The sequence below is a fragment of the Hemibagrus wyckioides genome, linkage group LG14, assembly GCF_019097595.1.
Source record: "Hemibagrus wyckioides isolate EC202008001 linkage group LG14, SWU_Hwy_1.0, whole genome shotgun sequence".
Classification (NCBI taxonomy): Eukaryota; Metazoa; Chordata; class Actinopteri; order Siluriformes; family Bagridae; genus Hemibagrus; species Hemibagrus wyckioides.
Window position 1 is genome coordinate 23,975,614 of NC_080723.1, and position 72,089 is coordinate 24,047,702.

Genomic DNA, 72,089 nt, shown 5'->3' on the forward strand with positions numbered 1-72,089 from the left:
ATCTGTTGGATCGGATCAAGAAACCGAAGAAACCGAAACTGGACCCTGATGAAATATCAAATTACAGACCGATTTCAAACCTTCTGTTTATATCTAAAATATTAGAAAAGGTGTCAGCCCAATTATGCTCCTTCCTACAGGAAAACAATATGAAGAATTTCAGTCAGGTTTCAGGCCCCATCATAGTACAGAAACTGCACTAGTTAAAATCACAGATGACCTGCTTTTAGCTTCGGACCAAGGCTGCATCTCCATTTTAGTCCTGCTTGATCTTAGTGCTGCATTCAACACTATAGATCATAATATTCTCATAGATCGCTTACAAAATCACACAGGTATGCAGGGACAGGCATTAAAATGGTTTAGATCCTACCTGTCTGATCCATACCACTTTGTAGATTTAAATGGAGAACTGTCCAGTGTAGTGCCAGTGAAATACGGGGTCCCACAAGGGTCAGTTTTAGGACCTCTGCTTTTCTCAGTATACATGCTTCCATTGGGTCACATCAATAGAAGGCATGGGATTAGTTTCCATTGTTATGCCGATGACACCCAGTTATATATCTCATAAAAACCAGATGAAATATCTAATTTGTCTAGACTAACTGAGTGTGTTAAAGATATTAGAGATTGGATGACCGAAAATTTCCTATTACTAAATTCTGATAAGACAGAGATATTACTAATTGGCCCAAAAAACAGTACACAGAAGCTCTCGCAATTCAGCTTGCACCTAGAAGGATGCACTGTTACCACTAGCTCAACAGTGAAAGACCTGGGTGTAATATTAGACAGCAACTTATCCTTTGAAAATCATATTTCCAATATCACAAAAACAGCCTTCTTCCATCTTAGAAATATTGCCAAGCTTAGGAACATTTTATCTGTATCTGATGCAGAAAAACTAGTTCATGCATTCCTGACCTCCAGACTGGACTATTGTAATGCATTACTAGGTGGTTGTCCTGCATCTTCAGTAAGCAAGCTACATTTAGTCCAGAATACAGCTGCCAGAGTTCTTACCAGATCAAGAAAATATGATCATATAACCCCAATATTATCATCCCTGCACTGGCTACCTGTGAAGTTTAGAATTGACTATAAGAGAGATATATGGGGTCCTTTTCATTAATTCGATTTTGACAGGTCTGACAGCCAATCAGAATCGTCCACGTCACAATGTCCCTCCCCTTATCAACCAATCAGAATCGTCCATGTCACAATGTCCCGCCTCCTTTTCAACCAATCAGAAAAACGTATCTGTCACAATACCCCCCCCTTTCAACCGATGAGGATGATTGATGGGGAGGTTACATAATCCTACGTCATCAGACCCTTAATCACAAACACACACACACACAACACCCCTGTGCGTGACACACTTACACGCATAAGCATACAGGGGTTGGACAATGAAACTGAAACGCCTGGTTTTAGACCACAATAATTCATTAGTATGGTGTGGGGCCTCCTTTTATGGGCAATACAGCATCACTTCGACTTGGGAATGACAGATACAAGTCCTGCACAGTGGCCAGAGGGATTTTGAGCCATTCTTCTTGCAGAATAGTGGCCAGGTCACTACGTGATGCTGGTGGAGAAAAACATTTCCTGACACGCTCCTCCAAAACACCCCAAAGTGGCTCAATAATATTTAGATCTGGTGACTGTGCAGGCCATGGGAGATGTTCAACTTCACTTTCATGTTCATCAAACCACTCTGTCACCAGTCTTGCTGTGTGTATTGGTGCATTATCATCCTGATACATGGCACCACCTTCAGGATACAATGTTTGAACCATTGGGTGCACATGGTCCTCCAGAATGGTTCGGTAGTCCTTGGCAGTGACGCGCCCATCTAGCACAAGTATTGGGCCTAGGGAATGCCATGATATTGCAGCCCAAACCATCACTGTTCCACCCCCATGCTTCACTCTGGGCATGCAACAGTCTGGGTGTAACGTCTGGGACCCCCGCCCTATGCAGGGCTCGACCCCAGACGCCCATGGTGTGTGTGCGCACGCCAGCACACGGTGTAATGAGACCCATGCGCAGGATTCAGCGAAGCACTGCTTTTATTACATTTAAGACGCGACATAGGGAAATAAACGTAACACTAGACATGGCGTGGTTAACTAAACAAAACAAAACAAAAACAAAACCTAGACCTTAGCTTGGACATGGAACTTAACAAACAAAAGCCCAACAGAAACCACGGTACAGATAACAATCATGGACAAGGACACAAACACAAGGATCCCTATTTATAGGGGTAGACATTAGGGCTAATGGGATACAGGTGACACAATCAGGATAGGAACAATAGGAAGGGCGTAACAAAAGACACACAAAGAATCAGGCTTCCAAGGTTCACCTGCCAGCGCCCTCTCTGGGCCTGGCAGGGAACTGTCCAGCTGTTCCTGACATAACCCCCTCCTCTAAGGCGCAGCTCCCGAAGCGCCCAACCTCCGCCTAGGGGACGCCTCAGGAGTAGGCAGAAGATGTAGTTCATAGAGGGGAGATGCAAGGCCTGATGTAGTTCATAAAAGCAGTCTACGGCGATGCCCCAGGTCCCAGGGGTAAGTTGACATCCGGCCATGGCAAGAGATGGGAGGGAAGCGTCTTCCACCCGTGGTGCCGAGCGACGCCCTCCACGGAAACTCCATCGTGGAGCGGCGTCCCCGGCTGACAAGGTGGTGGAAGCCCGCCTCCAGTGGGACCGATAAAAAGGGGGTGCCCCCATGGCCTGAAGTGGAGTGACGTCCTCCTTGCAAATTCCCTGAGGGAGCGACGTCCTCGACCATAACGAAGATGGGGACACCTCCCTGGGGAAACGGGGAAAAGGATCCGCCGGATGCCATCCACCGGTTGTCCAGGGCTCTAGCCAGCAGACTGCAAATCCTTACCGAAGACAGGAACTAGCTGGGAATCCCGCTGGGTCTCAGAGATGGTCCATGATTTTGTAACGTCTGGGATCCCCGCCCTATGCGGGGCTCGACCCCAGACGCCCGTGGTGTGTGTGCACGCCAGCACACGGTGTAATGAGACCCATGCGCAGGATTCAGCAAAGCATTGCTTTTATTACATTTAAGACGCGACATAGGGAAACAAATGTAACACGAGACATGGCGTGGTTAACTAAACAAACCAAAACGAAAACAAAACCTAGACCTTAGCTTGGACATGGAACCTAGCAAACAAAACTCCAACAGAAACCACGGTACAGATAACAATCATGGACCAGGACACAAACACAAGGATCCCTGGAGCAACTCTCTGTGCTCTAGGGGGCACTGTATCGTAGCTGCCCCTGCAACCAACTGGTACCAGCAGCACAAACTGATACCTTGCACTGAGGCTCCACTTGTTTCAGTATCCTTACTTATATTTCATCCAAGTTTCCTCTTATCAACCCTCGTCTAATCACGCAACCACACGCTTCCCCTTTTGTATGAAATCCAGTCACAGTTCTGCTCATGCATACTGGTTATGTAAGTTCCCATTATTTCCAGAAGGTCTTGTTTTTTTTTTGTTTGTTTTTTTTTTACCATTTTCAGGAAGCCTATAGCTTACCTCTGTTTCCTGACTTTTTATTTATTTATTTATTTATTTATTTTTAACCATTTCCTAGTGCTATAAGTATTTCCATGAATCTGCTCTATACCCTGTCCTCCTGGACTCGTTCTTCTCATGTCTTTACGGTTAACCCTATACTTTGTCTTCTGTGTGCTTCTATTTTAATATTTTTAAATATAGTAAAAAAAAATATGTATTTTGTCAGAAGTCATTCTGATTGGTTGAGACGTTATGATGAGGGCGGGGTTAAGGCATGCTGGAGAGCTGGTGCTGCTTTTAATAGACGGGGACGTGTGTGTGTGTGTGTGTGTGTGTGTGTGTGTTACGAGCTGGATTAAATCGTTACCTGGATTGCCCGATAAAGCGGAATTTGTAAGTAAAACGCACTTTATTTGATTTCTTTATTTCTTTGATGTAAAGGCGCATACCGGATGTGCAGATGTGGATGTGGTGTACAGATGTGCAGGAAGATGTGCTTGTGAAGGTTCTGCATGAGCGAACGACGCGCGGAGCACAAACTTTTTCTTAGCTGTGGAGCCTACACACACACACACACACACACACACACACATTTTGGCATTTGCCCAGAGTTTAAATCCCGAAAACAGCACGCGATTATTTTACTATAAGTGTTTTTATTCCAAAGAGATTTCTTTGTGTTCTTTCTTAACATCAGAGCTGCTACACAATATTCTCTCTTCATCTTAATAATAATAATAATAATAATAATAATAATAATCGTAGCTCGTCATGTTACAGAGAAACTAACAAGATTTTGTAAACTCCTCTGTCCTGAAGTTCCAGCTTTACACAGCACTGACACTGGAGACTCATTCCATACATGACACACACACACACACAACATTTCCCCTTACTGGAAACGTCCATGTTAATGATTACACACATTTTATCTAATCAGAATCATCAGAATAAACAGATTTCACCATCATTATTGTTACAAAATGTTCTATTTTCTACATAGTTATTGTAAACGCCCGGTATTTAGTATATTAGAGACTTTTGCATAGTGGTATAATGGAGCTCTAACATCAGCTGCTTTGTGAGCTGGGAGCTTTTCTGTACTTGTTATTATTTGTTATTTGGCATTTGATGTTAAGTTTCTCCTGAGTAAATCTGTCAGTGTTTGAGGTTTTGGTGTAGCTATTATTCAGAGCTCTGTGGGTGATCTGCAGGTTCCTGTGTGGTAATGTTGGCATGCATAGAAACAAGAAGAGAGACTGGCTCACCCATACGCTTTCTGCTTGTCTTGCCTCGCCTCGCGTGAACTCGACATCAAACGATGCTGTCAGTATGATTACAAAGTGTGAAAACTTTTGATCTGCATGAGCAGAGCATGAGCTTCTGAGTCTGGGGTAAAAGCTCGTTATTACTAGCTACAAGAGGAGTATAAACCTGTGGAGAAGAATCTGTTCGTAGAGAAGTGCACTACGGTACTATTCAGACGGGATTAGTTTTCTGGAGGTATGTAAGTCTGAGTAATATTTCTGGAGGATGTTTTTGTAATTATGATTCATTCACATGGTATTACATAGTATATGTAAGTGTATATTGAAAAGGGCGTGGCCTCACAAGTTGCCCTTGACTGATGATTAGTTTGACCCTAACATGCCAATAAGATGTCTAGAGCTGTTCCTGTGCTACAGTTCTGTGTTTTAGAGCGAGAAAGAGCGAGTGCTTCTCCTACTAGTTTCTTTATCTAATTTTATCTTAAATCTGATGGAATTAGTGTAAATTAGTGTAAAGTGCCGCTTGAGCTTTATTACTGACTTATCATGGATTTACCTGTTTAGTTTTTGGGCAGTTTGGGCATTTTTGGTCAGTCCATTCTTCTTCTTCTTCTTCTTCTTCTTCTTCTTCTTAAAAAACAAAGAGATCAATGAGTGACTCAGAAATGGGAATGTCCAGGTACCTCTTAATACATACAGGAAATAGAAGGTATGAAGGTAAGCTGTAAAAGTGTCCAGGTGTGTAGGTGTAGCAGAAACTAGGAGACAATGCATGGACAAATACAGAGATATAAGAAAAGCAAACATGGGGGTCCAAAGGTACATTAGAATATAATGGGCTCAAATAGATCTTTATACAAGGAACCTGGAAAAGAGAGGATTTTCACTCGTCCATGTTAAAAGGAGCCTTTAGAGTAAAATAAAGAAGAAACAGAATAATCAAGACAAGCTATAAGCTTTCCTGAAGATGGTCAACCCAAGGCCTCCTGGAAATAATGGGAACTTAAAAAACAGCATGCGTGAGCAGAATTGTGACTGGATGTAAGCAAAAGGGGAAGCGTCTGGTTGCGTGTTTGGACGAGGGTTGATAAGAGGAACATGGATGAAATGTATGTAAGGATACTGAAACCATAGGAACCTCAGTGCAAGTTTGAGGTTTAAGGCATCTGTGCTACTGGATTGTTGACTGCTAATAAAGCAAACTCCTTTGAAACCAGTCTTCATGAATCCAGTTATTATTTTCAGTCTTATGCTACAGCTTAAATGAATATAAACAGCTAAATTGAATGTTGTAGGCCAGTAGAATGTTGTAGGTCAATAGAATTTTGCAGGCTCAAGGAATGTAGTAGGTCCAACAAATATTGCAGGCCAGTGGATTGTTGTAGGCAAATTCAGTGTTGCAGGCTAGAAGCAAATTGTTAAAGTCAAATAGTTTGCAGACCAGTGGACCGCTGCAGGCAAAATAAATGTTGCAGGCTAAAGGAATGTTTTAGTGCAGTGAAATGTGTAGGCAAAGTGAATGCTGAAAGCAAATGGAGCAATGCTCATCATTGAAATGTAAGAGTCTATTAAAATGTTGAGGAATAAAGGAAAGTTAAATACGATTAGAATACGGGAGGTTAATGTAACTTTGCCTGTTACAAGATACAAGATGTTGATGGCGAATGAAATATTGGAATAAAATATCGCAAGCCAGAGGAATGATGATGGTCAAAAAAAAGTTGCAGGTGAAAAGGATTGCTTTGGGTCAATGGAATATTGCAGTGCAAAGAAACACAGGCTAGTTGTAGGCCAGTGGAAGGTTGCAGATTAAAAGAAAATAATAGGCCAAGCAACACTATGGAATATTGCAGTCCGTGTCTATTATGCCATTGGGCAACTGAGCAGTTGAGGGTGAAGGGCTTGCTCAAGGGATTTAATCCCAGAGTTGTAGGTCTGAGGAATGCTGCTAGCCAGTGGAATGTTGCAAGGCAAAAGAATATTTAAGTCAGAGGAACACTGCAGTCCAAAGGAATTTTTTTGCAGTCCAAAGAAACACAGCAGGTCAATGGAATGTCGTAGGACAATTGAAAGTTTGTAAGCAAGTTAACAGTTGTAGGTCACTGGAATATTGCAAGCTACAGGAATGTTGTAGGTCCAACAAATGTTGCAGGCCAGTGTGATCTTATAGGCAAATTTAATACTGCAGGCCAGAGGAATGCTGATGCCTAAAGGTATGTTGCAGGCCAATGAAATATTACAGGCTGAAGGATGCTATAGGTCCAAACACTACTACAGGCAGGTGGAATGTTGCAGGCATCTGAATATTGCAGGCCAGAGGAATGTTGTAGCCTAAAGGATTGTTGCAGGCCAAGGCAATATTGTGGAATATTGTAGGCTAACGGAATGTTGTAGGTCTAAGAAACATAGGTCAATGGAATGGTTTAGACCAATGGAATATTGCAGGGTAAGTAACATAGCAGGCTAAAGGAATGTTGCAGGTCAATGCAGTATCCTGGAATATTACAGACAATTTACGTGTATGCTTTGCAATGCTGGGATTTGAACTCATGACCATTCGATCAGTAGTGAAATGTTTTAATCACTGTGCCTCAGACTAAACGGTTAAAAGGAACATTGCAGGTCAGTGGAATGTTCTTGCAGAGCAATATACAAAAGTGTCTATCAATGAATAGATTAAGTATATTGGAATGTTGGATGCTGAAGGGATGTTGCAGGTCAATGTAATGTTGCAGTTACAAATCCAGAGACGCACGTTCCCTTAGCTCTTGTCATGGTGTCACCAAAGGTCAAAGATAAAAAACATATTTCCTGATTCGAAAAGTACAAAGTTTAATCTAGTACAAGAGATTTTGCTGATTTATATATATTTCAGTAAATAAATTCATATATGGATGTTGGGGATATTAGAAGAGGTATCCATGTAGGCTGAGGAGCACAGGACAGAGGTGATATGAGTCTGAAACACAGGATCCTGGGAATGTAGGGTAATTTGCTGGAAAATCTGAAGTCTTAACAATGGAGTCATGCACAGTGAGTCAAAAGCAATTTGGATTGTGCTGACCTAAATTTTTATATGCTCCTTTTGGTGAAGCAACAGGAAACCACAGTACAATGTTTAAGAACGGAAATGAGTTCAACGGAAATCAACACCTGTGCAGAAGAAGGTTATAGAAACTTGACTTAGTTCATCTGTAGAACATAGTCAATGTAAGTGTTATATAACATCGAACATTAAGCCTCTTTCCAAATTCTTCCTTATTCTTCCATGTATGGAATACACAGTACTTTCATATACAGGACATGATATGATATTTATGATATAAAACAGACACAGAGGGTGATGGTTATTTTTCCAAACCATATATGGAATCTCACAGCATCATCACCTTCATTAACATGTGACCTGTTACCAAATCTGGAAATTTAAAAATGTTGTAAGTGTTCTGCATTTTATTTTGTATATAATGTTTTGGTGTTTGGTTTTAATTTAAAATAATTCATAATTGATATTATATTATTATTAATTTTTTGCTAATTATAATCAGGTATAATCAAATGCTGTGTCTTTCATTTTTATTTAATTAAATTTTTTGTTGTGTATTGTCATCCTTTAGAAAGGTTCATTTAATCAATGGATATGTTTTTTGTGTCCAGATAAATTTTGAGATGTTTTAGAAGTTACCAGTTCAAATCATGAAAATTAGGTAATACGTTACTGTTTTCCTGTAGCCAGTTATTTTTTGTCAGAGATCCTGAGCCTGTATGCAGACTATGCCAGTGTGACCTGCTGTGTCACAGTCTATGACTATGCATGTTTTAGCAAAATATTTAAGCAAAATATGAGTCTCTACTGGTTGTACTGTTGTTCTGTGGTTGCGCCGTGTTGACTGTGTCAGGTTAATAGCTCTGTCAACTCTGGGGCTAGTGGTGGCAACTCTCATGTCTGTGGGGCTGATACTGATGCTCATTGACTCTTTGGGGCTGACAGGGGTAACTGTTGACTCTAGGGCTGATGGTAGCAAGTATTATCCTTGAGGTTGACAGTGGCAACATATGGTAGCATGGGGCTGACGGCTGCAGCTGTTGGCTCTTTGGTGGTAGCAGGGGTTACCATCAACTCTGGGGCAGGTGGTGATTTGGTGGTTTATTTCTTTTCTTTTTTTATTTATAAATACAGAATTATTAATCCAATCAGATGCTCATGCATAAAAGCTTGATAGCATTTGCACAAGGGTTGCAGTAGACCTTGCTTTGGCTTGCCAGGATGCTCAGAGAGTAAAGGAAATGCTTCTTCTTTCCGCTGCAGATCTGCCTGCTGAAAAAAAAAGCCAGACAAAAATTTATTTAGTGATCATTAGGTGCGTTTACATGGACACTTTTTAATCGGTTCGGACTGAATTCAATCAGATTGACGAATCCGATCGCAGCGTTTACATGAACGCGGTATAAAGTAATCAGATTGTTATGCGCGTTTACATGACACATGATTAGAATCGGATTAGATCTTTTGACATGCGCACAGTCCACGAAAACATCCATACGTCATACGTCATTCGTATCAACATCCGTACGTCATACGTCATTCGTATCAACGTCCGTACGTCATACGTCATTCATATCAACGTCCGTACGTCATACGTCATTCATATCAACGTCCGTACGTCATACGTCATTCATATCAACGTCCGTACGTCATACGTCATTCGTATCAACGTCCGTACGTCATACGTCATTCATATCAACGTCCGTACGTCATACGTCATTCATATCAACGTCCGTACGTCATACGTCATTCGTATCAACGTCCATACGTCATACGTCATTCATATCAACGTCCGTACGTCATACGTCATTCATATCAACGTCCGTACGTCATACGTCATTCGTATCAACGTCCATACGTCATACGTCATTCATATCAACGTCCGTACGTCATACGTCATTCATATCAACGTCCGTACGTCATACGTCATTCGTATCAACGTCCATACGTCATATGTCATTCATATCAACGTCCATACGTCATATGTCATTCATATCAACGTCCATACGTCATACGTCATTCATATCAACGTCCATACGTCATTCGTATCAACGTCCGTACGTCATACGTCATTCATATCAACGTCCATACGTCATATGTCATTCATATCAACGTCCATACGTCATATGTCATTCATATCAACGTCCATACGTCATACGTCATTCATATCAACGTCCATACGTCATACGTCATTCGTATCAACGTCCGTACGTCATACGTCATTCGTATCAACGTCCATACGTCATATGTCATTCATATCAACGTCCATACGTCATATGTCATTCATATCAACGTCCATACGTCATACGTCATTCGTATCAATGTCCATACGTCATATGTCATTGCACATGCGCAGAACTTTCCAGGAACATATTCCATCCGATTAAGTGTTTACATGTCCTCTCGATCGAACTAACAATGGTTTAAACCACCCCTTACCATCCGATTGAAATTTTAATCAGATGTGGCAAATTCCATCCAATTGATGTGTTTACATGACACTTTTTTAATCTGATTGTGCTTCTAGTCCTGTTACAATCAGATTACAAGTGTCCATGTAAACGCACCTATTGTGATGTTCTCACAACTGAGACTAGAGGAAGCTGTTCTTTGTATGAGTTTTGTAGTATTTATTTATTGTAGTTTTATTTGTAGAAGATTTTAAATATATTGAATATAATGAATCTAAAGAAATGGTATATATGAGATACGTGCTGAAAACTGCCTGAATTTTGGCTGTACAAAATCTGTGAAACAAAAGCATGAAGCAATATTGAGGACTATATGAAATCCCTGAAGCATAGACCACCCTGCTCTTTGTGGCAGTGTATAACAGGAAAGGCCAAAGGTGAGAATCACCTAACAGATGCATAGCCAAAAATTCTTTATTGACTGCCAGATGATTGTTCGTGTCAAAGTCTTTGTGTAAATATAGTGACACACTAGATTTCACACTAATCTTTGAATAATAACTATTACATTCCTAAATAGTGTGCCTCTGGTATGTTCTTTGGTTTTTCCTGAAAGTTCCGGACTATCAAATCTGTAGAGCTGACATTGAGTTTAGTGGTTGCAACTGTCAACCTTTTGGTTTTGGGATTTGAGCAAATATAGAATAACTGTAGACTCTACAGTTGGTGGAGGCATTTGTCAAAGATCTTTGGGGCTGACAGTGATAGTTGTCCTTTCTGGGGTTGGTGGTGGCAGCTTTCTACTCTCTCGGGCTAACTAATGGATCTACTGGTGGTGGCTACTGTAAGGTTGTGGGGCAAACTGACAACCCTAGGCTCTCTATGGCTAAAAGTGGAAATTGGCAACTCTGTTGGGCTACAAGTGTTGGTAATTTCAAGCCAGCAGTGATATCTCTTATCATCATGGTATATGTGGGCAATTTCTGGGGGTGCCAGTGGCATATGCTAGATCTGTTGGGTTGGTAGAGGAAACCACTGTCTATGGTGGTGGTCATAGTCAACTACTAAGAAACTATATAATCTGTGATGATATGAGAGTTAAATTTTCAACAGATTTTAATAGCCATTAAAATAATGTATTCAGCAGACTACAATGTTGGGCAAAGGGAATGTCCAGAAAAGTAAAACATTTCTTTCACCAGATATCAGTTTATACTGACATTATGACCCATGAGGTTTGTCATTCCAGATTACTTTTATTAATGAAGATAATGGCAGGCATAAAGACGGTATAGATGGTATAGTCAAATGGTTTAGAACGGTATAAATGGTATAGAAATTGGCATACGTGAAGGTATACACTATTTAAAAATAATAAATTTATACCAAATTTAGTCAATAGATATCCTGGATTATGTGGTTGGTATTTATCATTATGTATTTTATGACTATGTTGTATTTGCCAATTCTATTCATTTTTTTTTCTTTCAGATCCGTCAGTGTCCAGAAGAGAATGACATAACCTGTCAGAATGCAAATCTGTCAGAATCCATCTGTCATGGAGAACAATCTACCTAATCCACCCCAGACTGTCTTGAGCAGGCAATTTTGCCCCACACCGCAGATGGCATATGGTCAACAGCAAAAAAGCTTTGATCAACAATCTTCCAGAAGCGATCCTCATGCTTTCTTCCAGCCTACATCACGTTCAGCTGATTTGCAGCCAAACTGGACACCACAGATGTGGAGCAGTGGACCACAGAATCAGTTGCCTTACATATCTCCAGCTTCTGGCAGAAATCATCTATCAAATATCGTACACCATGCAGCGTTCAAAGCAGGACAAGTAGAAACCCTGACTGTAAACCTCAGCTGTGATCCAAAGGTCATAAATACCGCTAATCAGAGGAATTATAAGGATCTGCACTCCATGCAAAATGTCAGTTGTACTAGCAATGCATTTGTAAATAGTTCTTGTACGTATGGTTCAGTTCCACCCGGGAAACACCCTATAAATAGATGGAGTACATGCTACCATGGAGTGCATGCTACACACCAGCCTGCAGCCCAGTCACAGAAGGCATTTTTAACTGCTCAGATTAATCATGCAGAACTGACAACAAACATGAATCAAGGTCAAATGAGAATAGTAAGCGAAACACCCAACTCTGTTGTACACGTTCCTGCTGTATCAAGTCTACCAGTGAACTCATTGCTGCCTTCACAGTTTGTGATTTCCAGCAGTCACAGCCAGGTTCAAAATCCATTATGCCAACCTACACCATGCAGAAAATATGATGGTTATGGTTACATTGATTTACAGCATAGTTCAAGCAACATTCCACACCTGCCAAAAAGGGCCAGGTTGAATTCCGCCACAGTGAGTGGGCTAACTGCAAACTCCCAGGACATATCCACTTTTAGCACTTCCACCAGTCACACATCATCTCCCAGGTCAGGTTCAGGATCTGATAACTACTCCCATGGGCATTTAATACATCAATTGCTGCGAAATCACAACAACCAGATAAGTGGTCTGAATTCCTCCAGTTTTGGGTCCCAGTTTGCTAAGAGCAAAAGTGGATCCCAGCAATCTACACATGATAGTACAGCTAATTGCATCACCACTGGATTAAACTACAGTCAAGACAAGGCAAGGCAAGGCAAGACATACAAGGAACCTGTTAAAGAAACAGGCATTTCAAGGGGGAATGCAATTGGAGCTGTTGGTCATCTGGCAGAACCACAAAGGTCAAGGCAGAATCAGAGCACTAATTGGAAAAAGAGAAATGAAGAGTCCTGCATATACCCAGTTGTGTGCCAAAATCTGGTAAAATCACAGCTCAGAATAGTTCATCAAGTCAACAAGGCAGTAGCTGTTGTTCCACCAATTTCTCAGCAAGTCTTTAGTCATGGACCACAGAATGATGTTACTACAAGCACTCATTTCAGCCTCCTCTTGAAAACCAACATTGCCAAGAGTCCTTTTGAGAAGCATGAGAAGGAGACAAATGTACAAAATATGACCTTTAATGTCATTGAGGGTCTGTCTCAGGTACCTTCATTACCAAGTTCTTCACCAAGACTGGGATCAGCAGTTGATATCTCTATAATGCCTACAACAGAAAAAAATCCAACATCAGGCTCTCAAAGCTGTGAGAATTCTCAGTGTGAAAATGACCCTGTATCTGCAACCGAAAACTCTAACAAATGTCAAGGTGCTGCCCACATTATTGATTCAACATCAAAAGTTTCAGTAGAACAAAGTAATGTCAAGGAACTTGAATCTTCTTCAGAAGAAACCACATTTGATTTGTCCACAGTTCCTGTAGTTGAATATACTTTGCAGGATCTGAAGGATATGGTGAAAACTTTAGAGGTCAATGCACGAGAGAGAGACAAATCCACAGTAAGTAATGTTGTAAAGTGCATTGTAGATCTGTTTCATAATGGGGACAAACAAAACTTGGCCAATTTAGTAGCATTAAAAGAGGTGTTCAAAAGTGCATCAAAACTGTGTGTAAAAGAAATGAATGCTGTGGTTCTTCAGTATCAGTTACCTAAACATGTAAAAATGCTGGATAATTGTTCGCAAATCCTTATTAATGAAACCACCTTAACATCTGAGGACTTTAAATCCTCCTGGCTGAATGTGACTGGACAACCACCCGATGTGGATAATGTTCTTGCAGAACCAATGTCAGACTATAACCTCACATGGTGCAAGAAGGTTTCACAGCCAGTGTCTGAAAGTGTTAGGAATGTTGTAGACAGTCTAGCCCAGACTGGTACAGAGAATCCTGAAGATCTGCGTGTGAATGCTTATAAAGACATACCGAAGACCATAACAGATATGGTAAAAGACAACATGCAAGCATTCACTGACCCATCACTTACAAGCAGTTCAGACGAATGTGTAACAAATAATAATGACGTATTTGAAAAGGCAGATGATTCTGACAATTCAGATTCCACCAATGATTTGCCGGAAATCATACTTCTTTCACCAGAGGAAGCTAGAAAAATCTTCACTGAATGTTCTGAACCTGACCAGAAGAGAGAGCGTCATCAGATATGCCAGGAGGAAAGGAAGGACTTCAAATTCACTTGCCCTCACATGAATGACTTAGGCAGTGACAGTGACTTCTTCTGCCTCAGTTGCTGGAATAAGACACCAATACTTTACATTGACCAAGATGAGACTTTGCTCACCCCAAGGGAGGGGGAACTTAATACGGAGTACCAGAGACAAAGTCATAGTCCACAGTCTGGAAAACCAATCGAATTCCCAAGTGCACCTGTATGCCCAGAGAGCAGCATAATCAAGTCCGTCATATCCACCCAAAAATCTGATGGATCTGATGTGATGAGAGATCCTAATCCAGGTGGTCAGACACAAAGGTCTAGTCCACCACTTGCTCGATACCCTAACCCAGGCACCAAGAACAACAGCATCATTAAACCAGTTGCAGAGGATCTCCAAAAAATGATGTGTTCAGCTGGTTCAAGGACAGAACACCTAAAAAAGGTAGACTCTCCATCAGGGACCAAAATATTACCAGGAATGACTTCTCCTTCAAGGAATTTGCCTTGCAACAATGTAAAATCCCCCCAAACTGATGTAGATGGTATCTTATTCAGCCGTACTCTTGTAATTAAACATACTTGCACCTATAAACAGCCAAGTGACCACAGGTCTACATCTAGGGATGATGCTCAGGGCTGTAATGAAAGCAAAGAAAGTGGTAACTTTGATCTGCTTTCTCCCAAAACAAAAGTAGGTACTCTTTCTCAAACACCAAAGGGCAGTGAGACACCTAAATGCAATAATGCATTACTCCAAAATCAAAAGAGGTCAATCATGATTGAACAAGGACATGATGGACAATGCAACGAAACAAAGAAACTGAGATTAGAAATTTGTGGGTCCAAAAAAAGCACCTTAAGCTGCCATCATGAAAAGTCTCCTGTTTACTTCACAGTTTCTTCCTGTCCAAATAATGGAAAGAGCTACACAGATCAGCCATCAGCTAAGAACAAGGTCTACAGCCAGTGGAATACCACATTCATCCATCCATGAAAGAGTTCCTCTTCATATAAGAAAAGACAAAGACGGATCGGCTAAACTAAAAAATACAAACATTGAAAATAGCTTTGGGGGAAAGACTTCTTTGACAGAAACAATCAACTTAATGGACCCGAAGGACACAAAGGGCTGAAGAAGATGACGACAATGATGATGCACAAGAGTACAAAAAGTTAAAGCATGCTGATGTGTGTGGAATTACTGGACATCATTTATCAATCTTTTGATAAAAGTGTGTAAATGTTTTTGTAAACTAAACCAAAATATATTTTTACATTTATCTTGGATTTCAATAGTTTCTTTTATACTTTTATACTTATAAATCACTTGTAAATTATCCCTAAAAATGAATAATATATAATATTCAAAATAAAAAAGCAAGTGCTAGCTATGGTGTTTGTTTATGGTGTATGGCTCTGAGCAGACAGACTGGGCTGATCTCGGCATTTCTTTTGCCATAAGTTCAAGATTTGCTATCAGCTCTAAATGCAGTCAGTGAGATGGAAACTGTTTTTGCGATTGTTTTGTGGCAAGAATTGTCTTAATGCTAATCAAATAGAACTAAGCAGCAGTTTGTGGTAGCATATTACTGACAGGAAACCGCCACCTTTAAAGCTGAAGACTTAGTGCAGGAAGTGTGCAAAACTGGGCTGAAAGCAAAAACAAAACACCAAAGCAATGTGTTGGTGCATCAGTGTTTGGAGTGATATGTTCACCAGAAGTAGGGGAGATGTTTGGTAATTTGTTAGTGAGAGTGAGAATGAACAAAACAAAAAGCCAGAAAATGTTTAAAAAACAAAACAACTGTTAACATGTATACATGAGATTTATGGGAAACTATGTCTTATATGTGTATATATATATATATATATATATATATATATATATATATATATATATATATATATATGTATATATTTAGTAATCTATATATATTCTATAATAATATAATAAATATATATTCAGGACTTCAGTAATCCATATGTAACGACAACAAAAAACAGTCAGTTGTTATTTTAAGACACGAAGGTCAGGTGTTCTGGAATAGTTCTTGCAAGAACAGTATTGTCAAGTGCATTTGCAAAACCCATCAAGCACCATGATGAAACTATCTCACATGAAGACCATCCCAGTAAAGCAAGACCAAAACTGACCTCTGCTGCAGAGGAGAAGTTCATTTAGAGTGACCAGCCTCAGAAATCACCAATTAACAGCACCTCAGATTAGAGGCGTTATGAAGGCTTTACAGAGCATCAGTAGCAGACATATCTCAATATCAACTGTTCAAAGGACATTATTGTGGATTTCGGCCGCCTTCAGCATTGTGTTACAATGTAGAAAGAAATAAACATCAGGAAAGACCATGGAATTAGAAGGTGTGTCCAAACTTTTGATTGGTAGTATATATATATATATACGTATATACAGCTCTGGAAAAAAAAATAAGAGAGCACTGCCCAATCTCCAGATTTGAACCCTATTGAAAACCTCTGGAATGTCATCAAGAGGAAGATGGATGATCACAAACCATCAAGCAAAGTAAAGCTGAGCTGTTTGCTTTTTGCAAAAAGAGTGGTACAAAGTTCCCCAACAGCAGTGTGAAAAACTGGTGGAGATCATGGAGCTAAAACACATGCAGATCGGGGTTATTCCACCAAATACTGATTTCTTAATGTTATTTAGCCAAAGCATTAACACAATCTGTTTACAAATTATTTGCATTTTGTTTTATTTGAGTTATTAAAGCTCTGCAAATACTGCATGATCTTGGGTTATTTTGATGTGTTGTCATTTCCTTTAAATATACACTCTAAATAACAATAGTTATATTTGGAATTTAGGAGAAATATTATCAGCAGTTCACAAAAAATTCAACAAAACTGTTCATCTCACCAATACATGAACCTGGAAGAAAAAAACAGAAGAAACTCATTATTTTGCAGTGGGCTCTTATTTTTACCAGAGCTGTATACTTCAATATATGTATATATATAATAGAGTTTATATATTATATAGAGAAATTACAGAATGAAAAAAAATAAATTTGATTAAAAGATTGTTCATATTTAAAGCTAATTAAAATGAACAAGCAGCAGTGACAGAATTAGCAGGTCAGAGAAAAAATTGTACTAGGAAAAAAATATAATAGTAAAATAAATAAATAAATAAATAAACAGATAAGCTGTCATCAAAAGACCAAAGTCTGCAGTGTTACTTGACCTTGTGGAAGAAATTTTAATAATATCTTATCTACTGTCTACACATGTTGTTGTGACCTCAGCTTGACCAGTCTGTGTTTGTATGTTCGTTTCTCACTTTCTGTAGTGTGATGATCCTTTTGCACAGTTTTAACTGAACATTACCTCACAGATTAGCTTCACTTCTGCAAAACATTGTCAGTAAACTACAAGTGCCTATGCAAACGTGATTAATAGACATATCCATATAAGGTATTAACTGCTTGGCATTAACAGACATAGCATAAACCATTTAAAACCAATCCGGTGCTTTTGCTATACTGTTGCTGGGCATGTGATCAGTATATGGATCAATGAGATAAGAAATATAGCATTCTGGTACAGTATCTGCATGTCATCCTGGGGTTATGAAGGCTTCAGATAAAGTATATTAACCAGCAAGAAATGTACGTCTTGGTTGTTGCATTTATTGTTTGACCAAAATGTGAAGCTGACTGAATCAAGCGTGAATTGAGATTTATTTGAATTTCCGAATAACCTGACAAGATGAAAGTGGGTTTTCTCTGGCTGTCATGAAACTAAGGGCTGAGACAGATGCAAATGAGGTTAGGGGATGAGCAAAGAGCACACACTGGGCAAAAAAACAGAATAAACTGAACCTTGTACTTGAGCTCAAACAATAAAATGAAGGTTTAAATACACAAAGACAGAGAGACAACCAATGACAATACAAGGGAGGACACAGGACAGGAACCAAAACAATACCCATGTGGCTAAGTCAACTAATGTGACAAGACATAAGACTACACCCAAAGGGTGACAGATTCCCCCTTTCCTGGCAGTCCGGCAGCTCTGGGTAAAAAGGCTAAGCAATACCCACCGTCCCTAAGCAGACATTGTCACTTACCAGAGTAGCTTGGAGCAGACAAGGGGCAAACTAATGGAAAGCCAGCAGTGGGTCAACAATGTTCTTACCGGAGTGGATATGCTTGGCAGACCCAATAGCCTCATGCATGGGAGGCCACACCATCAACCTCAGATATGGGCATGTCAGCAGATGCTGCACCATTGGCCTTGAGCATGAGCAGGGTATCAGAGGCCATGCATCATCTTCTAAAGGGAGCTCTGTGGAGGACTCCACTTCTTCTTTGTCTCCAGGCTTCCACTCTGTGTAGCAGCTCATGAATGGCTGACAGGCAGGCCTACCCCATAAAAGTTCTAGGTTGTAGTTAATGTCAGCCTGCCAGTACACCCCTTTCAGGAGGCTTACAAACTTTACTGTGCTTTCTAGGTTTGGAACACCCTGGGGACCAGTATCTCTGCCCACTGGCATACTCAGCCAGTGAGCCAAACAACCTGAACCTAAGCTATTTCTTAACCTCGGGCTTGTGATCCAACAGGCTTTCAAACTGCCACTGGAGCAAGAATACTACAGGAGGGCATTCAGTGCTGTTGAAGGGAGCTGGGCTGTTTAGGTGAATCTACTGGGGGAATTGCACCAAGTTATGCAGCATCATGGTAATCCAAGCATTACACCACGATTGCTGTCCTGTTGCATACATGTTGTCAGCAAAGTTATCTAAAATGAAAATGAATGCTGAGACAGATTAAAAGTCATTTTAATGACAGATTTATGAATGAATCCAAGATGGCAGAATAGCAGTTACTCTCAATGCACACTCAGGACCCCGGTGTCCATGTACCTGATCCAGATCATAGTACATGGACACCAGAGAAAGTGCTGTTCATGTAGACGGCTGGAAGTTAAGACAGCATGGAAATCATGCAACAGCCAACATGCATGATGGAAAAGAGATCTGCTGGAGAAGCTTCACATTCTCTTATTGCTGTGAAGACCAGGCCTCTGGTGTCCTGGAGAAGGGACATCAAAAGTGGTTGTCCATGCTAGGCTGAAAACAAACCCTAGCCAGCCGGCTCTTTCTGCCATTCTAGTTTCCAATGTTTGCTCTTTGGACAATAAGTTGGGCTATATCTGATTCCAGTGAACCACACGTTGTGAGTTTAAAGACTGCTGTGTCTTTGTTTTCTTGGAGAAGTGGCTCCAAATGATTCACCATTTAGCTAGACGAGCTAAACTTGTTTTGTGCCATCAGAAACGCAGCTCTGTCTGGTGAGGCTTGCAGGGGTGGTTTGTGTTTTACATCAACATTGAGTGGTGCAAGAACTCTGTGCTTAATTTTAAATACTGCTCATGGCTGGTGGAGGACTGTTAGATGTTGTAGACTGTTAGATGCAGACCATTTTATTTAGCATGGGAATTTACCACTGTGTTTAATGTTGGAGTGTACATTTCCCACAGCGCTAATGCAGAGGGGGCACTTTGTGAATTCAATGGGGCTATTAGTGGTCTGCAGAATGCTCACCCCAACAAATTGTTTATTGCTGGAGATTTCAACAAAGCAAATCTCAAATCTGTTTCATCTGCATGTGGAATGTCGAGAGGGGCAACAAGCTGGATCTTGTTTACATAAACATCCATCGCATGTACTGTGTGGAGCCCTGCCCCCACCTCGGGTACTGCATACAGAATGCTTGTAAGACCCTCTAATCTGGTTATGAAGCAGGTGAAATCCTGGCCAGCAGGAGTAACCTTTGCTCTTCAGGACTGTTTTGAGTGCACTGACTGGAACATTTTCAGGGAGGCTCCAACCAATAGGGATTCCAACAACTTGAAGGAGTATGCAGAACCATTGACCAGCTACATCAGCAAGTGTATTGATGACGTGACCATCTCCAAGACCATCACCACACACTCCAGTCAGAAGCTGTTGACGACTGCATGCACTTATGACACTCCTACTTCAGAGCAGATAACAGGTTGGCCCTAAGAACAACAAGGCCCAAACTATCCCAATCCATCAGAGATGCAAAGCGTGCACATGCCCAAAGAATCCACAGCCACTTCCAGAATAGTGACAACAATCGACGACATGTGGCAGTGCATCCAGGTGATCACTAACTACTGGATAACTTCACCTGCCAGTGGCAATGATTACTCCATATACCTTTCAGATGCACAGAATGAATTCTACACTTGGTTTGAGATGCAAAACAACATAGCAGCAAGAAAGACCATCCGGACTTATCAGGTGCTCTGCTGCGAGGAAAACTCACAGATGCAGAGTTACCCCATAGAAGACTGCTGGACCAGACAACATTCCTGGTACAGTGTTCAGGGAATGTGCAGACCAGCTAGCAGATGTCTTCCCGGACATCTTCAACATATCCCTGAGCAGTGCTTTCATTCCAGCATGAAGCACATCAGGACCCGGCTGCCAAGACTTGGCTTCACTACCCCATGTATGTAATCTTCCCAACCGCTTCACAGACAGTGCCATAAGGCTCATTTGTGCAAATACTGATAATAGACTTCTGTTCAGCATTCAACACAATCATTCCTCAGTAATTAATTGAGAATCTGAGCCTGCTGGGCCTGATCACCTCCCTCTGCAACTGAACCCTGGACTTCCTGATTGGGAGACCTCAGTCAGTCCGCATTGGGAACAACATCTTGAACACCACCACACTGAACACTCACCCCCTACCCCCAAATTCCCTGGAGTTCATCATTCGGAGAACCTCACTTGGTCCCTCAACACCAGCTCCATCAGCAAGAAAGCCCAGTAACATCTCTACTTTATACCAAGGATGAGGAAAGCCCATCTCCCACCCCCATCCTGCCCAAATACACTGCAGTTGCAAAGCCTTGTGAATGACCCCAAGCACCCCTTGCACACACACACTTTAATTTAATTATGGTGACCTGAGACACCAGAGAGTGTGATTATAATAATTTTAAATGCCACCGAGCAACAAGACCCCAAACAGAAGTCAGTTACCACGTTAGCAACAATAATATTCACAGATGCCAGGAGTGAGAAAAGCAAAAATAGAGTTTATTGCTCATTGTTCATTGTTTATGCTCTTACTATATTTTTAATATCCCAATTTCCCCTTATATTCAGTTTTCAACTTTTCCAATTCTTCTAATTTTTTTGTTTCGGCTTGTTGGTTATTTCCAGAAGAGTAATCATATTCCATTCCTTTGTTTGTCTGTTACCACCTTCCGCCACCCAGTCCTCCTCCACCTGATAATTCAACTTCCCTGAATAGATTAATACCTTTGTCATCATCCAGTTCTGATTATAGGGACAGTGGTGGCTCAAGTGGTTAAGGAAGATGGGAAGGTTGGTGTTCAAGCCCCAGCACCACCACACTGCCACTGTTGGTCCCCTGAGCAAGGCTCTTAACCCTCTCTGCTCCAGGGGGCTGTATCAAGGCTGACACTCTTCTCTGGTACCAATTTCCAAAGCTTTGATATAAAGTTGTGTGTTATAACTTTGCAATTTTCATTCACACACTGGTTACACTGGGAGATCGGGAGTAGTAAGTGTAGCTTAACAACAGTAAAGAAAGAATATTAAATATGCTCATCCTCACATATCCCAGCTTTTAAGGTCAGAATACAGGGTGATGCAGCATCCCTGGAGAAGAGAGGGTTAAGGGCCTTGATCAAGGGCCCAACAATGGTAGCTTGGCAGTCCTGGGGCTCAAACCCCAACCTTCCTATCAACAATTCAGGGCCTTCACCACTTGGGATGCCACTTAATATGCAGACTGAAGGCAAGGACTTCAACAAGACTAGCTGTGACTAGCATAACTAAAAGGGAGAGCCAGAAGGTGAGAAAGACATAAAGTGCCCAAACACTCCACAGTCAACAAACATGAGTGAACATGTGAGAGTGGATAGGCGACAGCATTTAAACATCCCAGTTCACCAAATACTCTATGCCCATGAACCCTCCAGATCTCCTCCTTTACCTTTAAAAAATATTCATAAAAAGCTTGACTAAACAAACGTGTTTACAGCCTGGACTTAAACACTGTGTTTGTGTCTGAGTCCCAAACACTAAGTGGAAGGCTGTTCCATATCCTTTACTACTTGAGGTACCACCAAATAGCCTGCACCTTTTGATCGAAGTACAGTAGGTGTGGTGGATAATAAAAAAAAAAACAAAAGTTTGCTCAGGTACTGTGGTGTGAGACCATTCAGTGCTTTATAGGTCATATCACGTCTACAGCGACACTGGGTGTACAGCCTTTTCTTCCAGACTATTCTTGTCAATAAACAAATACTGGAGCTGTGGATGAGAAAATCAAAAATAGCAATTAACCCGAGATCACTTCATCAATACTATGTGCTTCTAGTGCTCCTCCAATATTTTTTTGTCTTTCCTGCCTAAAAAATGTCACATTATGTTCTATATTCGCTTTTTTGAATTCCCCTTATATTCTGTTTTCAGTGCTTTCAGTTCCCTTTATCTTCTGTTTAACGGCTTAAAATCCCCTTAATTATTATTAGTGGAATTTCCCTGAGAAATCTCCCTTGTGGGCAACCTTTATCAGGTGTGAGTGTTACCTTCTCTGAATTTCTCTTTTATTCATAAAAGAGCTTGCTAAAGCATGCTCAATATTTGTTTTTTGTATTTGTTTTTGAGTGAGATTGTGTTAGTAAGTGGATTTCTATGCTTTATCACTATTACGTATGCTCTACATTGTGTTCACAGGAAATTAGTCATATTTCCTTTTGTTTGTCCTCCAGATCCTGTCCTTAGATTCTTCTCCACTTGTACGCTCAACCAGTCTAATTTGGGACATCTTCATCACCAGTTGACTCATTCGGCTATTGACCTAACAGTTATATAGGAACAGCTCTACACCTCTCCTACAAGTCCCCCCCTTCCTCCATTCTACCACATCCTGCCAGCTGTGGCTGTATCCTGCACTTCCTCTCAGCCTGAAATGAACTATATACCCATTACTCCTTCCAGCTCACCTATTGACCGCATTGATCTAAGTTCAAACGAGGACTCTTCATCTGCATCTGGTCCTACTGATTAAAGCTCCACCAGCCCTATGACTCAGATGCCTGAGTGTCTGCCTGAATGTCCTAAAGGGCCTATTAACATTTTATTAAACTAGGTTTTTATTATCCAGTCCTGGGTTGTGTGTGTGTGTAATTTGTACAATTTTTTATTCCCACAGTCAGTAATAGTATTTTATTATCAATTTTGACTGGGAGCCAATGCAGTGTGGATAAGATAGGAGTGATGTGTTCATATCTTCTGGTTCTAGTTAGGACTCTAGCTGCTGTGTTCTGGACTAACTGGAGCTTGTTTCTGCTCCTACTGGAACATCCAGACAGTAAGACATTACAATAATCCAGCCTAGAGGTAACAAAAGCATTAACTAGTGTTTCTACATCATGTAGTGACATCATATTTCTTATCTTAGCAATATTTCTGACATGAAAGAAGGCTACCCTAGTGATATTATCTACATGAGCTTCAAACAACCAAAGTCAATAATTACAGCAAGATCTTCATCCCCCTGCTGTCTGGAAAAAGTTACCAAAGCATTTGCATCCTTACACCCAGACTGTATAACAGTTTCTTCTTCCAAGCCATTACTCATAGACTAGACTTACATACACACACACACACACACACACACACTCATACTTGACTATACATCTTTGTACTCTGCCAGCAGTTTTGCCACATCACATTTTGTATAGCTGTTACAAAGTGTTTTTATACACCATATTTAAATGCTGCTATAAACTGCTGATGTTACATGTTTACACATGTTTACAATACAACGTATACTTATTCACACTCAAACAGAAGCAAACAGACTGTATACCAGCCAGAGCTAGTCTATTTTATGTACCTGTCCTATAGTGTATTGTATTGTCTGTGTCACCATCTCATACGTCCCACTCCCGAGCTCCCAGAGTTCTGAGTTCCCAGTGTGACCAAATCTTCTTTCCAGACCTGCCTGATCTATCCAGACGCTCTACCCCTGGTTGGAGTCTTGTGGCTTAGTAGTGGTCACTGCTGCTGTGGATAGATCTGAGTGGACAGCCTGTGACCCAGGGGACTGCTGTGGATAAAACCAATTGAAAACTATCACACCGTCTCTGAACTGCTGTTGCATTGGTCAGCTTTCAGCAGGAAGGAATTACTGTTCAGTCTATAATGAACTTAGAAACTACACTGACCTATTAGTTCCTCAAGAGCTCTTGGTTGCACAATTCCAAGTGAATATAAACTGTTGCATAAAGGACATTATTCTTATCCAAATGAGGATGAGGTTCCCTTCTGAGCCTGGTTCCTCTCAAGGTTTCTTTCTCAGATCATCTCAGGAGGTTTCTCCTCACCACTGTTACATCAGGCTTCTCATTAGGGATAAATGTTAACATTAGGGATAAATGTTAAGATAAATAGTAACTTAACTTTAAACTTTATCATTTTCTCTGTTTCTGTACTTCTGTAAAGCTGCTTGGAGACAAAATCCATTGTTAAAAGTGTTAAACAAATTAACTGAATTGAAGTGAATTGCACCGTCTTTTGTCTTGCACTGTTTGCACAAGGTTGCACACATGCACTTTATGTATGTGAACAAATTCATTTTACTTTTTAGCCTTTAGCTCTGTATTGTTTTATGTAGCACCAGTCCTGGTGGAATATTGTTTCATTTCACAGTGTACTGCATTAGCTATATATGGTAGAAATGGCAATAAAAGCCTCTTGACTTGAGATAGGCAACAAGCCAAGACATTAGGCAAGATCAGGCTCGCAAACAAATACAAGTCAGGCGATCAGCAAACAGGACACACTGAGCAAAGGCTTGGGAAAAGTCAGGTACACAAACAAACTTAAAGTATGAAGGACATACCAAATGACAATACAAAGGCAGAAGTAAACCAAAACAAAACACATGTTACAGCAGACACAGGACAAGTTGGCAAGTTGTAGCACTGCGGGTGCTGAGATTCTCTAGAAGTTTGAGTGATTAGCCAGAGGATTGTAATAGCTGCATGAATATACTATAGCACTTTACAGTATTAATCATTAATAGGTGATTAATGTATTAACCCCTAGAGAAAGCATTAAGTATTGTGAAAAGTGAATAACCGACTTGAATGCTTTTTATGTAGAAAAAGTAGTTTATTATGAGGATGGAAACAAATGAGTTGTTATTGAATAAATGAGAACTGTGTGAACAGTGGGAACATCCAGGGCGATGTAGTGAGGTGGGAGAGTAATGTGATTGGTAGGAGATGGTAGACTCTAGTGAGCCAGGAAGCTCATAAACCTCATAACAATCACAAGGATGTGAGGGGCCATGGGGATATGAGTAGTCTGGGAGCTGGAAGAGTAAGGTGCAGGAATGGTTTGGGTAGAGGTATCGTGGGAAAAAGGCTGATGCACAATAAGAGCAGAGGGCATGGATTTTCAGGGAGAACATTGTCGCAGAGATGATCCAGCACCAGCACCCTCTAACCTCAAAGCTCTTATTACTACTTAAACTGCACCATGCTTCCTCATCCAGACTATCTGTTCTGGCACTGAGGTGGTGGAATGAACTTCCCCTAGATGTCTGAACAGCTGAGTCACTGGCTATCTTTAACAACGGATGAAGACTGTTGAGATTTTCTGGAGATTTTACTTGAGCTAGATCATTGTAGTAGCTGCATGAATATATTCTATCACAGCTATGGCATTAGGATTTTGGTAATATAAGAACTCAGTTCTTTGAACAGTGGGAACATCCAGCACGATATGGTGAGGTTGTAGGACACACAGGAGAGGTTGGAGAGTAATGGGAGGAGCTAGAGATAGTAGACTCAGGTGAGCGAGGAAGCTCATAAACCTTATAAAAATCACATGGATGGTTGGAGGGATCATGGGGATAGAGATTATCAGTCTGTGTAGTCTGGGAATTAGAAGAAGTTGGAGCGCAGGCGAAAAGGCCTGATGTACAATATGAGTGGAATTGTACAGATTTTCAGGAAGGACAGGCTCACAGAGACGTCTGCTGGAGTTGCAATGCAAGCAATGGACCCCATGATCCCAGAAGGCTGAGCTAGACATGAGAATATAAAATAAGGGAAAATTACCAGAGGAATAGATGCCTATGCAAGGCTGTAACCAGCCTGGATAGAATTACAGGCTAGAGGTACGAAACTAAGTGAAACGCTTACAAGATTAGCAATCAGTTCAAATGCAGGGTAAGGGATAATTTCACAGGAATAGCAGCAGTTGCCACAAGTATCATATATAAGCAGCATAATTATACAAATATACTGTAATAAGCTAGAGCTGAAGCTAAATACTGTAAACTGAGCAGGGCAAATGAGAATGAACTCACAATGAAGCTGAAAATGCAGAGTAAAGGAAGTAGCATGCTTATGTGTGGGCGCAGTTTTGTTATTAGTCAAGGGCTAAAAACGCCCAGAACTCAGAGAAATGGGAATTTCTATATAAGGTTAAAGAGGATGTGGGAGGTTTCAGGTACTCTGAAAATCAGGGTAATTCTAGGTATTAGACAGTGGATGATCACTAACTTCCTCCTGCTTAACTCGGACAAGACAGAGGTGCTAGTAGTACGACCACATGCAGCTAGAAATAAGCTTTCTGATTACAGAGTAACGGTGGATGGTCTTTCGGTATCATCTTGTCCAGCAGTAAAAGATCTTGGTGTGATTATTGATTCTGGTCTTTCGTTTGAAGCTCATGTAGATAATATCACTCGAGTAGCCTTCTTTCATCTCAGAAATATTGCCAAGATAAGAAATATGATGTCACTACATGATGCAGAGTAACTAGTTCATGCTTTTGTTACCTCTAGGTTGGATTATTGTAATGTCTTACTGTCTGGATGTTCCAGTAGGAGCAGAAACAAGCTCCAGTTAGTCCAGAATGCAGCAGCTAGAGTCCTAACTAGAACCAGAAGATATGAGCACATGACTCCTATTTTAGCCACACTGCATTGGCTCCCAGTCAAATTTCGCATTGATTATGAAATCCTGTTACTGACCTATAAAGCACTAAATGGTCTCGCGCCGCAGTACCTGAGCGATCTTTTAGTCTTTTATGATCCGCCACGCCTACTCCGATCAAAGGGTGCTGGTTATTTGGTAGTTCCTCAAGTAGTAAAGGCTACAGCAGGGGGCGGAGCTTTCTCTTTCAAAGCCCCACAGTTATGGAACAGCCTTCCAATTAGTGTTCGGGATTCAGACACAGTCTCAGTGTTTAAGTCTAGAGGTTCATGGGCATAGAGTGTTTGGTGTACTGGGATGTTTGGATGCTGTCTCCTTACCACCCTCGCAAGTCGCTCAGGTTTGCTGACTGTGAAGTTGTTGGATGCTTTATGTCCCGGGAAGCCTTCATGTCTGTGACCTTCTGGCTCTCCCTTTTAGTTATGCTATCATAGCTAGTCTTGCCGGAGTCCCTGCCTGCACTTTACACATAATCTTACATTGTCTTTAAACATCACATGATCAGAATCATACTCAATATCTTTCTCTCTCTGTCTTTCTCTGTCCAGCTATACACCCCACTCCTGAGCTCCCAGTGTTTGCCAGTTTCCAGTGTGACCACTGCCTCTACCCCTGGTCGGAGTCTCATTGCTTGGTGGAGCTTACTGATGCTGTTGATGGATCTGTGTTGACAGCCTGTGTCCAGGAGACAGCCGTGGACAGAGCCACTTAGGGACTTACACCGTCACAGCAGTCGCATAGCTATGGGTGGGCCTGGGCCCATCCACCTGCCAGTCAGGCCCACCAGATCAGTTGCTTACAACAGAACAGATTTCTTTGACTACAGCGGTCACTGGATGCCTTTATACATGCCTTTGTCCCTATTAGTTTTTTTTTTGGCACGTCATACGTTACATCTATGAGCCAATTTTGGTATTTCTGCGTGAGAGCGCCCTCCAGCTATGAGGAAGAATGAAACGTCTCTACGCTCATGCTGCCCATCTCCCTCCACACCTAGCAAATTTCACAGAGGGTCACAGAAGTTTAGTTGCACATTAAACTAAAATGAAACAGAGCAACTTACTAAAGTTTGTGTCAAAAAGATGTTGTGTGCAGCCGGAGGAGAAAGATAATTCCGATGTTCAGGAGCCATCAGTAGTAGTAAGGAGTACTAGTAGTAAGGAGCTCTGCTAGTGTTCATTCACCTTTTACTCCATCACCAACAGCACTTTATTCTCCAGCGTGTACCTCCCCTACACACCAGTGTAAAAGTAAGCCAGTCTACATTTTCCTACTATGTAGTTGTATAGTCATTGTTGTTCATTTCATGTGGTTTATATGGTCACTGAGCCATATATCAGACAGTTTACATACTGTCTGATACTGTCCTGCTGATTTGATAATGGTGTTGCGGCGTGTCTGTCAGATGCGTACACGTGCGCGCGCGTGTGTGTGTGGCCGCCGTGCTGTTCATGCTGTTCTTATCGTTATGTTCTTAACACTGCTTACGATGACATACAGGCTTATGCTCTGATTAAATGGTGGTTTGCATTCAAGCAGGTGTAGTTGTGTTGGCTTATTATTGATGAGATTATTGATAAAAGATGCATTTTAGGCTAGGCCCACCCAATTTTTCCTGGCTCACCCACATTGTGATTCCTGGCTACGTGTGCTAGTGTGTCACAGATCTGCCGTTACATCCATCAGCTTGTGACAGCAAGGAATTAGTGCCTATAATGAACTCAGAAACTACACTGACCTAATAGTTCCTCATGGGCCATTGTTTGCTGTTGTAGAAAGGACATTAATCAGTTACAGTTACATTATTTACTGTTTAGTGTCACCCAAATAAGGATGGGTTCCCTTCTGAGCCTGGTTCCTCTCAAGGTTTCTTCCTCATATCATCTCAGGGAGTTTTTTCTTGCCACCGTCGCCACAGGCTTCTCATTAGGGATAAAATAAAATAGGGATAAAATACTTTAATAATTTAGTTTAACAATTTATTATTATTTATTATTAAAATTTTACAAATTATTATTATTATTTTACAAATTACAAAAAAAAAATTATTATTATTATTTTACAAAAATATTTGTAAAAATATTTTACAAATATTTTACAAAATTAATTTATATTATAAACTATTTTTATTTCTAGTTCTTTAGTTTTTTTCCCACTCCTTTCTGTTTCTGTTCTTTTGTAAAGCTGCTTTGAGACAATGTCCGTTGTAAAAGCCGCTATACAAATAAATTGAATTGAAAGTAAATTGAAATTAGATACAGAGATAGGGAAATTACCTGTGTGCAAGGCTGTGACCAGCCTGCTAATATTACAAGCTAGAAGCGTAACCACAGGAACAGGTGCACAGTGAGACGTCTATCATATCAGCAAACAGTTTAATTCAATGCAGGGCAGAAGCTTTATATTACATCAGCAGTTTATTTGCAGAAAAATATATCAGGCTACAGCTGGGGCTAAAAATGTAAACTAAGAAGAGCAAATAAAGATTTAGAGAGAGCGCTGTCACGAGAGTCCTGTCAGTAATGAATGATCAGGACAAATTCAGGGAGTACAAGCACAAGTTTAAAACAAGTTTAAATCACATAATAATTCATAAAAAAGACATGGGGGAAGAGGGAGGTTTCAAGTGACTAAGAAAATAAGGGGATATCCAAATACAGGAAATTAGACCAGGGGAGAGGTGTGCCAATGAGGAAATAAGGGGAATTCCAAGCAGATATGTAAATTAAGGTAGGAGGAGCTGAAAGGCTCAATGCTGTAAATAATGGGAAATTGCTTAGGAGTATGCAAATTAAAAGAAGGAGGTGCCTTACAGCACTGGGGATAAATAGAGGGGATCTTCAGGAGACTTTTGTATTCAACTGCACCGTACCCGATGCTTCGTGTTTTTGGTGCCTTATTGCTTAAGAGTAAGTAAATAGTTTTTATTTGTCATATATACATTACTGCACAGTGAAATTCTTTTTCTTCACATATCCTCTCCTTGGAGGGTTTGGGTCAGAGCTCAGGATCAGCCATGATGCAGCACGGGGGTTGGGGGCCAACAGTGGCAGCTTAGTGATGCTGGGGCATGAACCCCAATCTTCTGATCAACAACCCAGAGCCTTAGACACTTGAGCTACCACCACCCTGTTAAGAGGTGTCTGACTGCAATAAAACTGAGGTTTGTTCATTCTCATCCGAGCCTGAAGAGTCTCTTATTGTATATTGTCCTGTTTTGTAAGTGAACAGTAGATATTAGGTGATTGGAGAAGAGCCTGGACTACCCTGTGATGTGTTGATTCAGAGGAGGAGTTCCGAACACAGGCTGCTGTGTGCTCTGAATGCCTCTGCACTTAGCATGAGGAGCAAATACATGACAAAAACATTATGTTGACAAACTAACTTCATTGAGAAGGGGTAGTCCAGTGGTTAAGAAGTTGGACGACTGATCAAAAGGTTATCATGTAATTCTAAACTTACTAAACGAGTGCAAGAAAGCACAGGTCAGTACAGCCACCACGTCCACCAGGAGCAAGAATCCCAAGCAAGGAGCAAGTGAATAGTGGACACAGCAGTCAGTAACTCAGACCTCCTACACCATATACACACCATGTACACACTAATTCCTAAACAAGCTTAAGAATCTAACACACTTCTAAGAAACACAGAAACTTTTCCTTCCCACAAATGTATGAATTTAGCCCATAATAACTCTATTTTAACTTTATTTTATGAATAACTGCAAAGAAGAAAGCAAAAATACACAACAGCATCAGGTCAAGATGTTTGTGTGAGTTATCAAAGCCATTGTTAACCCTATAACTGTACAGGGAATGAAATTTGTTTATAAATCCTTCATTTATTTGTGTCCATTACTAGACTTCATCTATTCGGCTCTGCTTAGTAGATAGGTTCGTAATAAATACATAATCATCCTTCACATACACACACACACTGATTTCTCTCTGCACGTCTCCAGACTCTGTACTGTGATGTCATCAGTAGGTTAGTGTGAAATCAGTGACGGTTCTGATAATCATCGTGTCACTTCCTGTATGGAAAGTGAATAAAGACACAACTGTCTTAATGACCGCAGTGAAAATTTCTCACTTTCACTAGCCTCATCTTTCTCTCTCTCTCGCTGGAAGTTAAACAGTTAAATAGTGCTGAGTGCTGCTAGATTGATGACAAAGGACACAGATTAGGAAATTTACTGTAATATTAATTAAAGTGGAACCTATAAATTTACTTGGTTCTAGAGGCGAGTTCTTAAGTTTCTCTTTAAATTTCTATTGTGAAACAAACGTTCCCATAAGAAATAACGTAAATGCAGATAATCTGTTCCAGCCGCCCAAAAATATGACCAATATTCCCAAAACGAAGCGTATGTAAACTGTATGGCTGCTTCCAAAGAACTGACCCAAGCCAAACATTCCATGTCAAGGCTCCTCACAGGAAGTCGTGCCACAAAGTTGGGATAAAAATAGAACAGACCGCCCATACCACCAATCTGTCAACAAAAAAAAACCCAAAAATCACCTAGCTTTTGAACGCATGCTGAAGGGAATGTTGGTATCGTGGGTTGACTCCAAAATAGCTTTAACTGACTAAAAAACAGTAAACTCACTAGATAGATAGATAGATAGATAGATAGATAGATAGATAGATAGATAGATAGATAGATAGATAGATAGATAGATAGATAGATAGATAGATAGATAGATAGATAGATAGATACTTTATTCATCCCAAAGGGATTGTGATTGGTCTACACTTCCAAAGCTAGAATTTCTCCCAAATGATGCTTACGTATGTCTGTATCATGCAGGTCAAAAGCTTCAGTTACGGTTCACATCAAACATTAGAATGAAGAAAAAGCTGTTCGAGTATTTTATTGATCTAGAATGTTCACACACAGCAATCTTTAGGGTTTACACAGAAGATCCAAAACACATCCACTGAGCGGTAGTTGTCAGGTGAAAACAATTCGTTGATGAGAGCGCTCAGAGGAGATATATCCATATAACCACTCGTTACAGCCGTGGTGAGCGGAAAAGCATATCAGATCAGACAATACATGAAACCTTGAGGTGGATGAGCTATAACAGAAGCAGAGGTTTCACTTCTGTCAGCCAGAACAGGACTCTGAGGCTCTCATGGTCACAGACTCAGCCACACTGGACAACTGGAGACTGATCAGTTCCTCAGATAGTGATCATCAGCTCAATCTACAGACATGGAAAGATTTAGCTTAAATAGAGAGAAGAAAAGGACAGAGAAGTGAGAGAGGAGAGAAGCCTGAGGCATAAACCCTTATCACCTTTGACCACCTGTCCTGTGGTTCAGACACAAAGAGCAAGAAATACCACTTCTTCTCGACATCAATAAACAAAATCCTCAATGTTTTAAATGTTTCTTCAGCATGCAACAGTATCTGAAATTTCATTCCGTTTATTGATTTTAAACCTAAAATAACTAAAATTTATCCTTTTTAGCGATGTGCGCATTTTACTTGACATCTTTCAGATCTACAGAAAGACTTTCTCCTTGGACCACACATCTAACCATAATCTCAGCAGCCAGGTTGAAGAAGAGACCATGCTTTTGTTCACAGGTTTTAGGAGCATCAGTTAGCCTTGAACACAACTTTTACATTATTACAGCTTTTACATGATTCTTTTATAGCTAAACTGGTGTAAAGCCATGAATTTCCTGTTCATTCCACTCTTACTGGTAAGAAAAACTAACTTTTGATGGCAAACAGAGATTTTGCAGGACTCTGTGATACACGACGTACTCGATTACACAACTTTTTGTTCTGCAAAATGAACTGTTTCTGTGGGAAAGTGCTTCCTTCAACAGCATATATAGATGGTGGGGTTAAACAACACAGATGTTTCCATTTCTAAACTGCAGAACTGGAGCTAAGTAGATAAGTCATGTCTCTGAAGTGGCTTGGAGAACCTGGTCTGAAGTGTCCTCCTGTCTAGGGGATGCTATAACAGTGGAAAAATGCTGTTGAATCAAAAACAGGGAAATATTGAGATGGACAAATGATAGATATTCACCTTGAAGTGTTTTTTTTTTATTTTTTTTAAAGATTCATAGCTTATTTTGGGGGATAAAAAAACAGGAAACATCTGATCATTATTAAATTTTTTACAGTGGCTAAATAAATAACAGCTGGACACTATGGCAGTTAAGGACACATTATCTGCCACATTGCTGTAGTGCTTGGACCCCTTGCAATCGCTGCTTTCAGCTTTTACACATCTGGCACTCTCTGCTTTATGGCATTGATTTTTCTGGGATTTTTTTGTATTTGTGTAACTAAACTGCTATTAGAAATGTAATATTTCATAAATGTTTTCTCACTTGTCAGTCTTCAGTACATCATATCAAAAGAACAAACCTGGATAATATATGAATAAGAATATGGGGAACTGAAGCCAAAAAAGTACTTGGACCCCTTGCGATCGCTCCATTTAGCTGCATTTTCTGGCATATAATCTTTTTTTAATGTGTTTTTAAAACATGTGACGTGCTACATTTAGACTTACTCAGGCCATTTATGGTGTCTATAATAGACAGGAGGCGTTTCACAGTATTTAAAGTAGTTCATGGACACCATACAATCCTTGTTTAAGGCAATATATTCAAGTGTACTGTTTAATCTTCTGTTTTATTCTCTATTTTATAGACACTAATATTGTGTTGTTCCCCCTTCTGCTGCCAAAACAGCCCTGACCCGTCGAGGCATGGACTCCACTAGATCCCTGAAGGTGTGCTGTGGGATCTGACACCAAGATGTTAGCAGCAGATCCTTTAAGTCCTGTAAGTTGTGAGGTGGAGCCTCCATGGATCGTACTTGTTTGTCCAGAACGTCCCACGGATGCTGGATTGGATTGAGATCTGGGGAATTTGGAGGCGGAGTCAACACCTCAAACTGGTTGTTGTGGTCATCAAACCATTCCTGAACCATTTCTTGTGGCACAACGCATTATCCTGCTGGAACAGACCACAGCCATCAGGGAATACCGTTTCTATCAGAACCAGGATCACACAAGCCAGCCTTCGCTCCCCACGTGCACCAATGAGCCTTGACCGCCCATGACCCTGTCTCCGGTTCACCACTGTTCCTTCCTTGGACCACTTTTGATAGATACTGACCACTGCAGACCGGGAACACCCCACAAGAGCTGCAGTTTTGGAGATGCTCTGATCCAGTGGTCTAGCCATCACAATTTGACCCTTTTGGTCAAACTCGCTCAAATCCTTACGCTTGTCCATTTTTCCTGCTTCTAACATCAACTTTGAGGACAAAATGTTGACTTGCTGCCTAATATATCCCACCCACTAACAGGTGCCATGATGAGGAGATACTCAGTGTATAAAGTTTGTTTGTAATTTTAATATCATTCGATTTTCACTGAATTAATTTGTTAAACTTTTTTCCTCTTTTGACTTAAACACTATACTATATAAAAACAGACTGAATTAACAAACTGGCAAAATACACAATTTCTTATTTATTTATTTTTTTTCCCAAAAACTGAGTAATACACAGAACCCTTAGATATCAAATACAAATGTTTGCTTTAGCACAAATCCAAACATGAGCTGTGACTTTCGGACGAAAGCAGATACCTTACGCATATCGTTTACTGAAAAATAGTGAAATCAAACATGCATTTCTCAGACAAAAAGAGAAATCCCATAATGCAAACGCCATGACACTGTCAAATGTGCAATCTGAGCAGTAAATAGTGGAGTAAGGTGTGTTTACAGCACCAGTGTAAATAAAAGACGCTGCTCAGAACCTTTAGATCTATCCTTTCCCTTCAGACAGTAAAGTCATCGTTTTTTTGTTGAGCAAAAGACTTGAAACGAGCCACACAGAGCATTTTAAAATGTTTTACAATGGAGAGAGAGGAGGAAAAACAAGCTGCTTTTGGCTTATGCTTTGCTTTTAAAGCTCCATTTAGGAAATATTATTTATGCCATAATGAGTTAACATGCAAATGAGGCATGTTTACCGCCTTAAAGAAATAAAATACGCCATAAATTTCACTCAAGGCATGTTTAGTGTCTGAAGCGTGCTTCGTTAGTTACACGGCCAACGTAGCTAACCACTCATTAGCCTCAAATCACCTTAATATGATGTAGACAGAAGCAGTTTGTATAGTTTATCATCATCCAAATACTAATGCATTCAAACTCTAGGCCACGCCCCCTACCTGATCCTGATCCTGACACCAAACTACATCATTTCTTACTAACTACCAGTGTTCCTTCCTGGAGTGTGGATGTTCTATGGTATGGAGGACGTGTTTTAGAGCTATGCTGCCGGCTGCAGTAACTGGTGCAGGTCGTGGAGGGCGCTCTGGATGGTCACGGCCAGTTTCTCTGCGTTGGTCTCCTCGCAGCAGTTGAAGGCGGTGATGGAGAAGTGAAGATGATCTGGCTGAGGATTGTAACACACGGCGTAACCATCCGGAACCAGAGGCCCGAAACACATCACACTGTCCGTGTTAGCGGGAACCTGTAAGCAGAAATTAGAGTTTAGTGTTAAGACAACTCAGCTAGGCGAAGTAACAGAGGAAACATACATCTGTCTCAGCACTCGGATGTGCAAGGGCTTCGAAGACTGAGAGATATTTCAGACACACAGGAAGATGAGCTGAAAATGTTTCTTTTAAAGCGTTGGGTTTTTATAATAAAAACTATTTAAATATAAAGGAAATAATTTACAGTATCTTTAGCATGACCACAGGTTCTGTGTAGTCATGATATTATAAAGGACTGTGAGGAGCAAAACATTTAATATTCTCGTTTTATTTAACCTTCTTATTGACATGCAGTAATAAAAATCCTTCAGTTACTGCAAAGACACTATTATTACTACTGATTAGTATTATTATTAGTAGTAGTAGTAGGAGGAGGAGATGTTAATAGTAAAAGCATTAACAGTAAGAGAAACCTTATTATTGATTGTTTTATTATTACTATTAGTATTACTACTACTACTACTACTAATAATAATAATAATAATAGTATTTGTAATAATTTGTAATAATAGTAGTTGTAGTAGTAGTATCGAACATATAACCTGATAGTTAATCTGTCGCTTTTTCAGTAAAGTCTGATGTTTGGCATTGTAAACCCCTTGTCTGTAAACGTATTGATTTGTGATTTTCACCAACAGCAAAATGAAACTGAGTCAGATTTCTGGGAATACTCGGGATAATAAGGGCTTCTGTTCAATAAGTGTGTGTGTGTGTTTGTGTGTGAAAAGAGAGAGAGAAAGGGAGAGAGGGGGAGAGAGGAACAGAGAGAGAGAGAGAGAGAGAGAGAGACAGAGAGAGGGAGAGAGACAGAGAGAGAAAGAGAGACACAGACAGAGAGAGAGAGAGAGAGAGAGAAAGAGAGAAAGACATAGAGAAAGAGAGAGAGACCTGTCCTGTGCGGAGTTTCCAGTGTGTAGCGAGTCCATAAGCTGTGTCCATGAACATTCTGGGCACGCTCAGTCCCTCCTCGATGGCCTGCAGCTTCAGACCCAGCAGGTGGCGATCTATAGCCTGACCTTTCAGCGCCTGACACACACACACACACACACACACACACACATTACCGTACATTAAACAACAATCTCTTTGTTGAAGTACACTACATTACTTTTATATCAAATACAGCTGTCTGGCTGAAATGTGGGCGGAGTCACGGTCACCTGGTCTGTCAGCTGACTGTAAGCTTCCACAGCTTCACGCAGCAGCTCCACTTTCACCTCCCTCTGAGAAACACACACACACACACGTTAATTCTCTGCTCATTTTCCCTCTCCTCTTCTCTCATTGGCTAACGTGACTCACAGAGAGGGCGGGGTCATCAAAAGCCTCCACAAATCTCAGCGTCTGATTGGTCGGGGAGCGGATGTAGTCGGTGCGTCCTCCTTTGAACATTCGGAGTGATGCGATGTCACAGGCAGCACACACTTCCCCGTGCACTCTGAACACACGAACACACACACACACACAAATCTCTTTTACATTTATTTCATTCCTCTTAATCCATATGGTTTAACTCTCAACGGTTTTTTTCTGTTTTTTTCTTCTCTTTCTTTACACTTCTTCATATTTACTTTTCTCTTTATTTCTTCTTTCTCTCAGTTTCTCTGCTGCACAGTAGATTATTGTTTATATTTTAAACCCCACACACCGCTGGTTTTGGAGCTCGGACTCATCAGCAGATGCTCAGATGATGTAACATTGCTTTACAGCCCCCCCTGCTGGTCACTTCTCTGTACTACATCACTCTAATAAAGATACACTGATCAGCCATAACATTACCACCTGCTTAATATAATATTGTGTTTGCTGCCAAAACAGCCCTGACCCGTCCTGCACTGTGTATTCTGACCCCTTTCTATCAGAACCAGCATTAACTTCTTCAGTAATTTGAGCAACAGTAGCTCGTCTGTTGGATCATAAGTCTTATTCACTTCATAATTTCGAAATTTATGGCTGACCGGTGCAAGTTACAGGAGAATGTCAGGGTAACAGTCCATAAAGTTAGTTACAGCTCATGATGCAATTAAACAACAACCTACAGCACGCAAGTAACTAAAAACCAGCTGAAAAAGAGGAAAAAGTGTGGGGTCAGGTCAGAGTGCTGATCTGAACCTAGCTGAGGTACTGTATGACCTGCACAGGACCATTCATTGGGTCAGTCTTCTACACAGCTACAGGGACAGTGTAGTGGAGGCTGCTGATGTTCATGGAGGATCAGTAAGTTCTTGTTGGATTGACATTTCCATTCTCCATCATGAACTACTCTACATCATATCTACACAATATAAACGTCTACTGTTTGTGTTATTAGTTTAGTCTGATTGTGTTTATCTGTACCTGTGACACACGAAGATCAGATTACACTCACCCTTTCTTCAACTGTATTTGAAACAGAGGCACATTTAATGGCTGGAACAGTATTAAGATGTTTTCATGTGATGACGAGATGAGACAGGAGCATCTAGTGAAGGTTTAAATCCCCCAGATCTGTAAGGTTGTTGTTGTTTCTCTCACCTGTAGTAGGCGAGCTGGATGGCCATCTGGATGAAGGAGTTGGGGCTTAAATGCAGCTTTTTAGGAAACTCCTTCCCAAAGTGCTGGAAGTTAAAGCAGCTGATGTCCAGATCATTAATGAGGCTGGAGAGAGAGAGAGAGAGAGAGAGAGAGAGAGAGATAGATAGATAGATAGATAGATAGATAGATAGATAGATAGATAGATAGATAGATAGATAGATAGAAAGGAAGACAGAGCGAGATAGACAGATATATAGAGACAGAGGAAGAGAGAGAGAGAGAGAGAGAGAGAAACAAAAACAAACAAACAAAGGCAGAGAGAGAGAGAAAAAGGTGGGAGAGAGAGGGAGAGAGAGTGACAGAGAGAGAGAGAGAGAGAGAGAGGTTTAGGGGTTAATAAACTGTGTTGAGGCCTGTGTGTGTGTGAGAGAGAGACACATCTGCTGATGCTGGACGATGGTTTAATCTTAACGAGAAGCTAGCAGTGAGCTTGTGTTAGCGTCAACGTTTCTGCTGGCGGTCAACGTCAGGGTCCAGTGTGTGAATGTACAGCGAGGTCACACTCACATGTTGAGGTTCTGCTTGGCCATCTCCAGGTCCCACTTGATGGCGCGGTCGATGTAGAAGTAAAGCTTCTTGGGCATGGGCAGAGGAACCAGAGGAGCTCGGACTGTATCGGGCTTCTTACTGAAATGATAAGGATCGGTCAAGGATTAAGCTTTCTTGCTACTGAAAGACAAAAGAAATAACGATAAAGTGTGTGTGTGCGCACACATGTGTGTACCAATACTGCAGGACGTGGTCCAGCAGAGTGGCTATTGGAAGCCCTTCAGCTGTGGCCTGTTCATACAGGAGACCCCACGATCCATCCTCACTGACCACAAACTACAGAGAGAGAGAGAGAAGGATGATCACCCTGCCAAAAAATCCTCTTATCTCTCAGAGTGTCATTAATCTCTTTAGCTCCGCCCACCTGTAACGTCTTATCGAACCAGCGGTTCCCACTGTTGGAGTAAGTCCCGCCTCCATGAAGGATCTGAGCTGCCATTCTGCTCGAGTACCTGATCATCCATCAGACAAAATGAGTGAGTCAAATAGCAATGAATCATCAATCGTGAAAATAATGTTTATAATTTTATCATAATTTTTTTTAATTAACCATAATATATGTAAGCACTGTTACCCAAGCAGGAAAAAATTAAAATCAAAAGCAAAACAGCATGTTGGCTTTCTCAAGCCACCATAAATATACAGTGAATCAAATGATTCAGTGATTCGCTCAAATGATTCAATTCAGTGACTCAACTGAATCAAACTGTTTTTAAATGCTTCAAAGGTGGACAATAGATAAGGAAAATCAGAGCAATCTCAAAGAGAAACAGATGGTGAGAGAGAGAGAGAGAGAGAGAGAGAGAGATGATGAAACATTTCATACTTCTCATCGCAGATGGTCATGACGGGCGAGTCGAGACACAGTGTGAACAGACTTTTCTCTATCAGCCTCACCGACTCCTTATTGATCTTATCTAAGAGACAGGACAAGGACACTGAGAGGAATGTAGTGCACTAGATCATTGGTAAAGAACAACAGAGCTTCATGAAGGACATGTAGTGAACTAGATAGTGAGGAAGGAACAGGAAAGGACCAAAGGACCCAATAGGACAGGTAGTGCACTAGATAGGGTGTAGTGGTTAAGTAAAGTCCCTATAAGACATGTAGTGTATGAGAGATAGTGAGGAGTGAATAGGAAAGCTCCCTATAGGACATGTAGTGCACTAGGTTTCTGTGTACTGAATAGGAAAGGTCCCTTCAGGATATGTAGTCCACTAGATAGTGAGGAGTGAATAGGAAAGCTCCCTATAGGACATGTGGTGCACTAGGTACGATGTAGTGTATATGTAAGGTCCTAGAAGGATATGAAGTGCACTAGATAGTGAGGAGTGAACAGGAACGCTCCCTATAGTATATGTAGTGCACTAGGTAGGGTGTATACGCTCAGTGCACTGTTGTTATTTTATGATGTAATGCAGCTAAACAGGAATGTTCAGAGATTTCCTCATGTGTACTCAGTCAGGACATGTTTACTCTGTGTGTGTGTGTGTGTGTGTTACCCTGCAGTAGGCGTGTGTATGCCTGGCCCCACGTGTGTCTGTGGTCACTGGTCAGGATGCCCATCGGCTCTTTATCGGTTTTCCAGGACTGAGCTCGGATCCGACAGAGCTGAGAGTGAATCTGACTCTGAGTGAGGGGCGTGCCGTCACTGTTGTACACATCCAGCTGGAAAAACTACACACACACACAAATATATATATATTTTCACCATTCTACAGATGACCTATTGAGGGTTAAATCCCGTCTGCTGCGCTGCGTCTCACCTGGTAGTTTCTCACCACGGTGATGTGGGTGGGGCCACGGCGTGGGCGGCCATAATGAATCATATTATCATGCTTGGGTCCGGGAACACGACAGGACGAGAAGAGACAAGGATACAGCTCCATACACAACGGCCTGCCTCGCATATATTCTACAGGTAACCTCCCACTGAGAGAGAGAGAGAGTGTGAGTGTGTGAGAGAGTGTGTGTGTGTAGTTTGTGTATAGTCTCTAGTTGAGTGTTATTAGTGTTTATTGTGTTAAAAGCTCTGACCTGTCCACTTTATTCCTGAAGTCCAGCACTGCAGAGATGAGCTTCGCTGCAAACCTGCACACAGACACATACTGAGGGACTGAAACACGGTGACCAATCAGAGCACAGATCCCGTCCTGTTACTGACCTAAACTCATCTAAACACAGTGGCCAGTCAGAGCACATGAGCCAGGAGCTGCAGTGTTTCCTCAGAGATTAAGATTAAACCTGATTACAGATTAGAGATTAATCCTGACCGCTTCATCTGAATACATCAGTCAATGTTTCTTTAAAAATGTTTTCAATTCATAACCCTACTCTATTACCCCTCTTTATTACCCTCACCCTCCTCCTTTACCCCTCTTTATTACCCTCACCCTCCTCCTTTACCCCTCTTTATTACCCTCACCCTCATCCATTACCCCTCTTTATTACCCTCACCCTCATCCATTACCCCTCTTTATTACCCTCACCCTCATCCATTACCCCTATTTATTACCCTCACCCTCATCCATTACCCCTATTTATTACCCTCACCCTCCTCCTTTACCCCTCTTTATTACCCTCACCCTCCTCCTTTACCCCTCTTTATTACCCTCACCCTCCTCCTTTACCCCTCTTTATTACCCTCACCCTCATCCTTTACCCCTCTTTATTACCCTCACCCTCATCCATTACCCCTATTTATTACCCTCACCCTCATCCATTACCCCTCTTTATTACCCTCACCCTCATCCATTACCCCTCTTTATTACCCTCACCCTCATCCATTACCCCTATTTATTACCCTCACCCTCCTCCATTACCCTCACCCTCATCCATTACCCCTATTTATTACCCTCACCCTCCTCCATTACCCTCACCCTCATCCATTACCCCTATTTATTACCCTCACCCTCATCCATTACCCCTCTTTATTACCCTCACCCTCCTCTATTACCCTCATCACCTGATTCACCACAGATGATAATCTCCTGAAATATAATGCTGATTATTTAAATCTGTAGTCATTAATCTTTATCCCTGAGACTTCATTAAGTCTGTTACCTGACTTTACCTCGATTTATCGATTATTAGCTTTTTATTCTTGAGATTTTTTTTCTGACTTTTTCCACATGGCACCCATAAACATATGCACAGGGTTAAACCAGTGTATGCACTGTGTGTGTGTGTGTGTGTGTCTCATCTTCATCTCTGGCTGGAAAAGATTCACTGCATGATGTCCTGTCCTTACTTGATGACTGTAACCATTTCAGTTTCTGGGAGACCTGACATTTTATTTTAATGCTTGTGTGTGTGTGTATGTGTGTGTGTGTGTGTGTGTTTAGACTCACAGTAGCTGTCCTCTCCAGTCGCTGAAGTCACGTCGGGGCAGCGAGATGGCCGGGTTGGAGTGAACAGCCAGGGGCTGACGACTCTCCAGATACGCCCACTGAACCCACCAATCTGATATCTACACACACACACACACACACACACACACACACACTTAACTCATATGTACCCAGACTCCCAGAGCGAGGGTGTGAATGTGTGTAATAGTTGACACAGTAAGTTTTTTATCTACATTTTATCTAGACGTTTATCTGAAGTCTCCAGAGTCGGCGGTGTGTAAGAGTCCGAGTTAAAGCTGTCACTCACTACACTAACGATTATCGCCCTGAGCTTTTAAACAAAGCCTCAGAGCGTCTCACACACGTGTGTGTGCTGATATTCACCCAGTTGTGTGTGTGTTTGGAGCGTTTCTCCAGCGCTCTTTGCAGTCTCTCTCCGAGCCCCCCCGCACTGCCGAATCGCTGCACCGTCTTGCGCGTGTGCTGCAGCTCGTCCGGGGGTAACAGTGGCTCCAGGGCCAGCAGATAGCGCTGCAGAGTCTGAGCTAACGGAGGAACTGGCTGAGGAGGAGGAAGATCAGACGAATGATGCACTCGTCTCACTGGGACCTACACACACACAGAAGAGGATGTATTCCAGCAGGATCATGTGACCATATAACACACAAATCATTACACTGATGTCATCATGATACCACGATACTGGGGTAATGCTTTTAAAACACCCATGAAATTCAGAACCCTCATGCTCTGACATTTTTACCTGATTATACACTTATACTGCCAAAAGTATTGGGACACCCCTCCACATCATTGAGTTCAGGTGTTGTTTTTCAGGGGTTGGGCTCGGCCCCTTAGTTCCAGTGAAAGGAACTCTTAATGCTTCAGCTTCATACCAAGACATTTTGGACATTTTCATGCTCTTTGTGGGAACAGTTTGGGGATGACCCCTTCCTGTTCCAACATGACTGCACACCAGTGACCAAAGCAAGGTCCATAAAGACATGGATGAGTGAGTTTGGTGTGGAGGAACTTGACTGGCCTGCACAGAGTCCTGACCTCAACCCCATAGAGTGGAGACTGTGAGCCAGACCTTCTCGTCCAACATCAGTGTCTGACCTCACAAATGCTCTTCTAGAGGAATGGTCAAAAATTCCCATAAACACACTCCTAAACCTTGTGGAAAGCCTTCCCAGAAGAGTTGAAGCTGTTATAGCTGCAAAGGGCGGAACAACTCCATATTACATTCATGTGCAGGTAAAGGGAGATGTCCCAAAACTTTGGCCAATATAAGTGTATATTTGCATTGATTTTTCTTGGCAGTTTGTTCACAAAAACTTAAGGTAAACCAATTATCGTGAAATAGACCAATAATTATATTACAATAATGTTGTTTTTCTACTAACATGTTTATTTCCATTTGTGTACATTTGTTTCTTTAATGTTTTATTCTGAGTTACTCTTGCAGGTCATTTAGCTAGATCAACACAAAAAGAAGAACTGTCCTCAGAACTCAGAATCTGGTCAGTATTTGCTTGGACCACTCTTTACCTTTAAATCTGACCCGGTTCTCCTAGGTGACCTGCACATGGTCAGGGATTCTGCAGACCCATCATCCAGAGCATGATTAAACTAATACACCACGCAGGTGCTGAGGATCAGGACCTAGCTGTGTAGGAGGAGTCAAACTGTGTGAGGAAGTAATGCTGAAGACTGAAGATCTAATTAATCTTACACCATGGTGAGACTGAGCACAGTGACCACACACTGCATCAGAGAGATCTCTCACAAGCAGAAATGTCAAGTCTGGAAGGTGTGTCCATGTGCTGCACAAGCTCTTCTTCAGAAGCTTTGAGGATCGTGGACACAGGGGTCAGACAAGGAAGCATGGAAGAGATAAAATACTTCACACTGATGTTCCAGCAGCACCATCATCTCAAATCTGGAATAAACCAGTGGGACTCCGGCCCACCAGTCTAAAGCCTGATCAGAAGTGGTCTTCATGGAAGACACACAACCAAAAATTCTCTCTTCCTACAAGTAAATAAAGTTAAATTGTGGACTGAGGAGACAAAATTCAAAATATTTGGCTCTAACAGGAAATTGCATTCACCCCAAAGTGCTGGAAAAAGGATGAGCATCTGCAGGCAACAGTGATTTGGTCCAGATACACTATATTGCCAAAGGTTTTAGGACACCCCTCCAAATCATTGAATTCAGGTGCTCCAATCACTTCAATGGCCACATGTGTATAAAATTAAGCACCTAGACTGCTTCTACAAACATTTGCAAATGAATGGGTCGCTTTTAGGAGCTCAGTGAATTGTGTTAGGCCATGTAAAATCACAGACTGTGGTCAGTCCATGCTGAGGTGCACGGTGTGCAGAAGCTGCCAACGTTCAATAGCTACAGACCTCCAAACTTTCGTGTGGCCTACAGATCTCTTCAAGAACAGTGCAAAGAGAACTTCATGGAATGGGTTTTCATGGCTGAGTAGCTGCATCCGAGCCTTACATCACCAAGTGCAATGCAGAGCGTCAGATGCAGTGGTGTAAAGCACGCCGCTACTGGACTCTAGAGCAGTGGAGATGTGCTCTTTGGAGTGACCAGTCACGCTTCTCTGCCTGGCAATCCGATGGACGAGTCTGGGTTTGGTGGTTGCCAAGAGAACGGTACTTGCCTTACTGTACTGTGCCAAGTGTAAAGTTTGATGGAGGGGGGGTTATGGTGTGGGGTTGTTTTTCAGGGGTTGGGCTCGGCCCCTTAGTTCCAGTGAAAGGAACTCTGAATGCTCTTAATGCACATTCACAAAGCAAGGTCCATAAAGACATGGATGAGTGAGTTTGGTGTGGAGGAACTTGACTGTCCTGCACAGAGTCCTGACCTCAACCCCATAGAACACCTTTGGGATGAATTAGAGCGGAGACTGTGAGCCAGACCTTCTCATCCAACATCAGTGCCTGACCTCACAAATGTGCTTCTAGAGGAATGGTCAAAAATTCCCATAAACACACTCCTAAACCTCGTGGACAGCCTTCCCAGAAGAGTTGAAGCTGTTCTAGCTGCAAAGGGCGGGACAACTCCATATTACATTCATGTGCAGGTAAAGGCAGATGTCCCAAAACTTTTGGCAGTACAGTGTATTCATCCATCAGGCGTTTATCTGATCAGTCCTGAATTAATTCTGCTGCGCAGCAAAGCCATCAGGAAGTAGCTTCAACAACATGAAGAACAATGAGTCATGGAAGTGTAGATATGGCCATCACAGAGCCCTGACCTCAACACCAAGACACAGAAGTGGACGAAATTCACTGAAAAAAACTTGTGGTTAGATCTCCAGGATGTTAAGAACAACAGATCTGTTGAGTTCCTTAAAAAACTCTGTGCAAGGAGAACTGATGGTGTGTAATGGACAAGGAGTGGTCAATCACTCAGAAAATACTGATTAGATTCACATTCTTCAGCTCTTGCAGTGTATCTCGCTCATTCACGAATAAAAACAATTAATATTCACATTGATTTGGAAGGAATCCTGAATTTACAGTGTTTTTTTTTTTAGACTGCCTAAACTTTTGCACAGTATTTATTTATCTTCACTGGAACTGGTTTAAGAAAAAGTGTTAATCATTTCAAATATTCTTCCACAAAATGAGTGAAAAATAACAGAAACGGACATTATTAAATATGCATATTAAATAGATTTAGATATAAAGGTGTATCATGGCCTACATTTATTTTAATTATGAGTCAGAAATACTTCTTAACTGTAACAGAAGAACAAAACTACATTCATTCTTTTTAGAAATAAGATCCTAAGCAGACTTTAGTAAGATTACAAACTCCTCTGTGAAGCTGAACACATGCATTATTAAAAATAGACAAATAAAACGCAACAGTTTGATAAAAAGTGAAATGTTACTTACTCTCGAGCGCAAAGCGAAGTTTGCTCGTGACAGTGTCTCTAAAATCATGACTGCAGCACCGACACACACACACACACACCAGTAAATAACCAGAGAAGTGAATTAATTCACATTAAAGTGTAAACACAAGCCGCAGAATGGCGGATCAGGGAAACGCATTATTTCCATGCGAGTTGTTTTTTTGCAAAGTTATACGCCATCACTTGTACGCTATCTGTGTAAAATAAGTGCACTGGATCACTGGAGCTGATCAGAACTCTCTCTCTCTCTCTCTCTCTTGTTTTCTTTGGACCTGTTTTGTTTTGTTTTGCGAAGTCCGAGCCCGTGCTCGTCTGCACGTCCAGGAACAAGCAGGAAAAGTCGCAGACCACGTGCACACACTGTTTGCGACGCGCCTACGTCAGAACCCGGAAGTGCCTTGCCTGGCTGTTGCTAGCTGCGGCGATACGTCAACGCGCCCGCCATATTGGAAAGGTCTGTATTCGATCGTAGGCTAAGGCAAATCTAGGATGCGGATCTTATAAATTCGAAACAACAACGTTAACATGAAATTACAGTTTACAGCAATATGAGGATCAAAAACTGATCAAGGTGATAATATCATTAATTTTTAAAGCTAGCAGGATGTGGCCATCTACCTAAATGAAGTCATTGACAAAACAGTTACAAATCCACTTGAGTACCGAAGATGACCAAAGAACTGTGGTCAGTGTGGTTAATGCCCAGTCCCTAGCACACGATAGTTAACATTTGATTTTAACTTGTAGATTTGCTAAATCTACATTTGGATTTTTTAACTTAAAGCAGAAACTTTCCAGGTAGCTTTGAGCTCAGTTTGTGATGTCAGTAAATAAGTTTGTTTTTGAACCAAATCACATCTGAAATGTGAATTATCAGAGAATAACCTGGAAACTTCAAGCTCCAACTCCAGCTGCAGCGGGCTGACTAAAGTGATATTAATGAAATAATGTTAAATTCTGACAGATTTTTGGTTGCTAGTAAATAATTCGGTGAGAAAAAGGCCAATATAAATCAAGACTCTTCATGTAAGCTAGCAGTTTAAGTTTAAACAACTATAAAAATGTTTTGGAACATGTACTATATTGTTGTACAAAAGTTTTGGGACGTCTGCCTTTACCTGCACATGAATGTAATATGGAGTTGTCCCACCCCTTTACAGCTATAACAGCTTCAACTCTTCTTGGAAGGCTTTCCACAAGGTTTAGGAGTGTGTTTATGGGAATTTTTGACCGTTCCTCTAGATTTGTGAGGTCAAACACTGATGTTGGACGAGAAGTTCTGTCTCACAGTCTCCGCTCTAATTCATCCCAAAGGTGTTCTGTGGGGTTGAGGTCAGGACTCTGTGCAGGCCAGTCAAGTTCCTCCACACCAGACTCACTCATCCATGTCTTTATGGAATTTACTTTGGTCACTGCTGTGCAGTCATGTTGGAACAGAAAGGGGTCATCCCCAAACTGTTCCCACAAAAATGAAATTGTCCAAAATGTCTTGGTATGAAGCTGAAGCATTAAGAGTTCCTTTCACTGGAACTAAGGGGCCGAGTCCAACCCCTGAAAAACAACACCTGAATTCAATGATATGGAGAGGTGTCCCAAAACTTTTGGCAATATAGTGTATTAGGAACGTCCTTGTATAGAGGGAAGATGGTAAAAGAAGTACAAGATGCAAGATGTGCCATTTAGATGGTTTAACCAACCAGAGAGAGAGTTCTCTGTGTAGCCATCACAAACAGGAACCCAGTGTGATAAACACATGTATAGGCACTCCAAACTCTTTGCACCAGGAGATGGAGTGCTTATTTTGCTACACACATCAAGCGCCAAATTACTCACCAGTCCAAATGGACCCTTTGAGGTCACACAGTAAGTTGACTATGAGGTAAGGTAAACAGAAAGAGGTTTAACCACCTTAAACCACGGAAAGAGGCGGTCCCTTTGGCTTTAGCAATTTTCTTTCTGGAGAGAGAAGAGCTGAGACCTCAGAAGAGCTGAAAGCTGAGGTAAATATAAAAATGGTGAAAATTTATCCCAGTCCCTTCTGACATTATTATCTATAGTAATAAATGGCAGCATCATATGCAGCATCTGAGGGCTGAGGGTTTGATTTCCAGGCAGGGCGCTAACCCAGCCACTGAAGAGTTAACTCTCAGTGCAGGTCCCAAGCCTGTGGTGACTCCAAACAGGGAGCAGCCAAAAGAACAACAACAAAGGAGGGCTGGGAGCCATGTTGTCCCCAGTGTTAGAGAGGGAGGAGCACCTGTGCTATACATGAGCCAAAAGCTTTCAATGTGAAAGAATAAATACAGCAAAATAGAGAAGGACACCCTGGCCATCAAGTGGCCAGTCCTCTTTTGGCATGGGCCTTCACCCTCTGTTTGGACCACACCCTCTTTGAGTGACTCCAGCACATGATGGATGCCATCATGTGGACCCCTGACGTGTTTAAATCAGAGGTGGTCCATGAGCCAGAGTTACAGATGGCTGAGATTGATTTTCTCTCTCAGCATATGGGGGGTTGGAGTTGTAGACAGGCCAGATGGCTCCCTGGTGGCGCTCCAAGTGGCTCTCCGGTATGGGAGGCGGGCACACTAACAAGGAGGCTAAAGACTGCAGCCACTAGCATCTAGCCAGTGCGCCTCTTGAGATCAGGGGAGTGAGGTTTACCTGCACATCACCTACCACTGGCCTCTGTTACAGTTACAACATCACATTGTATTTTTTTAGTTTCCTCTTAGGGCGCATTTACATTAGCCCTGTTTAAATAGCTTTTTTCTATTTAAGCAGTTTGTTTATTTTGTGTTGAAAATATATACAGGGAAGAACTTTAAGTGTTAATCTTTTTTTACAGGAGTGTTCAGTCAGAGATGCACAGAAGGGAGGGACATCATCCTCTTCTGTAAAGAAGCAGAATCAATACCCAGGGTCTGGCGAGCTAATGGAGAGAGAGTGATCACGTGACGAGATGAAGTGTTATTTGATTCTTCAGTGCTGGAATGGGAAGCGTCAGCATCACACGCTGGGATTTACTACTGTAACAACTCTTCTGTCATCAGTCTATCTATCACTCCATCAGAAGGTGAGTTATTTACTCTCTGCTTTCTTTCATATGAGGTATTTTTCCTTTATTTTTAGCTGCTATCCCTGATTGCTTCATTTCCTTTCTTTCTGTTCTTTGTTTCCTGTTCATCCTCCTTTACATTGTTCCCAATGTCTTCCTATCCTTTTATAACCTTTTCTCTACCTATTCTTCTTTACTTTCTTCTCCTTCTCTCTTCATTTTGTTCTTATCTTTTTTGCTATCACTCCTTCCTCCTTTTTTGCTCCTTCCGATTATCCCTTCTTTTTCTATCCTTCATTCATTTCTTCAAACATCTTAGCACAACACTCATGGCATAAGTAAATGTATACAGTATACTGCAATGTACAGAACGTCTCACAGATTTTTGGGATGTCTGGACACCTCAGGGGTGTGTACTCTCACTCATGTGATGTCAATAATCTGAATGCGGAGGCCTGAAAAGAGACTTAAGCCTCTGAGTGACCCAACTCTGAATAAAAGGCCCTTTCCTTAAGTAATTATTGACTTTTGAAAACATAATCTTGTCCTAAAAGCTCTCATATTTTATTTAACAGAAGTCGCTTTCCGCTAGCTGCTCTCCTGTAGATGCCTGAATCGTGGAATGTTATTGGTGACCGGAAAATGGAGATAACAAATGTACTGTTTCACAAATATAAAAAAAACGCTACATTATGTTCCACAAATAAATTCCATCCATTCTACAAATATTTCAACAAATACAAAATGCAGCGTATACAAATGCCTTCCACTCTGTTTGATTTTTGATTTCTGGAATAAGGACTTCCTCTTCCACAGCAGCTGATGGTGATATTCGTCAGTTTACACCAGTCTCCAGGCAGAACAAGCGGTCTTTAACTTTCAAGTTAATGGTTGTTGTGGTGGTTTTACACCAGATGCCCTTCCTGATGCAACCCTCCCATTTAACCCGGGCTTGGGACCGGCACTGAGAGTTAACTCTTCAGTGGCTGGGTAAGCATCCTGCCTAAGAATTGAACCCGGGAGCGCAGGATCCTGCTGCTGGACCACCATTTGGTTTATTAAATATACAAAAATATAAAGAGATATACAATAAAAAGCTAAAATTCAAACTAAAATTGATCTGTTGGGCCGGTGTGTGCTCTATGTACTGAGTGGTTTCCAGATATTTGTGTCATATCATGGTGAGGGTCTAGTTGGTTTTCTGTTGCTGCTAGTTCTTCAGGGTTCACCAGCGGTGGTTCAGTATGGTTATTGCCCTTGATTAGTCTCAGTCTTTTTTCTGGTGATGTTTATGTCCAGTTTTCTTTAATGTTCTGCCATTAATTAACTTTTCTATTGTGGTTCCTATAGTCAGCGCTAATCTGCTTGGTAGAGGGTGGTGGCAGCTCAAGTGGTTAAGGATCTGGGTTGTTGATTGGAGGATTGGGGTTCTGGCCCCAGCACCACCAAGCTGCCATTCTTGGGCCCGGATGGTGGTCCAGCAGCAGGATCCTGTACTCTCAGGTTCGATTCACTGTAGAGTAATATGTGACAAATGAATGCTACTTGTCTTAAAATGCTGGAAAAAAAGGGGAGGGGACAGACCACACCCTTGATATCACCTGACCCTAGCCTGTTTCATATGTGTTTTATATTCTCATTTCCTCTCAGAGAGCACACTCTGCCACAGGAGAACCACAGGTTCAAACAAAACAATTTCTAATTATAAAAGTACTTAGAAATGTAGAGGTAAAGGAGGGTACTAGGAATAAAATCTTTACATAAGTCTTTCTCCAGTTTGATTTAGATTTTTGAGGAATTTAATTGTCAAAAATTTTTAAGCAGGTGAAGGGTTTTCTTAGAACACAACACAGATGTGAATATTTATAAGACATTATGTTATAGTATGTATCTCTCAGAATGTATAATAGATAGATAGATAGATAGATAGATAGATAGATAGATAGATAGATAGATAGATAGATAGATAGATAGATAGAAGCAAAAAAAATATCAAATGTAAAATTATATATACATACATACATGTACACTACCGCTCAAAAGTTTGGGATCACTCAAAAATTTTATTGTTTTCCAAGGAAACACGAAATTAGTCTGAACAGAAAATATAGCAAAAGAACAGGACATGCTGTCATGTCAGAGTTAGAAATAATGATTTTGATGGAAATGATGAATGTTTTCTTCAAACTTTGCCTTCATAAAAAAAAAAAAACAGCTTTTGCAGTAATTACAGCCTGGGCATTCTAGCTGTTAATTTTTCAAGATAATCTGATGAGATTTCACCCCATGCTTCCTGGAGCATCTCCCACAAGATGGACTGGCTGATGGAGTCTTCCTCTGTAGCTGAAATCAAGCTGAAATATGCGAGTGATCCCAAACTGTTGAGCGGTAGAGTACATACTGTATGTACATACACAAAAATACAAGAGTAAGAAGAAAGAAGAAAAACCTTAAATATAGAATATAGTCTGTACAATAAATGATGGCCATTAATATAAGAAATGCTCTAATTATTTTCTTTAACAAACATTGTGGATTAGGTTGTTGTGCTAGGAGAAGATGGTCAGAGACAATAAACTGTGTCTGTTGGTGTGAACTCTATCAAAAGCCACAAAACCAGCACTAATGCATGCACTAATGCACTGCTCATGCAGTCTAATCCAGGCCTGTTTTTGTGCAAGTGCTTTCAGTTCTGAGCACAAGCACTCAGATATACACTGATCAGCCATAACATTATGACCACCTGCCTAATATTGTGTTGTGTTGTGTTGTGGAGGGGATATGCAAAGAAAGTGTGCTGAAATGTATACGTGACAAATAAAGGCTATTGCTATCTAATGAGACTTGATGACCCTGTCTCTGGTTCACCACTGTTCCTTCCTTGGACCACTTTTGATAGATACTGACCACTGCAGACCGGGAACACCCCAAAAGAGCTGCAGTTTTGGAGATGCTCTGATCCAGTGGTCTAGCCATCACATTTTATCCCTTCGTCAAACTCGCTCAAATCCTTACACTTGTCCATTTTTCTGCTTCTAACATCAACTTTGAGGACAAAATGTTCACTTGCTGCCTAATATATCCCCCCCACTAACAGGTGCCATGATGAGGAGATCATCAGTCTTATTCACTTCACCTGGAACTGGTCAGAGTGTTATGGCTGATTGGTGTAAGTTTGTGGTGTACAGTGCTGTAAAGTAAACATCGTACACTACCAGTCAAAAGTTTGGACACACCTTCTAATTCCATGGTCTTTCCTGATGTTTATTTCTTTCTACATTGTAACACAATGCTGAAGGCGGCCGAAATCCACAATAATGTCCTTTGAACAGTTGATATTGAGATATGTCTGCTACTGATGCTCTGTAAAGCCTTCATAACGCCTCTAATCTGAGGTGCTGTTAATTGGTGATTTCTGAGGTTGGTAACTCTAAATGAACTTCTCCTCTGCAGCAGAGGTCAGTTTTGGTCTTGCTTTACTGGGATGGTCTTCATGTGAGCCAGTTTCATCATGGGGCTTGATGGGTTTTTCAAATGCACTTGACAATACTGTTCTTGCAAGAACTATTCCAGAACACCTGACCTTCGTGTCTTAAAATAACAACTGACTGTTTTTTGTTGTCATTACATATGGATTACTGAAGGCCATGTGTGTTATTTCATAGTTTTGAAATCTCCAGGATTGTTCTAGAATGTAGAAAATAAATCCCTAAACAAAAAACATTAAAAGGTGTGTCCAAACTTTTGACTGGTAGTGTACATGTCTCAGGGTTTCTTTCTCTTGTATGACAAAAACACATAAAAGTGTGAGGTAAAACCATGTTTTCTGCTTTAACTTGCTTAACTTTATATAGCTGTGTTGAAATGGTTGAAATCACAACAATGAACAACTTCTCACTTCCTCAGAAGCCAGCGCTTCATCCTGCAGTAGAGCCACAGGTACGAGAAAATTTATAATAATTTTTTCAGAATACTTTCAAAATAAATCTGTTCTCTGATTCTGGATTTTATATTCTTTATTGTTTAACTGTCTAACATCTATCTATTACACCGAACTAAATCACGTCCTGTCTGTTTCACGGGAGATTATTGTAGAGAGCATTGTCACTGTGAAATAAGAAATGCACAGGAAATATGTCACACAGTACACACACACTGCCCTTAGATCACCGCAACTTCCTGTTTTGTAACCCATTTCACTGAAACCAGCGTGACTGTTATTATTATTTGCTCCTCAGCGTGAGACAGAAGACTGAGATGAAGCTCTGCATTTTTCTCGGCCTCATGCTTGGGCAGAGTGTGCTGCCCTCAGCTCAGTCTGGTGAGTGGAAAGTCTGCTGTCTGTACAGATATAAATGGAGTATTGATCAGTTATTAGCTTCAGTACAGAAAAGTCACACAAACTTCATGTGTGAAATTTAGTCACCTGTTTTTACAAGTGATTTTTACACGTGTGTGTTTGTGTGTTTGTGTGTGTGTGTGTGTGTGTAGTCTTGTGTGAGAGACTATCAAATAAAATTTATTTAACAGAAGCTTTCATATTACGTTTTAGACTTAACAATAAGTGAAGTCCTGAGTGGCACAGGTCACCTAGAGACCGAATCCTGACCACTGAGTCTGACAATCCATTGAATTTTATTTAACACGGCCTTTAACAGAAGTCGCTTCCCACTAGCTGCTCTCCTGTAGATCTCGGAATCGTGGAATGTCATTGTTGACCGCCAGTTGGAGAGCTGTGACAAATAATGTAATATTTCACAGATATCTAAAATAATAATCCTACATCATGTTCCACAAATAAATTCCATCCATTCTACAAATATTTCAACAAATACAAAATGCAGCGTGTCCAAAGGTCTTCCTCTTTGTTACCTCTGAGTTTGTGGAGATTTTCTCAGCTTGACTTTTGATTTCTGGAAGAAGGACTTCCTCTTCCACAGCAGCTGATGGTGATATTGGTCAGTTTACACCAGTGTCCAGGCAGAAGAGTTACAGCAAGCGGTCAGTTAGAGTTTCAAGTTAATAGATGTGGTGGAGCTGGAGATATAATTTCAGCTTTTGCTTTCATTTTTGGCGTGTGCAGTCTCAGATTCTTTTCCTTTTCATTTGGTTTATTTCCTTTTAAAAAATATACAGAAATATATGCAAATATAAAGAGATATACAGTAAAAAGCTACAATTGAAACTTAAATGGATCTGTTGGGCTGCCGTGTGCTGTATGTACTGAGTGGTTGCCAGATATTTCTGCCATATGATGGTGAGGTTCCAGTGGGTTCAGTGGCGGCTTCTCTTGCTGTTAGTTCTTCAGGGCTCACCAGCTATGGTTCAGTGTGGTTGTTGCCCACATGGCTATATACACTATATAGCCAAAAGTTTTGGGACATCTGCCTTTACATGCACATGAATGTAATATGGAGTTGTCCCGCCCTTTGCAGCTATAACAGCTTCAACTCTTCTGGGAAGGCTTTCCACAAGGTTTAGGAGTGTGTTTATGGGAATTTTTGACCGTTCCTCTAGAAGCACATTTGTGAGGTCAGGCAGTGATGTTGGACGAGAAGGTCTGGCTCACAGTCTCCACTCGAATTCATCCCAAAGGTGTTCTATGGGGTTGAGGTCAGGACTCTGTGCAGGCCAGTCAAGTTCCTCATCCATTGATTATCTTACACAGGGAACCTGGAGTCTTTCCCAGGGAACTCTGAGCACAAGGCAGGTGATACCCTGGTCCATCACAGAGCTCAGTCTCTCTCTCTCTCTCTCTCTCTCTCTCTCTCTCTCTTTCTTTCTTTCTTTCTTTCTCTCTTTCACACACAGACACATACTACAGACAATTTTAGAGACACCAGTCAGACTACAGCGAATGTCTTTGGCTTTGGACTGGGAGAGAAAAGCAGACTACAAGTAGGAAACCCCAAAGACATGGGGAGAACATGGAAAAACCTGTAAAATGCATGAATCCTGTGTGAAAAACTGTATAGACATATCAACCGAAAAATGTTTTGTTCATGTTTTACAGCCACATTTGTTCAGAGAATCCCAGAAGGCAGTGATGTCATCGTTCCCTGTGAAAACGAGGGGAGAGTGGGGTGGAGTAAACTAGCTGATAAAAAGAGAGCGCTCATCTTCCAAGCTTCAACTGAAGATGACCCTGATCAGATCAAACCTTATTCAGATCCCAGATACAGACTATTAGCTAATCTATCCCTCGTGATAACAGAAACGTTAGTATCAGACTCAGGGATTTACTACTGCAACGCTACTCCTGTGGTGGATCTGCAGGTCAGTGGAGTAAAAGGTGAGTATGTAAATGATCAGCTCTTTTATTTAAGGATTTATACCAATCAGCCATAACATTATGACCACCTGCCTAACATTGTGTTGGTCCCTCTTTTGCTGCCCTGACCCGTCCTGCACTGTGTATTCTGACACCTTTCTATCAGAACCAGCGTTAACTTCTTCAGCAGTTTGATCAACAGCAGCTCGTCTGTTGGATCGGATCACACGGTCCAGCCTTCACTACCCACGTCCATCAATGAGCCTTGACCGCCCATGACCCTGTCTCCGGTTCACCACTGTTCCTTCCTTGGACCTCTTTTGATAGATACTGACCACTGCAGACCGGGAACACCCCACAAGAGCTGCAGTTTTGGAGATGCTCTGATCCAGAGGTCTAGCCATCACAATTTGGCCCTTCATCAAATTCGCTCAAATCCTTACACTTGTCCATTTTTCCTGCTTCTAACATCAACTTTGAGGACAAAATGTTCACTTGCTGCCTAATATATCCCACCCACTAACAGGTGCCATGATGAGGAGATACTCAGTCTTATTCACTTCACCTGGCCTGGTCATAGTTTTATGGCTGATCGGTGTATGTGTTATTTATTAGGCCTCTGTTATTACTGAGGATGGTTTAAGTGAATATATGGCTATATAATGTAACAGATAAGCAGATTTAAAAAGGTGTGTAATGGCTAATCTTTACTTTATGGAAGGAGTCTCCAGTGTCAGCTCTTTGTAACACTTCTGACAGCTCCAGGACAGAGGAGTTTACATTTCTTTGCAGTTTCTCAGTAATACTGTTAACATAACTATAAACAGAAAAAAGAAATCTGTTGCTATGGTTACAATCACAGCTATAAACAAACAAGCACTAATATCTTTATTACAGTTTCTTCAGAGATCTTAACTGATGACGACAAGAGTGCATCTACCACAGGTGAGAGACAAACTGATGAACACCTCTGAAAGAGAAAGGCATAAATTTCAAAAATTCCCAATGTAATGGAGTAAAATTCTAAATAAAATTTTAGTTTATCACTTCTTCTCATCCCTGTAATCAATCTCTCTCTCTCTCTCTCTCCTCTCTCTCTCTCTCTCTCTCTCTCTGTCTCTTATTTACACTATATTGCCAAAAGTTTTGGGACGTCTGCCTTTACATGCACATGAATGTAATATGGAGTTGTCCTGCCCTTTGCAGCTATAACAGCTTCAGCTCTTCTGGGAAGGCTTTCCACAAGGTTTAGGAGTGTGTTTATGGGAATTTTTGACCGTTCCTCTAGAAGCACATTTGTGAGGTCAGGCACTGACAGAAAGTTGACAGAAAGATGGGTACACTGATGATCTTACACAGGGTCACAGGGTACCTGGAGTCTATCCCAGAGAACTCTGGGCACAAGGCAGGGGATACCCTGGTCCATCCCAGAGCTCAATCCCTGTCTCTCTCTCTCTCTTACACACACACATACACACAAACACACACTCACAAACAAACACACACACACACAAACACACACACATACACACACACATACACACGCACTACAGACTGGGGGAGAAAAGCGGAGTACAAGGAGAAAACCCCAAAGACATGGGGAGAACATAGTATGACATCAGAAATTTGTTGCTGTGGTTACAATCACAGCAATAAACCAACAAGCACTAATGTATTTATTTTAGTTTCCTCCCAGATCCTGATTGACGACGATGACAAGAGTGCATCTGCCAAAGGTGAGAGACAAACTGATGAAAACATTAGATAGAGGGAGGGAGGGAGAGAGAGAGAGAGAGAGAGAGAGAGAGAGAGAGGGAGAGAGAGAGAGAGAGAGAGAGAGAGAGGCATAAAATTAAAAAATTCCCAATGTAATGGAGCAAAGTCCTAAAAATCACCTTCAATCTCTGTAATCAATCTGTCTCTCTCTCTCTCTCTCTCTCTGTCTGTCTGTCTGTCTGTCTGTCTGTCTGTCTGTCTCTCTCTCTCTCTCTCTAGGTGGAGTGAGTGGAGTTGGGCGAGAGTTACTCGTCTGTCTAGCCGCTCTGTTTCTTTTCCTCTCTGCAGTAGAGTGATCCTCCATCAGCCTCAGCATGGATTAGAGGAAGTCAGTCACTTGTCACGGGACTAAAAGAGTTTCATGATTACGTTCTGTTTCTATAATCAAATAAACATTCATTTTTGTTCTACATTCTGTTATTTCATTAATATATTAACAACCTGATGCTTTTTAACTTTGATCGCAACTGGATGAACTCTTTCCCAGAGGCCAAAAAATGGAGTTTCCCCTGAGAGGATTTCAAATAAAATTTCTTTTTATTTGTCACTTACACAATCATACACACTACCACATGTAGTGAAATGTTTTTAGAAGAAGATAGAAGAAAATAATAATCTAAAATAAAAAGAATATCAAGTATAAAAAGAAAAACATTTATATAAAAATTATACACAATATAATATAAAACAGACTTTCAATTATACAATACATAAAAATAAAAAATAGAATAAAAATAAACAACAATAGAATAGATATAAATGGAATAAGCAGAATAAAAGAATGGAATAGACAGAATGTTCAGAGTTAAAGTATCGTGTGCAGTGGTGTGTATTTAATGTTAATACCAAAACAATGACAGGTTTATATATTTATTTAGCCTTATAACATATAATGGTGACAACCCATCCGTTGTGTCTGTAATATTAAATATAACAAATGTCTGAAAACAGAATCAGGCAAAAATTACACAATAGTCTCCTTTGTGGATCTTAGACCCATCCGACTGCATAATGACCAATGTGGACGTGATTACTTCCTCTTTCACACAGATTTCACGCAATCCTAAGCATTCGTCTCAGTTCTCTCGTTACCGTTCACTGAGTTGTGTGTTATCAGTATGACTTTGGTGTGTTCCTCTACCCATGTTGAATTTTCTGTTCTGTTCAGTATTTTTTATTTCATCTAGGTGTTTATAAAGTGACATTTAAGTTAGTTAGAAATTACTTCCTTTTACCTGAGTAAATGTTTGGCTGGATACTAAAACTTTAAGACATTAATCAACATCAGACTTCCCAACATCATCACAGATACATTCTCATGAATAAAATTAACAACTTTAGGGTGATTTTACCCAGCTGGGGGTCTGAGGTCCAATAACAGACACTTTGTCTCTACTCAACAACCTTGTGCCACCACCAGAAGGCGGCAGAGAGTAAACAGAGACCTTGACACGCCACTGTTTTTTACCATCCACCTGCATTTCTTTATTCTCTGCTTCACTGTTTTTCACCTCACCTCGACTAGTCAACATCCTCACAGTGGCAACATAAATAAATTAATCTTATTTATGGGTTTGTCCATCCATTTATCTGTCCATGCATCCATCAATCCATTCATCCATCCATCCACCCATGAATTCATCCATTTATCCATCCATCCATCCATCCATCCATTCATCCTTAGTTTAAATCGCTGACCACAGCAGTATTTGAGTTTGCTCAAAGTCAAGTAAATGCAAGTTTGGTCTATTCATTTCTTATAGGTGTATTTCTAACACATTATCAACACACAAGGGATAAAAAAAAACATTATTCAGAATGAACTGATAATGTTACAGATACAAATAAGTGGGGCACTATTTTCTTCCCCATTTGGTCAATTTTCCAGTGTCCACTCATCAGCCAATCATATCACCCCAAACAGGGGAGGTAAAGGTTAACATCTCCTTCCATCAACCAGGTGAGACTGAGTGTTGTGTCCTCAGCATAGCAATGATGTGACAGTTAAATCAAAATGAAAAAGAAAAGGGGCCAAACACTGAGCCTTGTGGGATTCCACTGGAGCAGATATGGACTCATTCAGTGCCACTGGATCTGACTGCCCTTCTAGGTAGTAAGCAAACCACTGACATGTAAGGACACTGACTCCAAGTCATCAGAAGTAAGAGGAGATAGAGAGAGGAGGAGGAGGAGGAGGAGAGAGAGAGAGAGAGAGAGAGAGAGAGGGAGGGAGAGAACAAGTATGGTCAAAAGGCCAAAGGGCAGGGCTTGGAATTAGGACAGAACTGAAATAACACTCCATGACAGACAATCCTCAAAAAGTCTCTTTGTTTAGGCTTATGAGGACATAAAGATATGCATCACACTTATCCATTGAATGCTGCATGGGATAAATAAGGACTGATAGTCTTAAAATACAAAACTATAGTGCTTTTAGAAACCAGGTCCACCCTCAACAATCTAGAACAAGACAGAATCCATTCTTCAAAGAACAACAAGGAAGTAATCTGAACACCTTGTTCTGAAACTACTCTTTCTTTTTGTGTAAATTTCCCATTGGGATGAATAAAGTATCTATCTATCTATCTATCTATCTATCTATCTATCTATCTGTCTATCTACCTATCTATCTATCTATCTATCTATCTATCTATCTATCTATCTATCTATCTATCTATCTATCTATCTATCTATCTATCTATCTATCTATCTATCTATCTATAATAAACCTACAGGAACAGATCAGCAAACTGACTGAGTCAGAAACTGATGAGAGACTCAACAGCAGAACTCCATTTAAGGCATGTGTTAAGGTGTTGGATTTATGTGGCCACAGTGTGTGTCATTGTGCTGTATCACATCCTCCTCCTCAGCACCTACAGTCGCTCTCTGCTGCAGCTATGCTTCTCACATCTACAACTCTTTAACACTGTGTGAACACTGAGATGCCACGGATATAAAGGTCACTAAGATGGTAGTAATCTCCTGCATCTTCAGTCTGGTCTCTGATGGACAGCGTGAAGTGGGATGTGGTAGCTCAGTGGTGAATATGTTAGCCTACTACTCGTAAGGTTGTGAGTTTGAATCCCAGGCCCACCAAGCTGCCACTACTGGGCCCCTGAGCAAGGCCCTTAACCCTCAGTTGTATAAAATATGAGATAAGATGGATAAGGGTGAATGCTAAATACCAGATGTGAAGTCTGTATCTTTAAAACAAACTGGACTACCTGATTGTAAACTATTAACATGGTGGATCAGATGTTTAGGAGCTTTTCCAGGTTTCTGCAGGTACCAGTGTAGATAATTACCATCTTACACTCTGAGAATGGTTCTACAGTTGAGGGTGACTGTGTTTCCTGGAGCAACAGTTTACACTGAAGGAGTCTGAGTCACAATCAGCTGACCTCTGGATCCTGAAAAGAAACATAGATGTTGTAGAAACATATATGTGTGTAGAAGAATTAGTAGGAAATGAAGGGTGTGAAGCTGTGAGATGATTGAAACTCTCACCTTGAGTCATGATTCAGAGTCATGGTTGCTGTGGGTGGAGTTTTAGTCACAAGGCTTGCTGAGCACTAAAGCATGAGCTGCCAATGCAAAGTGGAATCTTTTGTGTGTGAGATGTTTATGTTTTCATTGTAATTTTCAGATATTTCTCCTGTACTATGTGGATAACATTTGGCTCCATGGCCCTGAAAATCTCAGTGTTCCTCCCAGCAATCTAAGATACCAAAGAATAAATTCATTTACAAAGGTGCAGGTCATGGACTTGCCTAACATTAACATTAACACTAACATTGCCTGTGAGAACCAACTCCACAGGTGTCCCTGTAAAAATCCAACATAGGCATAGGAGATAAGAGAGAGGTTGAAAAGTGTGGGAAAGATCTGGGTGTATAAATGAGTGAGTGAGTAATTAATTTTTTTGTCAGATTCAGTAAGAGTGGATGTTGAAGCTAGTACAGGAAGCATGCTCCCTCTCCGGTGTTTCAGTCTGCTGCTCTTGAGCGCTGTTCTGGGGTTTCCGCTAAACACTGATGTTGAAAGGAACAGCATTAACATCACGAGGTAAGACTATGATGAGTCTTATCTCACAGATCTTACTGAGTAACCTTTAGGATGTTGTAAAGCTTTGTTTCCCTTCCTCCTCCAGTGAGCATGACTCCTCTTATGCTGTTGAGTCAAAAAACAACACTGTATATTTAATGTAAGTACATAAATTCTGTCACATAAAATAAAATGGTCTGGACATGAACTACAGAAATGTTTCATGATGAATGGGTGATTGTCATGGTGTTGTGAGGTACTGAAGTCCCAATAAATTTACAGACATTTTTAACTTACTTTTAATTAAACTTCTGTTTTTACAGTTTATGTGAATTTATATGTATTTGTCTTTTCACTGCATGACTGTTTACTGTATTATAAGTGCTGCTGTGCAGCGCCACACAGAAGAGGACAGTTTCTGTGTCTACATAGATCAGGCATAACATTATGACCAGTGCCAGGTGAAGTGAATAAGACTGATGATCTCCTCATCATGGCACCTGTTAGTGGGTGGGATATATTAGGCAGCAAGTCAACATTTTGTCCTCAAAGTTGATGTTAGAAGCAGGAAAAATGGACAAGCGTAAGGATTTGAGCGAGTTTGACGAAGGGCCAAATTGTGATGGCTAGACCACTGGATCAGAGCATCTCCAAAACTGCAGCTCTTATGGGGTGTTCCCGGTCTGCAGTGGTCAGTATCTATCAAAAGTATCATATAAGTCCTATAAGTACCCATGGAGGCCCCAGCTCACAACTTACAGGACTTAAAGGATCTACTGATAACATCTTGGTGCCAGATCCCACAGCACACCTTCAGGGATCTAGTGGAGTCCATGCCTCGATGGGTCAGTGCTGTTTTGGCAGCAAAAGGGGGACCAAAACAATATTGTCGAAGGCTGGCCCTGTGATCTGATCCAACAGACGAGCTACTGTTGCTCAAATTGAAGAAGTTAATGCTGGTTCTGATAGAAAGGGGTCAGAATACACAGTGCATAATGGGTCAGGGCTGTTTTGGCAGCAAAAGGGGGACCCACACAATATTAGGCAGGTGGTCATAATTTTATGCCTGATCAGTGTATATTTCTTTACACTCTGGAAATTTGAGTTCACTGAGAATCTAAAGCTATATGTGGATTTCTGTAAAGCTGCTTTGTGACAATGACTGTTTATAAAAGCGCAATATTAAGTAATACTGTGCTTAATTGGGTTTTAAAAATGTCATTTTGGATTTTTTTTTACTTTGTCCGTTTTGTCCAAAAATAAACTAAAGTCTTCTTATATTTAGTGCTGTTTTCAGATCCTGAAAGTTTCCAAAAGTTTTGTTTAAATGCAGATTTGTAATTTGTGTATTGATTTATGTCAGATTTCTTAAAATCGAACACAGAAGCTTGGCGATAGAAGCAAAGCCAGTACATGTACTTGAGCAGTAATTTGACATCATAATACTTATTCTGAACACATACACTATATTGCCAAAAGTTTTGGGACACACCTCCAAATCATCATTTTTCAGGGGTTGGGCTCGGCCCCTTAGTTCCAGTGAAAGCAAGTCTCTGCTGTAATTCGTCCCAAAGGTGTTCTATGGGGTTGAGGTCAGGACTCTGTGCAGGCCAGTCAAGTTCCTCCACACCAAACTCACTCATCCATGTCTTTATGGACCTTGCTTTGGTCACTGGTGTGCAGTCATGTTGGAACAGGAAGGGGTCATCCCCAAACTGTTCCCACAAAGAGCATGAAATTGTCCAAAATGTCTTGGTATGAAGCTGAAGCATTAAGAGTTCCTTTCACTGGAACTAAGGGGCCGAGTCCAACCCCTGAAAAACAACACCTGACCTCAATGATCTAGAGGGGTGTCCCAAAACTTTTGGCAATATAGTGTAAGTGCAGGATAAGAAATTTATCATACAAAAACCGACATTCTAGATTTCCTTTGTATTAGTCCTTAGTACCTTTTAAGGTACACCACTGAATGTGTTTTTAAGGTACTGAGAATGAAGAGAGTAAAATAAATGATGAAGATGGACAGAGAAATAAAGATGATGACTAAAGATATTCCCTGCTCTTTTTCACAGTAACTGTAATGACTTCGTCTGCAATATAACCCAGAACTACACTGTGTCCAGGTGAGTATTCTGTCCAGTGTGAAACAATTCAGCAAGAAACCCTGTATCTCAGAGTTATTTAAATATCAGCTCCTCCATCTGCTTGTCCTGTTACTAAGAAAACACAAAGTGTGAACTCCTTTGAGTAGAAGGTGTCAGAAAACTTACAACTACACCTCATTGCATAAATGTTAAAAATAAACGTGTCCTTACAGAAAACTTCACTTTTTTCAGTTTTCATTTCCATAACACACTGACCATACGCCTCCCTGTGAACGAACTGTTTCTATAGATATTATAACGCATAATACGCATGATATAAACATGTGATTCAAGGCTGCGCTGCTGTCAGAGCTGCTGTTATAGACAGTTCATTAACATCTTCACAATCAACGTCTTCACAATAAACATCTTCACAATCAACACCTTCTGAATCCAGAAATCAGCCTCTCTGTGGAGTAATTTCACAATAATAGGCGTATGTAGTAATAGATAAGGTGAGCTGAAACATATGCTTGTCACATTTAACACAATAATAGAGTTAACTGTATTTCAGAATGGTTCAATATTGTCTTTTTTTAAACAGAAGGAAGACTCTCAAAATGTAAGTTCTCCTATTTTATTCGATGACAGATGAACCTTTCTAACTGCTGCAGATTCTGCACATACATTTCACTAACTTCTCACCATATACATAATGTCTAATGCAATGAATCAGACTCTGATGTTAACTGTGAACCCCGGATGCATGAGCTTCTCTCTGTCCAAATAGTGCAAGACGTTTATTTTTCTTACCTACAATGCACGTGCATCATCTGGACAGTGGGCTGCGGCCTGGTGATGAAGAAAGTGATGATACTCGGAGCCCTCATTCCCCTGGAAAGAAATGAGAGGTGAAACAGAGGAAGAAGAGAAACCTCAACCATTTCACACTACAGCATTTAGTGCTGTGATTGAGTTTAATTGTATAATTTAGAATATAATCAAACTCATGTGTAATCATTTTACTTATATAACTAATTTCAACAACAAAAAGATACAGATGTGGTAATGTTAAGTAGTCTTTATTTGTCACATCTACATTACTGTACAGTGAAATACTTTCTTCATATATCCCATCCTTGGGGGGTTGGGGTCAGAGCATGGGGTCAGCCATGATACAGCGCCGCTGCTCGTTGGTGCTGGGGCTTGAACCCTGATCTACCACCGCCACCATTTTTGTGTACACTTGACTGCCACTTCTGTATTCCATTTAGTTTTAAAAACTACAATTATAATAGCGTAGCATTGTAAAGCTTGAGTATACATCACGGTCCACCAAACTAACATCATTTACTGCATTAACTAACATTTACAAACTATAACTTTCAGTAGTAATGAACTGAAATTCATCTTAAAATATATAATGTTTATAGGGTATTAATTGATGTTCTGTTAATAATAAATCACATCACAAACATCTGGCTTCTGTTTCATTTCATTTATGCTTTAGGCAGATGTTCTTATCCAGAGTGACTTACAAATTTATCTCATTGTATACATAACTAAGGGTTAAGGGCCTTGCTCAGGGGCCCAGCAGTGGCAGCTTGGTGGACCTGGGCTTCAAACTCACAACCTTCTTTACCTTCAGTAATCCAACACCTTCACCAATAAGCTACCAGATCCCACAGTACAGTTTCAAAATTTATTATTGAGGCAGAATTATAGTCCCCTGCATGCCTCAGGTACATAATAACCTAATACAGCCATAACTAAATATGAAGCATGAATAATAATAACATATAAAAAAATAACCAGAAGCAAAATACATGAACATAACAATCAGAACTTAAGCACAGTGAAGGAGGAGAAGGAGATTGTACAGAAGAATAATTGAAGAATAAAAGATCGCAAATCCTGACAGATAGATAGATAGCTCTGAAATTTTCTACTAATTATAAACATTTCATAAAAACATTTCTCTTTCTTACAGTTAGAGTATGCTCGCAAGGAGACATAAAACATTTTAACAGTGAAAAGTGGCATTTTCTATTCTCTCCATCTCCTTAACCCTTGTACATCCAGAATATTTTCTTGTGGAGTGAATCAGTGGCATCAAAATAGCAGGTCCACTCCTTATACCATAGATACTGCTTGACATACACCACTGGCTTTGGGATCTGGAGTCAATAAGAAGCCTCACCTCATGGGGGTCAGTGGGTCATGTTCATGGCCCTTGGATAAATCCAGTGTCATAGAACAATAGATCTGCCAATATTATGAAGAGGACTAAATATGGTACTCAGTAAGCTCTGTGTAAATGGGCAGGAAATAAAAATAATCATTAAAAACTCTCTGGGACGCCTAAAGGAATCGCAGTGGGTTTGAATATTTTTGGAAACTCCAACACATCTCTTTCTCTGTCAACCCTTTTGGTCAAACTCGCTCAAATTATTACGCTTGTCCATTTTTCCTGCTTCTAACACATCAACTTTGAGGACAAAATGTTCACCTGCTGCCTAATATATCCCACCCACTAACAGGTGCCATGATGAGGAGATACTCAGTGTTATTTACTTCATCTGGCACTAGTCATAATGTTATGGCTGATCGGTGTACACATGCAATATAATATGTAAATGACGGTGCATATGATGTGTTATTAAATTGCTTATTGTAATACAAAACAACATTTTACACTAATAAAACGTTGTTCAACAACACACTGAAAACGACACACTTCTCACTCCTAGTCGGTAGGTGGCGGTATTTGCAGGTTAAGTCACACTGCACAGAAGGACAAGGAACCCACAGCAGCCGAGGGAGAAGACCGAGAGGAAGACGTAAAAAATGGAGAAGCTAGGTTAGGCATCGCCGAAAGCTATATAATAGCACCTGAAAGTGAGCTAGCTAGCTGACTAATCCGCATCGTATTTTATCAGTAACTAAATTAACTCGCTAGTTTATTATTTAACGTTTTAATCCCACAAGAAGGCACAATCTGCTGGGTGAGTTCTTTTTTTTAACACTTCACTGATGTGAATGTCAAATGACTTATTTCCCCCTACACATGCGCACTCCGTAGGGTGTGAAGTAACGGCTAGTCAACTCAGTCTAGTGCACTACTACAACAACAAGGAGCGAATTGGGATCCGGCCCAGGTTTAGTTTCGCGATATCTGGGCTGCTGCAGGTAGATAAGACACTTCATTTATAAATTGATCTCGTTTCCTGTCTAGCTGCAGAAACACGTATCATTTAAATATGTATTTAAACTCCCGATATTTACTCTCAATATGCTAATTAGTGATTAGCTAGCTAGGCCTCAGACGTTCTTCACGTGCCACCGTGTTCCTGAAGCTCAATAATACACACTTTGTTCAGGTAACGAGAGAGAGAGAGAGAGAGAGTGTGTGTGTGTGTGTGTGTGTAGGTGTAGGTATACACACATCTGGTTTTAAAGATGTACACATCTGGCACAGGGATGAAGAAGAATTCTTTTGCAGCTGTGTGTGTGTGTGTGTGTGTGTGTGTGTGTATATGCATTTTGTCTCCTTCAGAAGTGATGGATAAGACACTGAGCAGCAGTGCGCCGGTTGTCCAGGTGTGTTTCCCCAACGTGAGAGCACAGGTGCTGGACAACCTGAACCGTCAGCGAGAAGAAGGACGACTGTGTGATCTGTCCATCCAGGTTCAGGGTCAGGTGTTCAGGGCACATCGCTGTGTCCTGGCGGCTTCCTCGCCCTACTTTCATGACCAGGTATGTATCCAAAAAAAAAATCCCCAAAACATCCATGGATTCATATAGAATTAAAAAAAATCCCTGAGATACTCCAGTACATTACTCAACCTTCACATGTAAAACTAATCCAGTTCAAGTTTTTGAGAATTTATTTTCCCTGATAATCTTTACTAGAGTATATATACACCGATCAGGCATAACATTATGACCGGAAGTGAATAAGACTGAGTATCTCCTCATCATGGCACCTGTTAGTGGGTGGGATATATTAGGCAGCAAGTCAACATTTTGTCCTCAAAGTTGATGTTAGAAGCAGGAAAAATGGACAAGTGTAAGGATTTGAGCGAGTTTGACCAAAAGGGCCAAACTGTGATGGTTAGACCACTGGATCAGAGCATCTCCAAAACTGCAGCTCTTGTGGGGTGTTCCTGGTCTGCAGTGGTCAGTATCTATCAAAAGTATCATGTAAGTCCTTTAAGTATCCATGGAGGCCCCAACTTACAGGACTTAAAAGATCTGCTGCTAACATCTTGGTGGCAGATCCCACAGCACACCTTCAGGGATCTAGTGGAGTCCATGCCTCGATGGGTCAGGGCTGTTTTGTCAGCAAAATGGGGACCAACACAATATTAGCCAGTTGATCATAATGTTATGGCTGATTGGTGTATATTCTTTACACTCTATGAAATTAACTTTGAATGAATTCATGAAATTTTAGTTCATTAAGAATCGAAAGCTTGGTGTCAAACCCTTGTTGGCAATCACAGACGTCAGACATTTCTTGTAGTTGGCCACCAGGTTTGCACACATCTCACATCTCAAGGAATTCGGGCCCACTCCTCTTTGCAGATCCTCTTCAAGTCATTAAGGTTTTGTGGCTGACCCTTCAGCTCCCTCCACAGATTTTCTATGGGATTAAGGTCTGGACACTGGCTAGGCCACTACAGGACCTTAATGTGCTTCTTTTTGAACCACTCCTTTGTTTCCTTGGCCGTGTGTTTTGGGTCATTGTCAGGCTGGAATGTCCATCCACGACCCATTTTCAATGCCCTGGCTGAGGGAAGGAGGTTCTCACTCAAGATTTAACGGTACATGGCTCCGTCCATCGTCCCTTTGATGCAGTGCAGATGTCCTGTCACCTGGGGATGGTGTACTTGGGGTCATAGGCAGCATTCCTCCTCCTCCAAACACGGCGAGTTGAGTTGATGCCAAAGAGCTGGATTCTGGTCTCATTTGGCCTCAACACTTTCACCCAGTTCTCCTCTGAATCATTCAGATGTTCACTGGCAAACTTCAGATGGTCCTGTACATGTGCTTGTTCTTTAGCAGGGGGACCTTGCGGGCGCTACTGGATTTCAGTCTTTCACGGCGTAGTGTGTTACCAGTTGTTTTCTTGGTGACTATGGTCCCAGCTGCCTTGAGATCATTGACAAAATCCTCCAGTGTAATTCTGGGCTGATTCCTCGCCGTTCTCATGATCATTGAAACTCCATGAGGTGAGATCTTGCATGGAGCCCCAGACCGAGGAAGATTGACAGTCCTTTTGTGTTTCTTCCATTTGGGAATAATCGCACCAACTGTTGTCACCTTGGCGATGGTCTTGTAGCTCATTCCAGCCTTGTGTAGGTCTACAATCTTGTCCCTGACATCCATGGACAGCTCTTTGGTCTTGGCCATGATGGAGAGTTTGGAATCTGATTGATTGCTTCCTTCTGTGGACAGGTGTCTTTCATACAGTTAAGGAGCTGAGATTAAGATCACTCCCCGAGAGTGCTCCTACTGTAATCTCAGCTCATTACCTGTATAAAAGACACCTGGGAGCCAGAAATCTTTCTGACTGATACGGGATCAAATACTTATTTCACTCAATAAAATGCAAATCAATGTAGAACTTTTCTGAAATGTGTTTTTCTGGATTTTTTGTTGTTATTCTGTCTCTCACTGTTCAAATACACCTACCATTAAAATTACACACTGATCATTTCTTTGTCAGTGGGCAAACGTACAAAATCAGCAGGGGATCAAATCATTTTTACCCTCACTGTATATGTGGATTTCTGTAAATTCACCATCTTTGTTTTCATTTATACAAAACAATAATATGGTGTTGCCTGCAACCATGATTCACATTCCATCCTCATCTAAAATACATACATGAAGTGGGGTGAATCCTTATGCAGTCAAGCTTTTTGTTCACAAATGATGTTAATGTTTGTGTGAATGCTGATATTTCTATAGAAACCAGACACCAGTAAGCATTTTCTGAAGTGTGTATGAATCCAGAACGTTCTCTGTTTGTGTATGTTCCCTCAGGTTCTGCTAAAGAATGTGAGCACGGTGTCTCTGCCGTCTGTCATGGACCCGCTGGTCTTCGAGAGTGTCCTCAACTCCGCCTACACAGGCCAGCTGAGCATCGTGCGTGACGACATCGTCAACTATGTGACAGTGGCCAGCTTTCTGCAGATGTGGCACATCGTGGACAAGTGCACAGATATCCTCAAAAGATCAAGACCTTTGACCCAAGCCAGCCCAGGTGTAGAGTCTGGCAACTCCAGGCACCAAAGTCCCAGCAGCTCGGATTGCTGCCTGACCGAACCCGAGGAGCAGAAGAAGCCCCTCGCAGGAGAATGTGCCGCTCTTCCACCCCTGGCCACCTGGAGGAGGCCGCAGCAGGTGCCCCATCATGGTAAATGGGGCAAATCCAGGCTGTTTCTGCCCCCGCAGCACAGAGCCGATTCTCCCCCGGCGGGGGAAATGGAGCGGGCAAGTAGCCCAGAGGCTGCGAATGAGAAACGCAACTGGGTGCGCTCTCGCCTTCGCGAGAGCAGAGAGGTGGACGAGGAGGACAGAAGGCGAGGGGAGAGGTGGATGGAGGCAGATGAAGGTGTAGGGGAGGAATCAGAGTTGGAGGAGGAGGAGCGACGGGCCGGTGAGTGGAGCGTCTGCATCACTGCTGTTTAACTTTAACTCCTGTCCACCAGGGGGAGCTTGCGCTCTCTCTCTCTCGCTCTCTGTCTTTGTGCTTTCTTTCTCCCTCAAAGCGGATCAGACATTTTCTGCACCGCGAGAGTGTGTGTGTTCGTTGTTGTGTGTGTGTTTTCACCGTCTCTTCTGCTCTTCTCCTTCAGGAGGCTGTGGCTCAGGGGCAACTCTTAAAAAGGAGGGAGAGTCAGGGGGAGAGGGACAGGGTGCAGAGAGGGGCAAAGATCAGCAGGAAGGGTATCTGGCAGCAGCTCAGGACGCAGAGGAAGTGCTCGTTGCCACTCACTGTCCGATTTCCGGGCGCGCTCAGTGGCAGCCGGCAGCCGATTGGTCGACGGGTCCGTGCGCTCAGCCGGGAGGGAAGTTAATCGAGGACGCCGAGAAGGACGTAGAAGAAGTGGACTTTGGACGCTTCACAGAGGGAGGATTTGAGGGAGAGACGTATGACGAGATCGAGGATGGCACGGGACAAGTTTCCCAAAGGCCTTTGCTTCCCGTGTCTCCTGGCAACGCCGGGGGAATGGATTTTGTGCTAGGGCCTTCGGAGCTCCCGTGGACATCGGGCGCGCTCTCGTCCCCCTCCGTCCCTCCTTCCTCCTCTCCCGTGCCCTCCTCCTCGTCTCCGCCCTCCCTCGCGCCCTATGCTGGCAAAGTGCACTTCTGCCACTGCGGTAAAGCCTTCACGCTGAAGAGCATGCGAGACCGTCACGTCAAGATGCAGCACCTGAACCTGCGGCCCTTCGCCTGCCCCGTCTGTGCCAAGAGCTTCAAGATGAAGCACCACCTGACCAAGCACGTGAAGACGCACGGCGCTCTGAGGCCTTACGAGTGCAACGTCTGCGGCAAGAAGATCATCTGGAGGGACAGTTTCCTCAAACACCAAGCGCGCTGCCAACACCTCGCCAACAGGTCGGTCTGCGCAGACACCAACGGAGCGGAGTCGGATCAGGACAAGGTGGAGCTGGAGTACGAGGGTTACCCGGGTGAGGGACACGTAAAGATGGAGCAGGGAGAGCACGAGGAAGCTCCACTGGAGCATGTTCTGAAGGAGGAAGACGGAGGCAGCTACACTTGATGAGCAGATCATATCAACAAAGTGTTGGTACAGAATCCTGTAGATGTCGAGCGACATCCTCACGACTCCATCCACCACTGCAAGACCACATTATTTGTTCTTCTTCAAATTTCCATCACGATTTGATGTCTGCCTTGACTGGAGAAGATACAGTTCCTCAAGGAAACCATGATATTGTAGAATCACTGGTACTGCATGGTGATTACTCACACTTGCTTATCAGTATTATAATTTCACACTGGTTCAGAGACATAGCTCACAGCTTTCGGTACCTCAGTACCTTTCAGTACCTTTCTGTACCTTCGCATCTTTTTCAATCGCCAAATAACAGAAGTAGATTTTTTTAATGAATAATTTATTGTGCAGTCTAGGCTTTTCAGTTCACTCTGTGTGCAGCGTGCGGCATCAGGGTTTTTAAACAAAGCTGGAAAAGCGTCTGGAAATTTAAAATGATCACCAGAGCTGGAAAAGAATAAACAGTGTTCAGGAAAAAAGCTATCCATTGTATTTAGATGTTTCCTGAACTGATCTGGTTTAATGATTTACTTTTATATGAATTACTTTTAACTACATTTTACTAGTCAGTGTGCTTTATTTCAATTATGTGGGGTATCATTTCTGTGCTTTTTCACCGTGAAGTAAATATAACATGCAAACGGT

At 41.4% G+C, this 72,089-nt stretch overlaps 3 protein-coding genes across 6 annotated transcripts in view; 2 read left to right on the top strand and 1 right to left on the bottom strand.

Moving 5' to 3' along the window:
• The first annotated feature begins 3,808 nt into the window (after positions 1-3,808).
• Positions 3,809-16,196, top strand: LOC131364270 (uncharacterized). 2 transcript variants are annotated; one of them, XM_058407366.1, is made up of 2 exons: positions 3,809-3,948; positions 11,772-16,196. In XM_058407366.1, exon 2 carries the CDS (start codon positions 11,812-11,814, stop codon positions 15,358-15,360), a length of 3,549 nt encoding a protein of 1,182 aa, XP_058263349.1. In that variant the 5' UTR covers positions 3,809-3,948; positions 11,772-11,811; the 3' UTR covers positions 15,361-16,196. The 2 variants fall into 2 exon arrangements, with proteins under 2 accessions (XP_058263349.1, XP_058263350.1); XM_058407367.1 differs by lacking the exon at positions 3,809-3,948 and adding an exon at positions 4,687-5,058.
• An 18,732-nt stretch (positions 16,197-34,928) lies between these two features.
• On the bottom strand, positions 34,929-46,750 carry cratb (carnitine O-acetyltransferase b). Its single transcript, XM_058408679.1, has 15 exons — positions 46,379-46,750; positions 42,840-43,064; positions 42,456-42,574; positions 41,143-41,196; positions 40,872-41,037; positions 40,608-40,782; positions 39,931-40,021; positions 39,469-39,556; positions 39,280-39,380; positions 39,063-39,182; positions 38,496-38,618; positions 37,284-37,419; positions 37,142-37,204; positions 36,870-37,007; positions 34,929-35,956 (listed from the first exon to the last, which is right to left on the bottom strand). Exons 1-15 carry the CDS (start codon positions 46,424-46,426, stop codon positions 35,753-35,755), a joined length of 1,851 nt encoding a protein of 616 aa, XP_058264662.1. The 5' UTR covers positions 46,427-46,750; the 3' UTR covers positions 34,929-35,752.
• A 19,684-nt stretch (positions 46,751-66,434) lies between these two features.
• zbtb22a (zinc finger and BTB domain containing 22a) overlaps positions 66,435-72,089 on the top strand; it is a 7,422-nt gene continuing 1,767 nt past the window's right edge. The window contains exons 1-4 of one of the 3 annotated variants that reach the window (XM_058408448.1): positions 66,435-66,639; positions 67,191-67,390; positions 69,686-70,301; positions 70,501-72,089. The exon at positions 70,501-72,089 is cut by the window's right edge and continues 1,767 nt beyond it. In XM_058408448.1, coding sequence (XP_058264431.1) covers positions 67,196-67,390; positions 69,686-70,301; positions 70,501-71,429 — 1,740 coding nt within the window. In that variant the 5' untranslated portion in view covers positions 66,435-66,639; positions 67,191-67,195 and the 3' untranslated portion in view covers positions 71,430-72,089. The other 2 variants (XM_058408449.1, XM_058408450.1) reach the window with 2 other exon arrangements.

What these genes read in the sequence shown, in the direction of transcription:
- LOC131364270 (XM_058407366.1), top strand. Translation starts at nt 11,812, where the DNA reads ATGCAAATCTGTCAGAATCCATCTGTCATGGAGAACAATCTACCTAAT.
- cratb (XM_058408679.1), bottom strand. Translation starts at nt 46,426, where the DNA reads ATGATTTTAGAGACACTGTCACGAGCAAACTTCGCTTTGCGCTCGAGA. An exon ending in CCAAACACACACACAACTGG is followed by an intron (nt 42,575 to 42,839) that starts GTGAATATCAGC and finishes GTGTGTGTGTAG; the next exon opens with ATATCAGATTGGTGGGTTCA. An exon ending in TTGATGACCCCGCCCTCTCT is followed by an intron (nt 37,205 to 37,283) that starts GTGAGTCACGTT and finishes TGTGTTTCTCAG; the next exon opens with AGGGAGGTGAAAGTGGAGCT.